General features: G+C 45.5%; 2 protein-coding genes across 4 annotated transcripts in view; one reads left to right on the plus strand and one right to left on the minus strand.

Moving 5' to 3' along the window:
- The first annotated feature begins 8,634 nt into the window (after positions 1–8,634).
- On the plus strand, positions 8,635–58,057 carry FN1 (fibronectin 1). Of its 3 annotated transcripts, XM_042822140.1 has the most exons (46): positions 8,635–8,812; positions 8,974–9,102; positions 10,492–10,629; positions 12,347–12,478; positions 12,563–12,700; positions 14,273–14,431; positions 15,647–15,847; positions 16,320–16,499; positions 17,988–18,164; positions 18,983–19,135; positions 20,979–21,107; positions 22,552–22,695; positions 24,711–24,832; positions 25,972–26,149; positions 26,274–26,450; positions 27,643–27,771; positions 27,877–27,966; positions 28,491–28,685; positions 30,087–30,359; positions 33,398–33,664; positions 35,090–35,184; positions 35,424–35,592; positions 35,853–35,939; positions 36,515–36,706; positions 37,810–38,082; positions 39,102–39,284; positions 40,254–40,343; positions 40,743–41,012; positions 41,188–41,304; positions 41,733–41,897; positions 42,561–42,716; positions 43,502–43,615; positions 45,090–45,359; positions 46,895–47,082; positions 48,102–48,189; positions 48,375–48,554; positions 49,085–49,174; positions 49,384–49,563; positions 50,386–50,475; positions 51,291–51,757; positions 52,296–52,434; positions 53,874–54,038; positions 54,626–54,751; positions 55,310–55,416; positions 55,656–55,766; positions 56,131–58,057. In XM_042822140.1, exons 1-46 carry the CDS (start codon positions 8,650–8,652, stop codon positions 56,203–56,205), a joined length of 7,461 nt encoding a protein of 2,486 aa, XP_042678074.1. In that variant the 5' UTR covers positions 8,635–8,649; the 3' UTR covers positions 56,206–58,057. The 3 variants fall into 3 exon arrangements, with proteins under 3 accessions (XP_042678074.1, XP_042678072.1, XP_042678073.1); XM_042822138.1 differs by lacking the exon at positions 37,810–38,082; XM_042822139.1 differs by lacking the exons at positions 37,810–38,082; positions 45,090–45,359.
- Positions 58,058–60,647: 2,590 nt separating this feature from the next.
- ATIC (5-aminoimidazole-4-carboxamide ribonucleotide formyltransferase/IMP cyclohydrolase) overlaps positions 60,648–70,553 on the minus strand; it is a 17,032-nt gene continuing 7,126 nt past the window's right edge. The window contains exons 8-16 of the mRNA XM_042822142.1: positions 70,325–70,450; positions 70,064–70,171; positions 69,392–69,477; positions 68,505–68,594; positions 67,353–67,481; positions 66,494–66,586; positions 62,257–62,439; positions 61,355–61,510; positions 60,648–61,012 (exon numbers count right to left, since the gene is read on the minus strand). Coding sequence (XP_042678076.1) covers positions 60,893–61,012; positions 61,355–61,510; positions 62,257–62,439; positions 66,494–66,586; positions 67,353–67,481; positions 68,505–68,594; positions 69,392–69,477; positions 70,064–70,171; positions 70,325–70,450 — 1,091 coding nt within the window. The 3' untranslated portion in view covers positions 60,648–60,892. The remainder of the gene's footprint in view (positions 61,013–61,354; positions 61,511–62,256; positions 62,440–66,493; positions 66,587–67,352; positions 67,482–68,504; positions 68,595–69,391; positions 69,478–70,063; positions 70,172–70,324; positions 70,451–70,553) is intronic.

A 70,553-nucleotide genomic window follows, 5' to 3' on the forward strand; every position in this document is an offset into this window, starting at 1 on the left:
ACAGTCTCCATTTCCACATCCCTAACCACCTATGAAACAACATAAGAAGAGTGAAGAGTCAGCCAGGAGAGAAATGCTCTGTGTAGGATTTACTGTCAGTGTTACACGTGACGTCTCTGATTACAAACTAATTGAAGAGACATTCTGTCAAAAACTTGCCCTTTATTTAATGGGGATATAATCTGCATTTTATACTAATGCACTGTATGGAAAATATGAATGCTGTTCCTGGAAAGTGAGTTATGATCTCTCTCCAAATTGTGAGTAAATTTAGAGAGTATAATCAAATGCAGAAGTAATGTGTATCTGCAGACTCTGAAGATTCTACCTGCTTCTACAGATCTTTCAGTTCAGCTACAGACAGCAAGTGTGTTTAAACAAATTTAGCCACATTAATACCCCAATTAGATGATGCATATTTAAGTGATGTTTGTTTTAATTTCTGCATGATCTGGCTAAGGAAGAATGTGTCTTCAATAAATATGGCTGGCTTGGGACATATTCAATGAGAACAAATGCCAGATGCATCATCAAGAGCTTTGGGATATTTGTTTTTAGCATATGACCACAAGATGTGATGCATCTTAGCAAAACTTCCTACTTCACTCAACAATTATGCTCAGCTCTTTTGGTGTTGAAAGAAGCCATCCTGGACAGCATAATGGGAAACTTTCCTCCTTAGACTTGTGTCAAGCTACTTCAGGTTTTCTTTCCTTTTAAACCCCCTTTTTGCTTCTGTTTCTGTTAATATTTATCCCACTCAGAACATAGAATCATGGAATCATAGAATCCTGGAATGGCCTGGGTTGAAAAGGACCACAGTGCTCAACTACTTCCAACCCCCTGCTATGTGCAGGGTCGCCAACCAGCAGACCAGGCTGCACAGAGCCACATCCAGCCTGGCCTTGAATGCCTCCAGGGATGGGGCATCCACAAGCTCTTTGGGCAAAAACCATCCTTAGATCAACGTGCTAACAAGCCCAGATGCTGCTCCTTTTGCCTGCCTAAGTGTCTATCCAGTGACTGCTCCTGTGCCTGTCCAGGAGACGTGGAGGCAGGAAAGTGTGGGTTAAATTATGAGACCATCCCATCCCAACACACCAGTCAGAGGTGCTTCCTGGCCTTAGGAAGAGACTTCTGTAGGGATATGTCAGAATTGCTGCCTTTCTGAGCTATGATGGACAATCTGGAAAACACACTGAAGCTTTGAAGTAGTACCTAAGCACTTGTAGGAGGTAAGAGGAGTTTCTGAAGCACTGGATGTCACTGCTTGTTCTGGACAAAGCAATTCATTTTCACTTGTGAGATCCTAGCAGTTCTCTCGTAACGTATCTGCTAAACCAGCTGTGTACATATCAGTGGCTAAATGCTATCAGCAACAAAACTTTTGCTTGCATATAGAAGCACCTGTGCCTTGGCAGTATGAGCTCGATGCAGATGGCAGAAATATTATATAAAACAGTTCATGGAACAATTATCTACTTACTGTTACTGCAATAATTCATCATTTCAAGAATGAAGAACACTTTAAATTCCATACATAGCGTTAGAAAGGTAAAAGAAATAAGTGGCGACTGTTGGAAAGCATCAGCTGCAGATCTGTATGACTTCATGGATATATAGTTCAGTACAAGCTAAAAATATGAATTCCAAGGCAGTCCAAAAGGCAAAGCAACCCCAAAACCAGAACAAGGACTATAATCAAAAAACACATGCAGACCATTAACAGTTTTGAATGCCAGCAAAAATAAAAAATAAAATAAAAGTCCAGCTCACTATAATCAACATTTGGAAGAAAGGAGTTGCTCGGAGGATTAATGACAGAGCAGAAATTGTGTGAGTCAGTACAGAAAGTCCTATACATGAGATCCAGCATTCAAACAGAGAAAATGGAGAAACGAACTGGATCCAGTACCATAAGTCACTGTGCTTGTTCAAGAAAGCCAGAGAAGTAGCTTGACTTGGAGACTTGTATTGCAAAGCCTCTGAGACAAGGTCGGCTAAGCGTAGGTTAGCATGCCTCTAACAGAAGATACAGATTAACAAGGCAGAAGTCACAACAAATTGGGCAGGAGCTACCTTCTGGCTCCCTTTCTTTATGTGCAAGCAAATCAGCAGTTGTAAAAAAAAAAAATAATCTAAGCACACTTAGGTTTTAACACAGAGCTGCACCAGAAACAGCCAAGCAGTGACTCCTTGGCTCTGAGTGAGCTCTGAATTCCTTGCACCGACCTGAAGTTAGCTACACACCAATCCACTGTGAGTGAGTGGAACTGACTGACAGAGAATGACACTCCAGTCCTGCTTCACTAACATTTCTTGTTAGAAGCAAGATAATGCAGCTTTGTCTTCCAGAAAGTGTTTGAGTAAGTCAGAAAGAGCCCTTCTTCCTCATTCTGGGCCTCTCTCTGGGCTGGATTCCCACCTACATAAGAGAAATAGTTGGGGAGTCCCACAGGAGAAGTGACACTATTGCTGGGCCACAGGAAACGACCAAGTTAAAACAAATAAACCAGAACCAGGCAGCATCTTGCTATCCAGGAGATCTGGAATAGCAGAGGGGAGAGGGTGGAAGAATAGGGAAACAGAAAATGACAATGAAGGCAGGGAGCAGACCCAAGTTCTTCCCCAGAAGCTGGAAAGTAGAAAAAGCAGCCAACAAGAACTCCTGGTTAGGGCTGAAAAACAAGTGAAAGTGAGAGCTTTTCTCATCCTAGACTGCAGCCAAAAAACCAGGTTACCAACAGTCAAAGAAAAAATTAAAAAATAAAACAAAACACACAAAACCCTTCAAAATTGGCAGCAGAGGACTATCCATGCTCCTTGGCTCCATGTATGGCTGGGTGGAAGGGGTAAGAAGGAAACAGGGGACAAAGTGCAGCTTGGAGCCAAAATATTTTCCTTCTGAATGCTGCTAGCTCAGTGCCTCTGTGACTCTCAAATTCAACCCGTTACGCACTCCCCCATATAATCATCATAATAAATAGCTGTTTGCTTGCTCAGTGTATTCAACTTCCTTGCAGCAGGCCAAGCTCAACCCAGCACTAGCATTTCTTTCTGGGTTTTAACCAGGCTTGCCTAAAACCAAAGAAGCGTTGGTGTGATTTGTTGAGAAAGAATAAAAGCAAATGCACTCAAACCCCACAGTTTGTGGCTAAGTTCACCTCATGCTGCTGGTGGTGATATCACCATTACTTAACTTTTTTTAGGGCTTTCAAGATTGCTGTGGAAAAAGGATTTCAATTCTTCTGCTGGGCTTTAAGGGAGACACAAGTTCTTCCAATAACATTGTCCTTCCATTAAAAGAGAAAATCCTTTGTTATTCAAAGATGAAATTGTTGTTAGAGTTCTGTAATGTCAAAGTAAAGGCAGCCACCGTAATTAGGAGCCTTCCCCCGTTGCCAAAAACAGTGGGATTTTGGCCAAAACACAAAGATTACAAAGAAAATAACAGCCATGAGAAACTATGCTTTTCCAGCTGTCGTAACTTCTTTCCCTCCTTCATCCATGCCTTGCATGTATAGGTTTGCACAAGATCGTGGCCTCTCAGCAATCCTCTCTTTGGTGCGTTTTGTCCCAGTAGCCCCACTTCTGAGCCTTTCCAAGTTCTCTCATTTTTGATCTGGGAAAAAGCTGCAAGATCCCATTTCCTTCCACGTGAGGAGCATGACAAGTTGGAGGAAGATAGGAGGAGTGTCACTCATACTCTACAGCAGTCTTTGGGGACATCTTACCTCTAAAAGCAGGAAAATAAGTGAGACAAGCAGCCAATTAGAGGAGGATTTCCTTCAAGTGGAGTAGACATCAGCTGGAGAGATGGAACATCCCTCATTAAAACAAGACTGTTCCAGTGCTGCCGAAAATAACATCTCTTTCAAGAGCTGGCAACACCACACTTCCTTTCCCAAGCCACATTCAGCAGTACTCATAGCTCATCCTGAAAGTGCAATCATATTTCCCGAGATGCTCTGAGAAGTTCCCCAGAAGTGCTACAGAAAATCCCCAGCAGGGGTTGACACTGGGATTTTCAAAGATTTAGGCAACTCGAATAGGATTTGAGTATCTTTGAAAATGTCTTCTTAGCATCTGAAAGCATTATCGGGACCCTCAAATGATCAAGTACCTGGAGTACTGTGTCTAGATGTGGAGTCCTCAGGAGACACAAGGACCTGTTGGATACTGTCCAGAGGAGGGCCAATAAGATGATCCGAGGGCAGGCTGAGAGCTGGAGCTGTTCAGCATGGAGAAGACAAGGCTCTGTGGGGACCTGAGAGCAGCTTTTCAGTATCTAAATGGAGGCTACAAGAACTCTTTAGTGGGGTCTGATGTGACAGAACAAGGGGAAGTGGTTTCAGACAAAAAGAGGGGAGATTTAGACTGGATACAAGAAAGAAGTTTTCTATGGTAAGAGCACTGGCACAGGTTGCTCAGGGAGGTGGTAGATACCTCCTCCCCAGACAGACATTTGAGGTCAAGCTGAACGGGGCTCTGAGCACCTGACGGAGCTGTAGGGGTCCCTGTTCATTGCAAGGGAGTTGGATTAGATGGCCTTTAAGGGTCCCTTCCAACTCAGATGATTCTATAGAGAAGAAAAAGCACAGGAGAGACTTCAGAAAGAGTGTTAATGCACTGGCACAGGATGCCCAGGGAAGTGGTAGAGTCACCACCCCTGGAGGTGTTCAGGAAACACGGGCACGTGACACTAGGATTTGGTGGGTATGGTGGGTATGGGTTGACAATGGGCTAGATGATCTTAGACATCTTTTCCAACCTTGATGATTCTGTGATGCTACGATAAGTTTTCAGCTCTTCTAGAGCTGGTATAAGCAAGCATAAGCTTGCTCTGTGGATGAGGGTCTGTCGTGCGCTGCTCATCTGCCACATGGTCACAGGCCTTACAGAAGTTCTTATTTTCCTTGAAGTGCTGGCATCGGGAAGCACATCAGGCTCTCAGCTACCATTCTTGTATTGCTTCATATGTGATGTAAATCCTCCTTGCAGAATCAGAAAAACAAACTGGAATTTCAAAAGAAGCCTTGTAACTGAAAGAGAATGAAAATCTTGAATCCTGCCCCCGGGCTCCTCACCTGATCTTCCAGGGACAGAGTTGTGAATGGTTAAATGCCTGGAGGTGACTGTTCAAACCAGACTGCAGAACCAACTGCAAAGCAAGAGCCGTAGCTATGAACTTCTCACCACTGGTAAACTACAGTAGTTCAGGTGACCAAGCAGAGTAACATAATCCACAGACAGCTACAGGAAGGAAACGCGTTTTTTGTGTTGATGACACCGAACGTTTAGTTATGAAAGACTGGGGAGGAGGGAGAAGAGCAGGGAATTTCCATCGAGAGTGCCAAGATGTAATGAATGCCATGTTAGGGACCATTTATACACGATGAAATTCATTCCTACGCCGAGAGCTGGCATAAAGTTACATACCACTGAGTTTGCTGGTAAGCAGCAGAAGGAATGAATTTCATTTAAGGAGTGATGTTCCAGATTCCTGGATGCGACTCGCAGGACGGCTGCACTCAGGAGTGAATGAAGCACTGTGCAGCAGAACCTCAGCAAGCCTTGAAATGAATTCTGCTCTGACCTAACTCAAACCACAGACTTGAAATTCTGATGATTCAGAAATTTTCAGCTCGCACCAGGAGTTCTTGCAAAATATTTGGAAACTGCAGGAAGCGTTTAATGGTCTCCCTATGTGAAGGAAAGGAATCCTGACCTGTTGTCTTTATGATTCCTGTTCTTATGAGTGATAATTTTAGAAGGAGATAATTAAGCCCATGTGGCCATTATTCTAAGGTTGCTAAAAGAATAACAAGTGACCTGGCTTGGTGCTTTCTGCGCTATCAGGACTTGCAGGAGAATGCTTTCAGGGCCAGACCGTCCTCCCAGGCATATCCACAGCCCCCCAAGCCTTGTGTGCAGTAGAGGAGATTAAGCCAACCCACTGGAGAAGCTTATCTGCAGAGCAATACATGGAACAAGAGAAGTCAGGACCTTATAAGGACATGTGCCTTTTCTAGCCAAGAGTGAAAAGTTTGGATTTCAAAAAAGACCAAGAACATGAATCAGAATTGAATCAGAATATCCATGGCTAAAGCAGAGGTTTAGAACGTCCTTACTCCTTACTGGGATGCAAAAAGCATGGAAAGGTTATTATAAATTCAGGGTGATCTCATCCTAAGAAAGACTTCAGGTGAATCTTTCTTTCATTGCTGTTAGCTCAAGGGATGAACGAACAGAAGGACAGACAAAAGAGTCACATCCATTTCCCAAAATAACTTAAGAGACATCTCAGAAAGTCTAACAGCATGCAATATAATGACTACTGCATGGTTGTGTCATAATTACTGTCAGAGATTCCTTTAGAAGTGAAACCAGACTGTTTCAAATTTTGTTGAAATACGACTCCTTGGATTATTTCTGGCTGCTAATAAATGATGGCTGTGCAAGAAACTAATTTGAGAATCACTGAAAATTATTACTTTGTTTTGTACGCTTCCAGTAATGTTTTCTTAAATAAGATTCTTACATTTGTTCCCCTATTTGTGTAAGCAGTGCTGTGGTAAGCATTAGACACAGTCACACACTTGTTAACACTATTTCTCAGTCTTCAGACTGAATAGCGTTTTCATTTTTGTGTAAGCACTCACATTGTCCTGGAAGACTTAGGTGCAATGCAGGATGACAAAAGACATAAATGAGGTCAACAGTTGACCATGCAGAGTATATCCAGTATATACACACTATGAATGCCATTATAAAAATAGTTTCTAAAAGCAGCAGGCTGGAAATTGGGTCACTAAAAGCCGCATGCTTGAAATGGATCTAGAAGTCGCATCTCTTTGGAACAGTCACCCTTTCCTTATGCTTGAGGAGAGCTGGTAGGTGGCACGTACCCGGATCTTCAGAGGTCAGAAACACCCCAAAGTGCCCTTTGGTTCTGTTTGTACAGCACCTAGCACCAAGGAGGAGTCTTCCTCCACAGGGAAGACAGCTGGTTGCACCCACATGTTTGTTTGTTCCACCACAGCCAGTTCATTCTGGGTTACCTTCCACTTTAAGCGTATCTCCTGGAGTGATTTTTCTTTACCATAATCCTCCTAGGCTTGAAGGCTCCTCATCACCTTTTCCTTCATTACATCAGTTGTGCTTAATTAGCAGCTCTCAGCAGTGGGATTTGCTCACACAGCCTGTCCGTAAGAAGCACATCCCAGTTAGAAACGATCATACCTTCTCACAGCGTTCTCCTCAGGGTGGGTTCATCAAGAATTCCAGAGCTGCTTTAAGCTGTCATTACAGGACAACGCTTCCTATCTCCAGTCTCAAAAAAGCAGGAAAAATCTCTGAAAGCAGGTTCTCATCATGATGATGTGTTCCATTTCTAAAGCTCTCCCTTGCTATGGTGGCACTGGTTATGTGATTATATTGAGGGGTACTGTGTCTCTGACAGCTAAAAAAAATGCAACACGGTAGATTTAAAAATAAAAATTAGACAAGATGGGAATTGGCTCACCACAGCTCACCTCAATCGCCAGGTCAGGTTTCAATTTCCAGGAAGCTTTCAGCAGGGAAGCTTGTGTTAAAGAACCTGTGGACATTTGTCATGGAGAGGAATAGAAATTTCTTTGAGAACACACAACCTGCCATTCCAACTCAGGGCTTTCTGGGAACAAAGCACATGCTGGGGATGCGCTGCCTATTGAACATCTTCATCCCTATTGAACATCTTCATCCCAAGCAGATTATGACTTGCTTTTCAGTGCAGGTCATACAATCAGCATGCTTTAAGAGGAAGCTATTTAGAGCTCGGTGCCCATTTTGGTGAAGAACTTTCATGGAGATTCAGGAATGTTCAGTGCAAGACAGTACTTCATGTCCACGTTTGTCAGAGTTGTTTCATTAGGTTGGGAACCAGAGCGGACTATTAGATCAATAACCCCTTTGCAAAGACAGAGGGTATCACGAAAACAGTCAGCAGAACAATCTTTCTATATGATCTGAGCTTGAGCTCTGGTCCAAGCAGTGCACCAGGACAGGGTGTGCTGCAGTAGTGCTATGTGGTGCTCTCCCCATCAGCAGCTTCCTGCCTTTAGGGCCACAGTTGCACACTCTGCTTTGGGACTTCCCTTCGAAGCAGGGAAAAGAGACACTCCTTAACGCAGGAGAGATGGCAGTGGGAACGAGACGGGCAAAAGAGCGTGACACACTTTGTATGCGACTTGCTCAAGTGAGATTGTAACGGCGAAGACCCCGTGTAGTTCAAAGGGGTGTAAAACCTGGCTCTAACAAAAGAAAAGCTCCCAAAAAGAGGTGGGGGGGAAGCCATTTTGTCAGGGCAAACGCCCCGCAAAACGGCACGGCCGCTCCCCCTCTGCGCACCCCGACCCTTTGTGGCTGCCGGCGGGGCAGAGCCTCGTTCTGCTCGGCGGGGCGGTGGCGGTCCCCGTCCGTCCCCCGGTGGCTGCGAGGGCCAATGGGCTCCGGGGCGGCGGCGGCTGCTCACCCCCCCGCGCCGCCCGTCCTATATAGCGCCCGGGCGGCGGCGCTGCCCCGACCGTCGGGCTGCCTGCGAGCGGCCCCGTTCCCCACTCAGATCTCGGCGCCGATCCCCGCGCCGTTCTCCGAGCCGTGCCGAGGATGCCGGGCCGCGGCGGTTTGCGGCTGGCGCTGCTCGCCCTCTGCCTGGGGGCGGCGGCGGCGGCGGCTGCGGGAGGGGGCGAAAGGCAGCGGCGCGGAGGGAAGAACCGGCGGCAGGCGCAGACCGCCTCGGTGCCGCAAGCCACCCCCGCGCAGGGCAAGCGTGAGTACCGGCACGGGCTGCGGGGCTGGAGCGGGGGCTGGCCAGCTCCGTGTCCCCGACGCGGGTGGGGGTCCGCGGTGCTGCTTGGGCTGGTCGTGCCCTGCCCGCGCCCTCGGTGAGACCAAACTTTGCTTTCTTTCCCCTCCCTCCCCCCTCCGCAGAGACCTGCTTTGACAATGGACGGTACTACCAGATAAACCAGCAGTGGGAGCGCATTTACCTGGGGAACACGTTGGTCTGTACCTGCTACGGTGGAAGCAGAGGGTTTAACTGCGAAAGCAAACCCGAACGTAAGTTGGTGTTTTAGCTGCAGTGGCTTTTGGTGCAGATTGAGTTACAGCGAGCAGTCCGGGTTTGTAGCTGGAGTTTGGTCCTTAGGGTCAGCTAACGGATCTACTCTCAATTACACTGAAGATCTGGCTTGGGATTTTAAGAAATGCTTTTCATTAGAGAGGGGCCTGCCACCAGAACCCCAAGCCAAACATCACTCATCTCTCTGGAGGATTGGATCTAAACATTAACTTTGGAGCCAACCTCTTCCTTATAATGAACTGAACCGACTCCGCTCGCACGGGGAAGCTCAAATCTGGAGTCGCTTTGCAGCTCTGGCTCCGTGCAGTTTGATCGCTTCACCCCAACTTCTCATAGCTGTGCGGTGTCGTCAGCCTGTTTAAAAATATTTCAGCTTACAACTTTCCACAGCCCCCCAGCCTGTGCTGTGAGCGTTCCATCATTGAGTGTAAAATGAGATTGTTTAGTCTTCTGCAGTAAAAGTTTAGGTAACTGAAAAAACTTTAAACGCGGCGTCTGCTGGAAGATGCGTCTCTCTGGAATACAGCGTGGTTTAGGTAATCAGATGTGTGCTATCTGTATTTGGTCTCGAGCCATTGGTTTGCTGTAATTCCTTTATCTTGCTCTGGAGATGCAAGAGAGAAACTGGCTTCCTGGCTGATAACGTTCATGTAAGACAGATGGGAGCATCTCAGAGATCTGTTAGGCGAGACTTGAGTAAAGCACTTCTAGGGTATTTCAAGGAGTGCTCAGTCCCCTTGCTCCTCCATAAAAAAAGAGTTTATTCTACATTTTCTTCCTCCCCAGGTATTCCCAAGTTTTACCTTTCCAAAGTCCAGTAGCGCACTTAGCTTCATTTGTCTGGTAGTGAGGTCCACAACATTGTTCTGTTGGAGACCTCAAGTTGTTTGACAGAGCTGCTACAACCCTTCGGTAATCACATAGGCTTGGGCAAGTGTGAACAGGTCACAAGCGGGCCCCTTTGACTTCGGCGGGGCTGCTGCAGAATTCAGGATTAATGCACTCAAAAGAAGTGGATTAGCATGTCAAAACCCACAGCTTCTGGGGAATATTTGCTCCCCTCTGAGTTCTGTACTGTTGCACTTCAAACAGTTGGGGTTGATCCTTTAGGGCGTGCCAGCCCAGGTGCCATGCTCAACCCCTGGCTCGCTGTGGGAGGGAAGCTGTGGTTGTTCAGCAGCATGGAGACCCTGAGGGGGTTAATTTTGCCCCAGTTCCTTTCTGTTGTTCCACCACAAGAAGAAAGAGGAGGCTGATACTCCCCCAGCAAAAGAGAGCGTCCATGTGAGGAGGTGAAGAACATGCATTTTTGTTGACAGTACAGTTACTAAAGTGGTTTCATGAAGTTCATTTTTCTTCTTTTATAGCTGAAGAGACTTGCTTTGACAAATACACTGGATCCACTTACCGAGTAGGGGAGACTTACGAGCGCCCCAAGGACTCCATGATCTGGGACTGTACTTGCATTGGAGCTGGACGTGGGAGAATCAGCTGCACCATTGCCAGTATGTAACCAAGAGCCTGTTACTAGAGCTCATTCCTTTTTGTCACATTTTCCAGAGCCATTTTCACAATTCTTCCAGTGCCTATTAGCTAGAGCTAGGGGGATTTGATCCAAAGCGCATTAAAATCTTGTAAGTGAAAGTCCCTGCCCCATGTATGTAAACTTTAAAAACCAAACTCCTCATCTGCTTAAGAGGTGTAAAGTCCTATGTGTAAAAACAGGCCAGGATGACTGCTAGTGTCCAGCCATACATGTTAGTACATTTAATATACACAGGAATGTCTTGCATCTTCGCAGACACGTTTTTCCAGTCAAAATATACTTGCATAAACATCAGGGTCTAGTCTGCTATCGAGTCGAAATTACCCTGTAAACATTAATAGGGATATTCAAAATATTGAGCACTTGGAAGCCATTCCCTTTAGCCTCTAAAAACATCATGCCAACCCTGGTCTCAAAGGGAACAAGGGTTTGATATCCGTTGAGTCAGCTCTGTGCTTCTGCAATTTTATTTTTACCTGTCTGCCCCATGCTTGTTTCTTTCTGCACAGCTTTCCCTTTCACATCTGTCTCTGTCTGGAAATCCTTTCCGTATTGAGTCACTGAATTGTTCACAATTTCCCTTCAGTTCATAATTAGACTTTCTCTGAGTGCAGATGAAGTTTTCTGTGTGTCAGTTCCTTTAGTCTGAGATTTCAAAGTCCCTTAGGCACCTTTGGAAAAAGTCTTACAGCTATTCAGTTTCTTGTTTAAGACACAGTGCTGAGTCCAACAGCATTGCCACAAAGGGCTCAAAAGTCAGCCATCATCATAGCATGGAAAGAAATGCATCAAATATAGCTGGAGCCCTTTGGAATGTACTGGCATTTGATTGAGCAGGGATGATAAGTGTTGTAAGAAAAGAAAGAGTCAGTAAGGAAATTACAAACATAAGGGCAGTCTCATTTCTTCATCATCAGCCTGGTTTAGGGCTCACTGGAGAGTCTCATTGACTGCGACTGGATTGGAATCAATCTTTACAACTCTTAGATTGCCTGCTTTCATAAATGAGCCAATGAAACATTTTAGTGGCTTCTAATAAACGACCAGACGTGTGCTTCTTTCCTTGGAAGAGGATCTTGTTTGCTAACTGCTGTTCACTGCATTTCCCTTCCAGGGCCTAAGCTGAGCAGTGGGACCCAAACACCTCAGGCCCACGAGGTGTGAGTAGACTGGGAATTGGCCTTTTGGGGCAGGATTTTTAAACCCAGGAGGAGCAATGTCACCAGGGCATTACCTTTTCCTCCGCACGCTGGCCTGGCTGCCACATGCCTCATGCTGTGTGGGGATGGCTGTCAGTGTGCGTCTCCCTGTCTGCGCAAGATGGAGGCGAACCCTCATGAGGATGAGGCGTCTCCTCGAGCCCTGCTAGCCCCGTTTCAACAGTCAGCCTTGTCTGCGGTTTGAAACCTGGCAGTGCTTACCTGAGGAGAGAGGACAGGGCTTGGAGGGGCTGAGGTGGCGCCAAGGGAAAAATGGCGCCCTCTGAGGAAAAGGGCGGCCGCCATTTTGCAGCATGAAAGAGGCAGCCGTGATCGGCCCTTCTCCTCACCTTCTTCCTCCTTCCTTCACCTCTGCCGTGATCAAACCTTTTCCTTCTCCCCGTGAAGGCCGCACAGCCCCGTGGTGCTGGCTGTGGCGGTGCTCCTCACCTCAGCTCCCCTCTCTCCCACCCTCAGATCGCTGCCATGAGGGCGGCAAGTCCTACAAGATCGGCGATACCTGGCGTCGGCCTCACGAGACGGGCGGCTATTTGCTGGAGTGCGTGTGCCTGGGCAACGGCAAGGGCGAGTGGACCTGCAAGCCCTTGGGTAAGTGATGGCTTTGTCCTCCCTCAGCTGGGCTGTCTCTGGTTCCATAGGGGGCACAAACACTGACCTTTTTGTCTCCCTCAGCTGAGAGGTGCTATGATAACACGGCCGGGACGTCCTATGTGGTGGGCGAGACCTGGGAGAAGCCCTACCAGGGCTGGATGATGGTGGACTGCACCTGCCTGGGGGAGGGCAGCGGCCGCATCACCTGCACTTCCAGAAGTAAGATGAACCACGTTACTGTCAATATGCTGTTGCTTTAGCACTTGCAAAGCAGACTGGCCTTGTAAAATCCAAAATCTCGCTGCTTTGCCTGGCTTCTGCTTGAATTTTGCCTGGAACGGGCTCTGCTGTGGAGCCGTCAGTTTACAGCAGTCTCCTCAAGAGAAGTTGAACTTTGTACCTTCCACCTCTGTTGGGCAAGTTTTGAGGAGCTCTTTAAATTGCCTCCCATTCAGTTGCCTTGGGAAACACAGATAATAGCTTTCTGCTGATGTAAACAGCAGACCTGTAAGGAACTAAAACTCTGAGGAGGCCTGGGATTAAAACTGAGTATCTGGAGAGGCTTGGTTGAGAAACAAGCCATAAAAAACAGACCAGCCTTCCCAATATCAAGTCTGTTAGAACACATGGGGAAATATCATTAGCTGTCAAACAGGAACGAATAAAACAGGATGCGTTGTTTGTGAATTTGAGGAGATATTATTACTAATAAAAATGATTTGGCAGTATCTTTCCTCCCATAACTCAGGTCTGCATTGCTGTGTTGTAGGGAAATTGTAATATAATGACCTGTTCATTTTTCATTTTATTTCTCGAATGTAATTAAATATATAAGTTTGAATTTGCGTATGTTAGATGATAGCTGCAGCCCAGAAAGTGTCGTTATGCTTCAGAATACATGCTGTTAGGTATCTTTTATGGCCAGAGTTTTCTAGAATCACTGCTGAATTCTGAGGGGACATTTCAGCTTTTCATTGCCTAATTGGAAAATCTGGATATCTGTAAGACAGGTTGCATCCCCAGCCCCTTTCCCACACACACATTTGCTGAATTACTTTCTGAATGCTTGACACCAATTTTCTGATAAATTACTCAGTTTTTGGTCATTTTAAGCAATGAATTAGTAACGTGTTCTCCACATTGATATTTTATTCTGAGTGCTGTTTTAGTGGCAGGCTGGGGTGATGCATACGTCCTTCCACAGTTCTTCATAAATCCATGTGCATTGATCCGTGATTATATTTGAGCCACTGTATCAAGTTCTCCTTGAATGAGAGCATAAAACACGGTAATGGAAGAACTAGTTGATCCTTGTGTATCTGGCATCCAGACAAAAGTAGTTTGTTACATTGTCCTTTGAACCTGTTTATTCAATTCAGTGGGGGCTGCGAGTTAATAAAGACAACGGGGAGATTTAGGAAGTCTGATACTGCTGTTATGACGAGAGCAGCTGGTATTAACTTTACTGACAGCTTTCCAAACACTTCTTTTGGAAAAAGTGGTATTTAACGTGTTGCCCTCCAATAGGTTCTGGTTTATTCCTGCTGAGCAAGGCATTGAAACAAGTTGATTTATTTTTACCATCAGGATTTTTGTGGTCTCTCAGCCTATGCAGTTTAACACAGGTTTTAGAGTATATAGGGCTTGTAATAGTGGGCTGCAAGAAAGGTTGGCTCTCAATAAAGGCTTTAAACTATCAGCACGTTCGATGGTGTAGATGTTTCAGTACTATCAATAGCACAGTGAAGCCATCCAATGCAGAAATATCTAATAATCATGTTCCTTGTACAGATAGGTGCAATGACCAAGACACCAAGACTTCCTACAGAATTGGAGACACTTGGAGCAAGAAGGACAACCGGGGGAACTTGCTTCAGTGCATCTGTACTGGTAACGGCAGAGGTGAATGGAAATGCGAAAGGCACACATCCCTGCATACAACTAGCACTGGTAAGTGGGACATGGAGCAAAGTAGGGTCAGGAGCAATGAATGGCGTGCTTGAAGTGGCTAGGAGATGGTGCTGAATTGCACCGTCCTACTTTTGTTATGTAGCAAACTTGTCAGAGAAAGACCAGCAGCACAGAGGGTTAGAATTCAGGAGATGCTCCTTGTTTGTGCTTGTGTAGGTAAAATTAATTACACTTGGCTTCCTTGCACAGCTGGGGCTTGCACATACAGATGTGATTGCCTGCACAATCACTGTGCAGTAAACCACATGTAGAACCGTGCATCTACAGGAAATATCTACTAGCTTTGTTTTAAAAACACGGCATTTTGAGTTAGTGTTTGAACTTCATGTATTTGCCTCAGGGTAACTGCCTTGAAATGCCCTTAATTTAAACTCCACTGAGACCATCTGGTTTCTTTGACAAGATAAATGCGTCTACTAATGGTTAGGCTTTAAAAAACAGAAATGCCAAAGTATGTATACAATGCAGTTTAGTGCACGTAGATAGTTTGTAATTTTGGTATGAAATATTACCTGCTTTATAGATAATCTATTTCCTGCCCAAGGCTTAACAAAGTCTTTACCTTCTGAGTTCTTTTTGCCATTTTCTTCTGGTGTCTGCAGTAAAGCTTTTGTTTTTCTACAGAAACGACACTGACATTTTCTTGATTAATGACTTTTAACTCATTAGCACCAGCAGGTTAGCTTCAAACTCTCAGAAGGTACGAACTTCAAAAGGCATATCACTTCAATGGTGTCAGTGTTCTGCTTACTGCACCTCAGCAGACCTGAATTTGTGAAGACTGCCGTGGGAATCTTTAGCAAAAACATCCATAGTATAGGCAGACAGCCAGTGTTATTTTTCTTCTTCAGTGAAAAAATCAAAATGAATCCTACCCTTGTTTATTTGGCTTTTTTTTGTTTTCTCTCCCTGCTTTATCAGTACTTCTTTGTTGTCTGAGCAGTTGGCCATCTTAATCCTTTATAAAGCAACTCAAAGGTGGTAGAAACCAGAGTCTATCATTAGCAGGAGAGAGGGTTGTTCTTTTAATTTTGAAGTTTACCAAATGGAATAATTAAAATGTGTCTAGGGAGGTCAAGAGTGATGTCTTCGATCTGATGCAGTGCGTAGCAGTTTGTCTCAGCATTTAATTGAAGCATTCTGTTCTTCAGCTCTGCATGTGACGTCTCACTTCTCTCCCATGTTCTACTGCAGGATCTGGCTCTCCCAGCTTCACAAATGTACAGACAGCGTTGTACCAGCCTCAGCCTCAACAGCCCCAACCTCAGCCACATGGCCACTGTGTAACTGATAACGGAGTGGTGTATTCTGTGGGTATGCAGTGGCTGAAGACGCAGGGCAGCCAACAAATGCTTTGTACTTGTCTGGGCAATGGAGTCAGCTGCCAGGAAATAGGTATGAGTTTTTGTTCAGTGCCTGCTCTGTCCAGTGAGATCTGTGGTTTTGTTTTGATGGGGAGTTTCTTTGTATGTGTATCATAGGTCTGCTAAAAAGAACATACTGGAAAAAGATGCAAGAGGTGAAGAAATAAATAGTTGCTTTGGTTACTTGCAGCCTGATTCTGTAGGGCAGAAATATTTCCCAGTGAGTTATATATATAACACTGCTGAGGCCCATGGGGAACAGCATTCATAATTTTATTCAAACCAAGCTGCAGTAATGTATGTTTAGAAAAGAATGTAGAGGAATGACACAGCTGTGGGACTAAGTCTTCTCTTGGTGTGTATTGGCCCAAGTCCATGGCAGTCATTGTGGGTTCATAGCAGCCAGTGATTTGACCCAGAGGGGCTGTTGCTGTTTTAGAGCCCTAAGATTTGGGGATTGCTTTAAGCTGGAGTCTAATCCTGTACTTCTTTTTATTTCAAAGCTGTGACCCAAACATATGGTGGCAATTCTGATGGAGAACCCTGTGTTCTGCCTTTCACCTACAACGGGAGGACTTTCTACTCCTGCACCACTGAAGGCCGCACAGATGGGCACCTCTGGTGCAGCACCACTTCCAACTTTGAGCAGGACAGGAGATACTCCTTCTGTACTGAGCAGAATGGTGAGTCCTTCTCAGAGGGTCTTCACAAGCACGTGGCCTTCGTGGAGGAAAGAACAAAAGCATGTAGCTGTCTGAACAGTCCCGGCAGTTGGAGGGACTCTAGGCATGCCTTAACAGCAAGGCAGTTATGTGAATGGAGGGCTGTCTGGACACAGAGCATTTTTACGTTCTTGGCATCGTTGGAGGGTGCTCAGGGTGACACAGGTGTAGCCTTTGAGTCATGTCCTCTGTTCTTCAGGCTGGCCATAGAGCATGAATACTTAGTCAAGACAGAGCTTTGGCTCGAAGGATATGTGGACTTTGTCTCTACTTGGCTGAATTGCTACAGCATTGCCCATATTAGGTTGCAAAGAAGAGGGTATCCATAGAGTACAACTTGTGCAGTTCTCTGTCACTGCCTCGCTAGTGACTATCTGGCCAGGTTGCCATATATAGCAGCAATCTTAATGTGATTTGTAATTGCTGTGATCAGAAGCTGGTGTATGACTAACGCAGCAGCATTCCTGCATCTGTGGATGGTCAGTGTTCCCTTCACAGCACAAATCTACCTGTGTGGTTGTACTTCCTGGAAAGCCCATCGGGCATCTGTGGAGCAGTATCCAGGCAGGCTTCTCTGCAGTCTGACCTGAGAGAGAATTTTTCACATTCCAACACAAAATTACTGCTTCTTACACTGTACAGACTTTTAAACTGCTCTTCCACCTCATTTTTTTTTTAATGACAAGCCTTTCTGCACAGCACATACAATACTCTTTCTTTTTGAAAAACAAAACAAACCCAACAAATACAAAGCTAAAAAACCTGGTCCCTTGTCCACATATGGACATGCACACACATTCTTGCTTTAACGAGGCTTCTTGTGGTATTCTGTGGGGATTAAGAAATATTGATATAGCTAAAAACCTCAGCAAATGCCTCCTTGTTCTCTATTATTTGTAAACCAGAGTTGTACAAGAGGTGAATAGTTTACATAGATTACAGCCCTCTTTCCACTGATGCTTGCAAAACACGAAGCTTTCAACCTGCTGAGAGTTTCTGACTTGTCCTGTTGCTCATAAATGAATTGTAACCCTTTCCTGACATCCAGGATTTTTCTTTAAGCCAAAGGGCACAGTTGAGTAATAGTCTCAGTGAGATAATACAGATATGCTGAGAACTGTGGGGTTATTTGATTCTCTAGACTTTGGTACAAAGGGTCTGCAAAGCCGCTTCCCAAACACTGTGAGCTTTAGTTTTCCATATTCCCCAGGAAATCCCATGGCTGAGTCCAGCAACTCTTTCCAAAGCAATGTTTGAACTGAACTGACCTCGTGCAAGGCTTATATTTCCAGATCTGAATTAATTAAATCCAATAAAAGAGGCTAGTGAAGAATACCATACAGAGCACACATGGGAAAAACAGTGCTAGAGGTTTGTTTTTAAAGCTGTTCTCTGCATGCTATGGGAGAGCGTAGGTTTGATTTGCATCTGTTTCCTTTTCATCTCCAGTTTTGGTCCAGACACGTGGTGGCAATTCCAATGGTGCTCTGTGCCACTTCCCTTTCCTGTACAACAACCGCAACTATACCGACTGTACTTCTGAGGGACGGAGAGACAACATGAAGTGGTGTGGAACCACTGAGAACTATGATGCCGACCAGAAATTTGGCTTCTGCCCTATGGCTGGTAAGAATGAGAACCGTAAAGGGATTATAATTGCTTGCACGTAGCTCTTTGAGCTGGAAAGTAAGGAGCTGTCTGTCGTTGGTCAGTTACTGACGACTTCCAGTGAGCTTGCATCCAGGCCCAAAAACCTTGAAGGAATTTCTGAAGCTTTTTGTCCCGTTTTCCTCCCAGCTAATCACTTCTAGTGAGGACTCAGGAAAAAGCTATTTTTGTTCCTCATTTGCTGCAAGCTAGGCATGTTTTTCAGCTGGTACAGAGTGTTGTAAGTCCATTAAGAAACATTGAACTATGTTGCTTGATAGCAAGTGATTTTTTTTTATCTTGCATCTGCCAAAGCTTCTCCTTCATGGCTCATCACTTCCTCTTACGTGATGTGTGGTTAGGAATATGTCTGCACTATGTTGTGGTCCATTTCTCCATTCCATGCACATCTCTGATCTCCAACTCGTGGAGTTCTGAAATGAAAGGCGTTGTGATTAACGGCAGTGCAGCTCTTAAACAGCTTGATGAACACAGCTCTTCCAATGGCTATGTTCATATAACAGGAGACCCGTAATGAGAGCTGATCATTTCACACAGCACCCTTTGAATGCCATACAGAATCTCTGTTGACTTTCAAGTGCAAATTAAATGAGTGAACCCCTGCAAGGGAATCTACACTCATCATCCTGCAAAAATGATATTTGAAATTCCATAGATGCCCTACGACGCTCTTGTTAAGATGCAGAAACCAGTACATGGCATGCAAATGATATAAGCCCTCAGTGCCTTGTTAACTATGACCTCATGAAGTGTTTTCTTGCTTTCTTCCCAACCAGCCCATGAGGAAATCTGCACCACCAATGATGGTATCATGTATCGTGTTGGGGACCAGTGGGATAAACAACACGACATGGGCCACATGATGAGGTGTACCTGCGTAGGAAATGGCCGTGGAGAGTGGACTTGCATTGCATACTCCCAACTCAGAGGTGCTGCTTTTCGTGTTGGTGTCACTGCTTTGGTCTAAGCGTTGGGGATACAGAAGAAATAGGTTTTCTTTCCCATCACGGGGAATTCAAGCCCGGACTCAGTTTTGTATTACTCATCTTTTCTGCGGAATCCAAAGGGAATCAGAGGGGATGTGTAAAGCTCTTGTCTTGATTCCATGCTGTGAAAGTACTATTTCAGCCTTTGTAGGCTAGCAAGCCAGGAAAAACGTTGACTAGCTGGATCAGTATCTAGCTCTACCTATTGTCTATTGTTAGCAGTCAGTGCCACTGAGACTTTAAAGGGATCTCAGCAGAAACCTCTCAAGAACAGACACAACCCCAGATTAGTCTAAAGTTTGAATGCAGAAGCATCCTGTATTATCGTTCTGCAGTGAAATGCTCTATTGCTCTGCTGGATGAATCCCTTTACGAGCTAATCTATATGAAAAGTTGGCAGGACAGCACTGACATTAGTCTTATTTACTTGTTTAAATAAGAGGCCCAAGTGGAGAAGTGCTGAAGCAATACCAAAAAAAGACTTAAAAGCACAGATATTTGATCATCCTTCAGCTAGCTCACGGCATTGGCTTGGTATCTGGAAAAGGCAGGGGGGTTGCTGACAAGCAGCCAAGAAAAAACTCTTAATACCACTGCTGAAATGGGATGTAATTTATAGGGAAAGGTCCATTCAAGGGCTTTAGGAGGGTTTTTTATGTGTCTCCTTCAGAACGATGAGAAATGCGCTGCTAGAAGTTTTTCTGGTCTGTGAAACTCCTTTCTCTAGAAGCACAGCTAGTTCTGTGCTGTTTGCTTCTCAAGTTTAACGGGTCTTTCTTGTTGACGATGACATGGATATTGGTTTTTTTTCAAAAGGCAAAGGTTATCTAAGTAGAACTTTTAAAACATAGCAACTGGAGGAGGTCCTTAGCCCCCATTGGTGGATGTGACCCGTGTTTGGTTTATCCTGACGCCATGCTTGTGTTGTGGGAAAGTATGACGGGGAAAGAAGGCCTGGGATTAACTGAGTCACTTCCCCAAGGACAGATGGTCTGTGACTGAATCCAGAACTGAACTTGGGTCTCTTGGGTCCTGCTTAACAAAACAACGTGCTTCTGGGGTGGTTTTATCATTTGTTTTGTCTTTGTGCTCCTTGCTGTGATTAGGCTGCCTTCAGGAATTCTGGGCCGTGTCACAGGTTGACATATCTCCATTAAACCTAATAATTAGCATGGAGTCTGGTTACTGTGCTTTGAGGGAGTAGTAGATTAGTAGGCACCGTTAGCATCTTGTATATATAATAGTCTTTCAAGCTTCAGTCTTCAGCTAACTACGAGGCATAGCAGAGAGATGCTTATGATGTTTGCCTGTTGCATATTTGTAGCTCAGCTTGACATTTTCATGAATTTGGAGTAGCCCTTTCCTTCTTGTGCAGTTCTGATGATTTCAGACACTACTTAACAAAGTTTTCCAATCTAGACTTCCCCAAGAGACAGTAGTGAAGAAGTGTGATGCTTTACATTCTTTCACGCGTGGAATCTGTTGTAAGGCAGTTTCATAGTGAGTAATGGATTCTGCTTTGGACTGAATCCTATGGACCTTTTTTTCTGCAAGTGGTACTTGTTTGCACGCCGCTGATAAATGAACTCAGGAGCAGTGAGGTGTATGCAGCACTAATCTGCCATGATCACAGATACCAGAAGGGCTCCGTTTTGCATGGATGGAGCTTGTCAGGATTACTCTCTGCAAGCTGATCAAGAGGAGGGAAATACATGCCAAGCAGAAGGATTTTGTCTTACTGCTTAAAGCTGTTGCTGACAAAACATCTCTGCTCTTTCTCAAACAGATCAGTGCATCGTGGATGGTATCACCTATGATGTGAACCAGACGTTCCACAAGCGTCACGATGAGGGGCACATGCTGAACTGCACGTGCTTTGGCCAAGGCCGTGGGAGATGGAAGTGCGATCCCGTTGGTAAGTCACAGCTGTCCCCACTTGCACAGCCCGTGTTTGACAAGAACTGACTGCAGTGTGGTGAAACTGGGGTGTGAACGTGGTCTCGGCCTTTGCCAGTTTCCTGCCTTCTGTTGCACAACTGTGAAAGTAGGAGTAATGCTGTGTTTGTTGGAGGCATGCAAGATGGCATTCGTGGTTTTCGGGAAGTAAGCTTGCATTATCAGACATGCCCTAGAAGAATTCCATCATGCAGCATGTCTTTTAAAATATACCACTCTTCAAGCTGAGGTAACAGGGCGCCTGAACCACAGACTGGGCTGAATTGGCTGGAGTCTGGTACCTTGTGCTGTTAACAGGCAGGGTGCTCAGATTGGGTACTGATAAATCAATGTGCAGGGAGCTGGTGATGCTAGGTGTGGTTTTTCTCTATCTTGAAGTCTTTAGGTCTCCTTATTGAACTGAGAGAAGAACATGACCGGCATATATTCACTTACCTCAGACTAAATTGATTTTTTTTTTTGGATGCCCTTTGTTCTGGCAACGAAAGCAAGCTCAGGATGAGAACATGTGCTAATAGCACTCTGGAGGTTAGCTAAAACCATCATGGCTCTGTGCAGGAATGAAGAGATTTCATCTTTTCTGCCTCTCCTCTTCTCTAGTGAATCAGGGTTGGAAGATAAGACATGACTGTTTGACTTGCAATTACTGGATCTAGGGAACCCGGGGCTATTGCCAGGAAAATCTGTTAGCAAGTAGCAGTGGTTAAATTCTGCTTTATTTACAGTAATATCTATACAATTTTACTGGAAGAATTTGGATTGTCAAGTCCCTGAAAATCAGTACTTTGAAAGAAGGGGAGATGATTTCAGTTCTCTGTAAAGGTGAAATTGGTTTAATTTTGATGGTTTTCTCTAAACAAGACTCCTGTTAACTAAAGAAGCATAACATTAGTTCTCACTGAAAACTTGCATGGAGCCAGAGACACAGGCAGAGGTCAGACTAGAAAGAGTACTGAAGCAGTGCTACAACATGGTATTCCCACTAGCTTAAGCAGATTTCAGATTTGTTTTGTCCTTCTTCAGTTTACAAGATGATAAACCTAGAATGACTTGTGAATATTAATGGATCACTTCAGACGTACATATGACTGAATGGTGCTTAAGCTAGTGGAGATTTTGCCACTGATTTCCTGGAGAGCAGCACAGTTTAGCTTTGGATTAAAGATGAACTCAGTTGACTGAAGCCGCCTGATATTTGTCTTCAAGCATGCAGATATGTATCAGGAACCTTGATTCCAGATTCACTTTGTTGCCATTTACTCTTCATGCAGCAATATTTGTAAATAAACGTGGTTGCATTTTCTGTCAGAAGATTTCTTCTGACCTACTCTTCTGTTTGATGTAGGTTTTTCACAATAGTTTTGATATCACGCAGTGGTTACCTGTCTATTTTGTGCCTTTAGATCAGTGCCAGGATTCTGAAACCCGTACCTTCTACCAGATTGGAGATTCCTGGGAGAAGTATGTCCATGGTGTCAGATACCAGTGCTATTGCTATGGTCGTGGTATTGGAGAGTGGCACTGCCAGCCTCTGCAAGCCTATGCTGGTAAGAAACCCAACAGATGGCTCTTCTGCTAAGACATAAGGAGAGCAATCTCTCTATCCCTGACCTGTTCAGGTTCCTGCACATTATTGTACATAGTTGTCAAGTCCTATTAAGTGGAAGTGATATTCACTGTGTATCAAAGAAACAAGAATTTTATTTCTGTAGTTTTCCAGGCCTGCTTATGGTTTATAATCTGCAGGTACTTCCAACCTTAGGGAGGTATTCTTTAACTGCTCAAATGATCCTTTTGGTTTCCTTTTTAAACAGAACGTTTTCCCCCCACCTTCTTGGCAGACACAAATAGGTGTTATGATTATAAAGAGAGTGCCAGATTGTTAACAGCTTTTCCTGAGGCCAGGCTTAGCTGAAAGCATGACTATCACACAACAGCTTTGCTTTTCATCACCTCTTAGTGCTTAGCAGTGTCACATCTGTAACCTTCAGATTCTGCTGCTTAAAACTTGCATCTACAGCCTTTCCTTTTACACTCACTACAGTAGCAAAATCCACCAAACAATGGAGCGTTTTCCCTGATCAGTGTCCTGAAGAAATCAAATACTTGAACTTTGTTTGCCTGCTCAGTTCCAGGAGGTCTTCATATAGATGGGCAATGCCTCTGTCAGTTGGGCTGTTCTTTTTCAGTTCTCTGAAACAAGGGGAACCTCTTCACCTGCCTGTTTCAAGTTGCACCTGTCGTTGTCTCCATCTGAAAAAGATGGAATATTAATGTTGCATTGCTCCTACTCTGTTGGGAGGAACCTGTGCTCATGTCATGGGTTCCCTAACACGTTTCTAAGCTTATGTGTGGAGGAACTGCTTAAGAATTGCATGTTCCAGCTTCAGTGCAAGCTGATTCTCTGTTCTTATGTCAGGATAGATTTAGAAGTATCTGTCCACACAGTAACTGCAATGTATTTATCCCGTAAGTGCCCTAAATAGCAGAAAGGGAATTTGAACCTCAAGAGAAGGGACTACCCCTTTTCCTATTGCCTTGTTTCTGGCTTACTGGCTGTATGGCAGTAAGACACCTGGCAGGCAGACCTAGGAGCTGCTTTTCTTTGGGACAGTGAACTAAGAATGGCACGAATAGGAAGCAGGCTGCTTCTACTCTTATTTTCCCTCCTCGCCCCCCCTCAGTTTCTTATTCAGGATTGCTGAGCTTCATTGACTCTTGTCAGACTGCTTAAACAAACATCCCCTTGAGCTATGTGAAATATGCATGCCTCCAGACTGGAGACCGGGGATTTAGGCTTTCTATAGACACAAGAGTGACTGCAAATGTGTAAATAAACCAAATCTAATGTTTCTGAATGTAGCTTTGGGGTTAGGGGAGCTTTGAAATTCTGTGTGGGCACAGGTTTATTTGCCTGGAAGTCCTGTTAAATATGTAGCAGGTATATATGTCACACAGTTGTCCAAATAAATTATAAATAGAAATGCTGGGAGTGAGGGAAGGCTGTAGGTATTTAATGGCTGAAACAACACACTTTGTTGCAGATTCCATGCTGCTCTGTGATGGGATTTTCTGAGAACTAACACAAGTGCAGTGTTGCTGAGTGTTTAGTGAAACCTCCCCAGCAGGGCAGGGAGGCACTGAAAAGAAAACCACCAAATCCTAAAACCTTTTCTTCTCAGTTAGAGAGCCTTGTGAAGAGGTTTTGATGGAACCCGATCTAACTAAATGTGTTAATGAGAAGTTGGCAGCCTTAAGTGTTAGAGCCCTGCTGAACTTGTATCTTCATGAGCTTATGGACCTGATCCTTTTTGTATGTTGAGTCGTTCCAATTCACTACTTCATGACACAGGAAATGAACCCAAACAGCACATGCTGACTTCTCCACAGAATGTATTCTAATTCATCCATTTTCTAGCTGAAACCATTAAAGAGAGAAATACAGTCTGACTGGTTTTCCACGTATTAAGTAGTATGCAGCCCATGCCTTTTTCATGACTCAACAACAAATGTGGAAGAAAACCATGTCAGTTATGTTAAGAATGGCAAATTTGTGTTTCAGGAGCAACTGGACCTGTTCAGGTGATCATTACGGAGAGTACGAATCAGCCAAACTCCCACCCCATCCAGTGGAACGCTCCCAAAACGTCTCACATCAGCAAGTACATTCTGCGCTGGAGACCGGTGAGTGCTCCATTCAGCTGGACCTGTAGATACATTCAGAGCTGCAGGAATCCACAGCTCCAGGCTTTTACTTGGAGAGTGCTCTTACTGTAGAGTGCTAATTCACTGTCCTTGTCCTGCTGAGGTCAACTGTTAACAACCTGTGCTGTATAAACACTTGATGTTTTCCTGCCCAAACATTGCTACTGGTCACCGTGCTTTGTGTAGTGTCATATTAACAAGAGCACTTGTTAAGACAACTTTATGTCCTTCCTCACTTTAAGCAATGTAAACCCTTGCAAAAGCTTTCTCAGTGTGTTAGTGCAGAGATGAGAACTACAATATGTTACGTGCAGTTAATGAGCAGGTAGTGAGTAGGATACAAAGATAATAACAGCTAGGAGAGAATGAAATAATTAGTCATCTCCCATCTTCTGCAGTGTCTAAGCAAAGCTGGTTAACCACTGCTTGTTGGCTCGTTCATCCCTCAGGAATAATTTGTTCTGATGAATGATACAGTTAATATTACAGTTCCCCAGAGTATAGCTTCACAAAAGACCACTTAATGATTAAGTACACTAATACCTCAGTGCTGCCTGTGATTAAGAGAACAATAAAGGCCTTGATCCAAAGCCATTAAAAGCACTCGAGTATTTTACTAACTTCAGTGTATCTTGGATCAAGGCCTGAAAGAAATGGACTTTAATGCACTGGAATACAAACCTCAGAGGATGAAGCATTATTATAGGGCTTCCCATAAAGATCAAGCATAGGGAAGAAGGGACAAACTTTTTGGTATATTCTTTTCAGACGATGGCTTGGAGTTCTCTTGTGAACAAATTTCAGATAAGGATTTCTCAGCCATTCCCTCATGCCTTCCTGTCTTTTTGATAGAAAAATAATTTTAGTTTATACATTACAAAGAATGTTCATTTTAAAGGAAAAAAAGTTCAAAGCTAGATTGCTTTTTGATTTACCCCAGTTGAATTTATAATCACCCAAGAAGTTATTGTCTCTGCTTCCTGGCACACCTTTCTGCTTTCTCTCTGTTCATGAGGCATTCAAGTCATGCAGACCTTGAGTCACTAGATAAGCCTGCTTGCAGGCTTGGAGTCTTGGAGTCTTTCACTGTATATCAACAAGTATCCTTGCTCTTGCAGAAAAACTCTGGAAGGCACTGGAAGGAAGCTACTATCCCTGGTCACCTGAACTCCTACACCATCTCGGGCCTGAAGCCTGGTGTGGTGTATGAAGGACAGCTTATCAGTGTTCAGCAGCACGGACCCAAAGAAGTCACGCGCTTTGATTTTACCACAACTAGCACTACAGCAGTGACAAGTGAGTTGAATAGTGGGACTGGACTGGCATCCAGAGAAGTCCTTCTGCAAGAACTGTAGGCTACTTCCTGCATCCCAGTTAACACAGTGGCAACGGTTAACCAACCTCTTTGTTCTCTTTTCAGGCAACACTGTTTCAGGAGAGACAACTCTTCTTCCTCCCATGGTTGCTACTTCAGAGTCAGTCACCGAAATCACAGCCAGCAGCTTTGTTGTCTCTTGGGTTTCTGCTTCTGACACAGTTTCTGGATTCCGTGTTGAGTATGAACTGAGCGAGGAGGGTGATGAGCCACAATATCTTGGTGAGACAGTATTTGAGTCTATTAGATCCGAGCGTCACTCACAGCATCACTGTTTTCTGTAACAGTCAATATAGCTGGTGTAAATAGTGAGGATCTTGCTGTCCTTCAGTTAAGGTGTGACAGTGGAGGGCTAGCATGGGTTACAAACTCGCCTACTTGACTGTTCTTTGTCCACTGATGGCCATAAGGTCAAGCCCAAAGAAAAGTGGAAGAAGGCATGTATATAGCTACACCCCCTCAGAATACTCTTGTGGGACTCACTGAGCCAGAGGTGGTACATTTGTAAAAGCTATGTGTAGATGTATTCTTTTCAGCATTTTTTATTTATCTATTAATTTATTCTAAACTTACTAGCTTCCACAGAGTAGTGAAGGCAGATGAGGAGAGACCCAAATCTTTGAGCTTACCACCTGGCTAACTTCCTTGTTGTTTTTTTTGTCCGTGCATCAAAACTGAAAACAATCTTTCCCAAATCCCCTCTTGGTTACTCATGATCTCAGGGATGTCTGTCCCAGACCACTCTGTTGTTTAGTTTGGATCAGATCTTACTAGGCTTTGATAATGTGATAACTTAGCTAAGCCAGGAAGCTTGTTAAAAGCACTGGACTTCGACCCGGGAAGTGGATTCACTTTTACTACATCTGATAGGAAGCCTCTCTCACCATATGTAACTTCATCTTAACCTCTTTTTCCTAATTTCCTGTCTTAACAATCATAATAGCAGCATCTCACAAGGATTTGATGTTACTGTAGCTACAAGGACATGTGCATTTGGTGGAAGAACAGCATGAGAAAAAGAAGAGTACTCCTCTGACCTAGTAATTCTCCCTTGCCTGCTGCCTTCTGAACTCAAAGATTTGGACTCGTGAGCTTACACTAGGGCTGCCATTGCCATCACCACCCTTCTTGTCTGTACACTCCAGCTGCCCAGACAGCTGAGCTATGTTATGAAGTGGTTCCTGAGCATATCTGTCTACAGATAGAGGCCTTCAGGCAAATGGAAGCACTTCCCAGTTTCCCATCAGATGTTTTCCACGTAACTTCCCTGCTGTGAACTGAGGCTACAGCACAGAGCAATTTTTTTATTTCAGGAAGATGATTCAGTCCAGATTAGAACAGAGTTCTCTGCCATTTGATAAGAAAGCAACAAGGCAACATTTCTAAGGCAGTGTTTATTTCCTACCTCTTTTAGATCTTCCAAGCACAGCCACTTCTGTCAACATCCCTGACTTGCTTCCTGGTCGCAAGTATATCGTTAATGTCTATCAGATCTCTGAAGAAGGCGAGCAGAATCTGATCCTGTCTACTTCACAGACAACAGGTATGTGTGGGTGGGTGTAACTGCACTTCAGAAGCTGTTTTTGTTTGCTCTGGTCATTTGGTACCTTGCATCCTCACGCTTGTTGCCCTCCTGTCTTTTAAACAGCTCCTGATGCACCTCCTGAGCACAATGTGGAAAGCGTCGATGACACGTCAATTGTCATCAGCTGGAGCAGACCACAGGCTCCAATCACAGGTATGTCTAATTGGAGCCTGCTTATTCCACAGTGCTGATAGAATCTGAAACCTAAGTAGAAAGGAAAATGAACTCCAAAACAACAGGTTAGTGCCTTCTGCCCAGGCTCAGAGGCCAGCTGGAAGGCAGGCAGAAAATTTAGCTTTTGTATTCAAGCAATTAAAGGATGTAAAATCATTCCTCTTGCATCTGTGTTGGGGGAAAGAAAAATCAATCCCTGTGACTTTCTCTAGCTATCATACAGACCATGCCATAACAAACATGAACAATATGGACCGTAAGTCCATACATCAAGAGTTACAAATTTTGATACAGGTCAGATCATGTGATGTGGATCATGATCCCTTGATCTGTAGGTGGGACTCAGCAAAAGCAAGCCATGGGTGCTAAAGAAGTTCAGCACCCATGGCTTTGTGAAACCTCTGTAAAAACATTTGTTTTGTTCTCTTTTCTGTCATTTCTTGTGCTGGCTTACTGGTTGCACCTGACAATTATATGCATACTTCTTTTTATTCTTTTTTTAGGCTACAGAATTGTCTACACACCCTCTGTGGAAGGCAGCAGCACAGAGCTCAACTTGCCTGACACTGCTACCTCTGTAACACTCAGTGACCTGATGCCAGGTGTTCAGTACAACATCAGCATCTATGCAGTGGAGGAACATCAGGAGAGTACTCCTGTCTTCATCCAGCAGGAAACCACAGGCGTCCCACGCACAGGTAGTGGCCAGAAGACCAGTCAGTACCCTTACCCAAATGGCAGTGCAAGCTCTCATTACTCTAACTGAATGACTGTTGCTGCCCAGTCCTTATGTGGACTTTTAATTTTGCTTTTGTTGTGTTGGTTTTTTTAATTGCAAATGTCAGACACTGAAGTTCTGTGGTAAAGTCATACTTACGAATTGGCACAGTCAAACCACTGCTCTGCATTAGGAGTGTTAGATTTCTTCAAGGTGAAGCTGTGGGCAGGTCAAAAGGTTGGTCTTGCATTGTGTCTATAGGAAAAACTGATCTCTCTTTTCTAAGTTGTCTATGGGGATTCTGCTGAGAGATCTTATGACTCTGGTAAATCATTTTGCCTCAGTACTTGGCCTACAGATGTTTAAGGTTACATACACAGACACAACAACACAAATCTAAATAGTTCACCTGACTTCTCCATCTCCTTTCCAGTCCTAACAGTTATTTTCCATTGCAGCCTGTGGAGATTGCTCAGCATTGGTTGATGTGCCAAAATAACACTGTACAATCTAAAATTGAGGGAGCCACATTAAAAAATAAAACAGTGGTTTCAGAGTTCTTAACTATCAATTGGGTTGAATAGCCAAACCAAAAGAAAAGACAGTGAAAAAATTGGGATCTGATGTGGTAACAGTGGAATGTGATGGTCCTGCAAGTTGCAAGCATATGTGTTGGCAAATGGGAGCTTACCAGGAAGGAACTCAGCTCATTGGCTGTGGTTTGGCATCTGTGTCTTCTCAAAATGTGTGTTGGTTAACCTTAGGGTATTATCACTCCTAATCTAAAGAAACTTAATTTGAATGTAGGAATTCAGGGGTGCAGTACTGTTGGCCAATGCAGAGGGAACTGAATTTTGTCTTCGACTACAGTAAAGCCAGATCAGCCCCTGTACTAGTTTAATTATAAAAGATAGGTTTATGAGTTAATTGTAGACATTCAGAACATGCTGCAGATTTTCAAAACTGTGTCCTGATTTTAAAAGGAGGATCTTGTGTCCAGCTTCTGGAGTTGGTCTGTTGTTGTTGCTCTTGTTAGTTTATTGTTTCTCAAGCTTCTGCTTCTGCATATATTTGACATGCTAGCACATTACGTTTGGTTTTCAGTTCTTTTGATGACAGCAAGATTCTTTCTGCGACTGAGGACATTAAGTAGTTAAAGCTATGAGGTGCCATTCTGAATTGTAATCTGCTTGAATGTTGACAGGGAACGTATGTGCATATGTTCAAAGGAAGGTTACCATGACATCTTTTTGTTTGGTAAATACTCTTGTTGTATCCATTGTTCAGTCAGAATGCACTTCTTTTCCCGTGTGACCCCCGTAGTTTTTTCTACCCTTTGCTAAGGATCGCCTCTAACGCAGTTCTGCCTCTTTCTTTTCAGATGAAGTTCCTTCCCCCAAAGATCTGCAGTTTGTTGAGGTTACCGACGTCAAGGTCACCATCATGTGGACCCCACCCCAGAGCCAAGTGTCTGGCTATCGGGTGGAAGCAATCCCTGTCAATCGCCCTGGCCAGCACGGCCAGAGATTGCCCATTACTAGAAGCTCTTTTGCTGAAGTCATTGACCTGCTCCCAGGAACGACCTATCTCTTCAAGATCTTTGCTGTGAACCAGGGCAGGGAGAGCAAACCTTTGACTGGAGAGCAAACCACCAGTAAGTTCCTTTCTTCGGTGCTTTTCTCAACCTTTTGAGATGCTTATACCTCTGTCGCTTAGAGAAATAATATAAACAGAGCATTTAAATTGCAACAGTTGTAGCCCAGGAGGTATACTGTAACTAGGATGACAGGGCAGGGAATTCATTCAGTCAAACAGTGATCTCTTCAGCAGATTTATCCTCCTCCAGGGCTTTCCAATGGGAGTTTAACTCTCGTGGCACTTGAAAACAATTTCGAATGGCTGGAATTCAACTTTTTTATTACTGGCTGAGAATTGATGGGCCCTGCAGTTCTTTTACTGTGCAGATCACAGCCTGTGATTTTTATTTTTTTATTTTTGGAGAATACCTTAGGGCAGATTTCAGCATGACACAGGAGCCTTGCTGAGACTGCTCTGAAAAATCCCTCTCTCCTTTCTGACAGCTGCGTGCCTATTCTGCCTGTTCGGCTCCACTGTCTTTGGAAGGAATTCTTCATACACATGTGAGGGCAGGTCATGTAATTGAAAGGACTGCATCTTAGCTTTGCCAGGTCAGGTCTGGCTTTCCATAGCCTGTCTCAGCACCCCAGAGATTCTGCTGTCATCCCAGTGGAACCTAGTGAACTGGCTTATAAGGATCTCAGCAGGCAGCTCAGATAGAATCTGGGGCCTGGTTTATTTGAAAAGATCCTGTTTACTGGGCAGTATAAGGGGTAACCTGGTGATTGTGCTGTTCTGCAGCTGGGTCACATTATTCCAAGGGCCAGAATTCAGCTATGCACATTGGCTGCTGTTCTGACACTTTTTGGTAATGAAGCAGTTTTTGAGAATCCAGCCTGACTCCTCTGAAGAAGTAAGGAAAGGAAATGAAGTTATCTGAACATAGTCGTACTTTAGGGGAAATATTATTTACTTACATTCATGAAGTTAGGAACCATGAATAGTGCCTCTCCCTTTTACCATCTCCCTTGGCTATGCAGGAAGAATAGAATCCTTATGTTTGTCCTTTGATGTAGGTATGTGACTGTAGTGTCACACAGATGGTGGGAACAGTCTCTCTCCTCTTTAAAACAAGTCTTTCAAAAGCAAGGATACAGCTTAGGAGTCCGAGCTCTCTTGTAAGCACATGGAATCATAGAATCACCAGGACTGGTAAAGACCTCCAAGATCATCCAGTCCAACAGTCCATCTGCCACCAATATTTCTCACTAACCCTCAGTGCAACATCTAAACACTGTAGAACAAGAAGAGCTCAGTTCCCATTTAGATCTGTGAACTTTTTGTCGTTGCTCTCAGGAGCCTTGGTTAGGTGTAGAGCCTCTGTTAGAGGTGTACATCAGAGCACAGACATGAGATTCAGACAGCACAGGGCTAGTAACACGTCTGGAACCCTTTTCCATAGGCCACGATCATCCACTTAACTGTTTTGCCTAAACCACATTTCAGAAAGTATTCATGTAAATTGCATCCTGTAATCATGAGTCCTGGGAAACATTGGGAGTTCCCAAGGAAAACCCTGCAGCAAAAGTCTCTTCCCACAGTGTAAACGTGATTCTTTTCTTGGCCTTCTGGCAAAGAGCAGCCTACAAACAAACTCAAGTGTGTGTGTGGCTTTTTACTTTAATATGGGGAGAGGAAATGATAAAAGCCTAACAGAGCTGGCAAATTGTGCAGGAAGAAACTGAGTGTAGATGATAAATGGATAAAGATACAATCCCTGTCAGATGGGACAGAACACAGGTCTAGATAGTAAGATAAGGCTGAATCTTCACCTGTTGGTTGGAGATGGGTCTAGAGAGGGTCACACTCATTCTTCCTCCATTTGAAATATTTTCCCCATCTTTGGAAGAAGGGAGTCCTGGCTTCCTTTTCTCTCCCTCTTCAAGAAAAAGAAAAAAAAGAAGAGAGAAAATAAGCAGGTAGAGAAACAAAAAGGCAAAAACTGCTTTTCACTGAATCAACAGGAAGGTGGGGAACACATCAGTTTTATCACAAGAATGTTGTCTACTTGAGGACCGGTGGGGGTGGGAAGCTTCTGCCATCAAAAAAAAGAGCACTGATGGAGCCTCTCTTTTATTGGCCTCAGTTTCAACCTGGGACTAGGAAAAGTGTGGAAGCTTGCTGCCTAGCTCCCCATAACTCTGCCACATTGCCTGCTGTGTGCCAATGAATTGCTTAAGTATGATTCCTCCCCTGGGTCTCATTCTGTCCCAAGAGCTGCTCAGCCCGAGGTAGGGACATCTTTGCCACTCACTGGGGACTCTCATGCAGTGCTTAAGAAGCTATGGCACTTCAAGCTTGTTTATGTAGTTCTCTGGGTTAGCAGTCTCAGCAGCTTCCCAGAGGTAGTGATAAAATAGTGGAGGAAGCCTGATAAGAGCTATTGCACAAGCCCCATGGGAGTGATGAGCATGCTTAAAATTGTTGTGTGGTCAGTTCCACAGCATGATTAGCTTTAAGGAGAGCTAGGAACTGGTTTTCTCCAGAAAGTTGCTGACTTGATTATTTTATCATCAAAATGACAAGGCAGGGGTGCTGCTTAGTTTTGGGAAGGGCTTTTGAGCAGGGCAGGGAGTAGGACTGGGCAAAGATTTGAAAACATAAATCTTTTTGAACCAAAAAAAAAAAGAGTTGAGGTTAGGTTTCTGTGCTAATGCTGGTGTTTCTAAATTGAACTGATTTGTTTAAAAAATGCTCAGCATTCGTGAGAAACTATGGAAATTCCTGAGAGCTGCTGGGTTCATCTGTCTCGCCTCAGCTGTGAGCCTGATTTCCCCCGTGGGATGGCATGAATGGCAGCAGCCCAAATGAGGGCAGCCAGGAGCAGAATAGGTGCAGATTACTGGATGGTATCGAGACATGGACATAGTTGTCAGTTCTACTTCCAGCTCCCTCCTTCTCTCTTCCTTGCTGCTAACACACTCCCCAAGCGAGAATTATAGGCTCAACAGCTTTGCTTTACACCCATGCCTCAACGCAAGGTGCTGAATGTGCTTTGGGGTGAAGTAGGGGAAAGCTGGAAAACTGATGCATGTTGTGCTTTTTCCTCCCCAGAGCTCGATGCCCCCAGCAACCTGAGGTTCATCAACACCACAGAGCATTCCGTGCTGGTGTTGTGGACGCGGCCCCGTGCTATCATCTCAGGATACAGACTGACTGCAGGTCCCACGAGGGGAGGTCAGCCACGGACATACAACGTGGGCCCTTCTGCCACCAAGTACCTCCTCAGGAACCTGCAGCCTGGCACTGAGTACACGGTGTACCTCGTGGCAGTTAAAGAAGACTTGCAGAGTGCCAGAGAGACTGGAGTCTTCACGATGTGTAAGTATAACGGGCACGTATTCCTCTTCACTAATGCCCTGGCCCTTCTTCAGAACTGAAGCCTTGTGCTGGAAGTGGCTGTTGTGAATTGGTTTACAGAGGAACCCTTTTGAAGTAGCATTCCAGCAGAACTGCTTGGGAAGTATTCCCTGTTTCTTCTCACTGAACTATTTGGCAGTAAGAGAGTTATTGGCATCAAAAAGCTTCCAGTAAAACATATTCCAGCACAAGCGAAAACTTACTATTGGTACCTCAGTTAACTGAATGACAAAGGAGTGTAATTTTAGGTGCTCCTTCCAGTTGTTTGGGTTTGGTGTGGCTAATCAAGGAAAGCAAAGTGCTCCCTTAAAATAGGTAAGGAATAATTAATCTGTGATTTGTGTGAAGCTGAAGGCAGTCATTTCTCAAGACCAACAGTGCTGTCTAAGGCAGCTCAAGAGCAGCTACATAACTGACATAACATAAAGAGTTCATGCTGTTGATGCATAGTTATTTCATTGCAGTCTCTTATGCTTGTGCTGCTTGCATGGAAGAGATACTCAGCAAATGTTGGATGTTGAGGCAGTTCTGTAGGAACTCACATGAGCTTCTAGAATGAACAAGTAGATTTATTTTTAAATAATGAAAAAGTAGTCATACAGAGTAACAAAATTCAGTCATCCAAGCCCAGAACCACATCCTCTTTTCAAAAGGGAATGTGGTTTCTTTTATAACAACGTGAAGTTAAGACAAGGGTTTAAACTTATCACCGCAGCAACGCTGTTGACCTTGGCAGTGTGTTTTTTTGCTGACAGACAGTTTTATCTATAAATATTTCTCAATTACATTGTCTGTCTTCGATGAACGCCCCCTTTGAGTTCTAGCTGATGTGAATGAAACCATTCCAGTTTCAGACCATAGGTGAATAAACCAAGTCTCTTTGTTATTAATGAGGTCAGTTCAGATTAAACTCATTGGAGTTATTTAGACTGATTCTGAGATGGGCGAAACTTTGGCTTCTGTGTGATGCTCCTGACAGATATCAATGATACCACAGAATCCTCTAATTGGCTTTGTGCTTCCTACTACTTGAAAAGGACTGAAGTTGTTGGTGAGGGATGAGAAGGTCCTTGCTGGGACAGCTGGAGGGCAGACAAGGGTGTAGTGTGGTGCTGATCGAACCACGTATGGTGGCTAAAGGAAAAAACCTGCTTTCTGAAGAACACTTCAGATATCATGCCAACCAGTATTCACTAAACTGGGGTTGGATGGACAGAAGGACTTACAGAGGTCATCTCCCAGATCCCTGCCAAACCACTGGCTTTTCCAAATAATGCAGTTCAGCATCTTACTAGATAGATTTAGCTATTTGGACTGCCATAGGTCAGGTTTTCTAACTATTCATCACTGCAGCAGCTGGATTTCATCTCTTAATTCTCTTCACAGATCAGCCTGTTGGCTCCGTTCCTCCTTTTAACACGGAAGTGACTGAGACTTCAATCGTCATCACCTGGACACCTGCCCCAAGAATTGGTTTCAAGGTAGGAGAAACCAAAGTGCCATGTACCTTTTCCTCTTTCTTCATTATGACTGGGAGGACTGATTACGGCTAGGGGTACAAAGCAACTCAGCTTGAGCTCTGGGTATCTAAAACAAGTGACAGGATTAGTGGTTGGGATGGAGGATACGGACCCATGCTGGGTGACAAGACAAAATGATGATAACTCCATGGGATAGGAGTGCTTAAGACTGAAAAGAAAGCTTTGCTTCTTCTCTGCAGCTTGGTGTGCGCCCAAGCCAAGGTGGAGAGGCTCCCCGTGAGGTCATCTCTGATTCTGGCAGCATTGTGATATCTGGCCTGACCCCTGGTGTGGAGTATACCTACAGCCTCACAGTCCTGATGGACGGCCAGGAGAGAGAGACCCCAATCATCAGGAGAGTGACCACACGTAAGACACGCTTGCTTTTCTGCAGCTATTTCTTCTTCCACTTGCTTCTTCTGCACTCCTCAGATGAATATCTGTCTTCAGGAAGTCTCTTGTGGGTTTTTTTGATGCACAGGGGACTGTAGAGCTAGCTTATAGGGTCAGAACTTCAGAAGTCTTAGCTAGTTCTGAAGAATGAGAATAGAATCTGGGAAGAAGGGATGCTGAGGGAGCTAGCATGATTCTCAAAGCCAGAAATAACTCATTGATCTGAATGCTTACAGCACTGTCTCCACCAACCAACCTGCGCCTGGAGCCCAATCCTGATACTGGAATCCTGATAGTCTCCTGGGATAGAAGCACAACTCCAGGTAACTGTATGACCTCATGCTGATCTTGAAACCTCTGTTGTACCAGGATGGTAATACTTATCCTATAGTGCCTTGCAGTTCACTAAGGAGATGTTCATGGGAGGCTTGGTACAAAGACATTTTGGGGGGAAAAAAATCTGGTTATATTCGAAGATATAATTCACAGTTAAGTATAGGTTGCTGTAGGACCTATATTCATGACTTGTGTTCTATATGAAATGGTATTTGGGAGTATAAAAACATTTAAATACTTCAGCTGTTTAAGGGATTTGAAGGATTTGGTCGAATACCTCGACTGGTGTGAAAACAGGAAAGCAAACTAGACCTAAAAAAATACTTCTGACAGTGGAGAATGAGCTCGTGTCACTGAGAATATGCATGGGATTTCTGAAAGTGTTCAAGATGAATTCTTTTCCCACAGAAGCTGATGGGAGCTGTGCAGTTGTTTTCCACAAAATAAGGGTTGAAAGGCTTTTGAAAACTCTCAGATGCATCTCTTCTTGATGTGTTGTGAGATTTTCAGCTCGGCAAGGTCTCAGGGAGACCTGAAATAATGCTGGATATCTGTATTTCAGGCATCAGCGGCTACCGAGTGACCACTGCTCCTACAGATGGGCAGCAGGGCTCTACCTTGGAGGAAGTAGTAGGTGCAGATCAGACCTCCTGCACCTTTGAGAACCTAAACCCTGGTGTGGAGTACAATGTCAGCGTTTACGCAGTCAAAGATGACCAGGAGAGCATCCCCATCTCCAAAACCGTCACGCAAGGTAATGAAGGCATTGTTAGCCACTCGGAGTTGAGCCACAGAGCTCTACACTGTAGGTCTCCCAGCTAATATCATGGCATAGGGCAGTAGAAGAAGTTTAATGCCCATCTCCCTAGGTGGTCTCGTTTTGTTTTTGTTTGTGAGGGCTCTGTTTGTGTGTTTTTGTTTCTGTTCAGCCCTGCAGTGATGCCAGCTGCTGTGTTTGCTTGCTCTTACAACGCTGCTTTAAGATGTCTGTTCTTCACTGAAGTACTGTTTGCAATCTTGAAGTGAACTAATACTGCAATACTGCATAATGAAAGCAGTGATGGCTTTAGCCCTTTGCCATCTTCTGGTGCAAGAAAGAGCTAAGAATGTATGTCTCTGGCTTTCAGCACTCTTTAAAGGTGATATGGTACATGTATTCTGTGCAGATTAACGATGATTTTACAGAAAATTGGCTTTTTTTGGCACCTATCCTGTAAAATAAGTTGGTTTTTTTTCTCCCAGCAGAACGATAAAATAGAATGTAACCACTGTTATGGCATAGGCCAATATAGTCCCTTCAGATGGGTTGATGCTTTTATGATCCCAATGACAAAAGTCAGACTTAACATTTGAACGAGGCAAAAAATCTGTCAATCAGTAATATTTCAGAGGAGCTTGTTTTGTTTGTGTTTTAATAGACTTTATTATCCTGTTTTAACTTGGGAAAAAAAAAAAAAGGGTATGTTCTATGTTTCAATTCATTCAAAGGATGGTTCTTTGTCTCTTCATTGTTTGAAGTAAACTTGATGCAAGTTAAGTGCCCAGCCTGTTCCAGGCCTTTTTGGAAATAGTATGTCTGCAGTGCATTGCCCTGGTGGATCTGGGTCCAGGTTTCAGCTTCTGTCTGCTCAGAGAGGCAGCTGAAGACTGCGTGGAAGTACAATATAAAGAGCAAAAAATACCCTATCCCCAAAATTCTGCTTCTCCAGCCAAACCCCAAGAGAAACTTTTCATATCACCACAATTGCTTCTACATTTCTGTCGATGTTAATTGTGATGAACACTGCTTTTTTCTCCCTTGTCTTTCTTTTGCCTCCGTGTGTCTTCGCCCTTCCTGTTTGCTCTTTAACTCATTAGAGGTGCCCCAGCTCACTGACCTAAGCTTTGTTGACATAACTGACTCGAGCATCGGCCTGAGGTGGACCCCGTTAAATGCCTCCACCATTATTGGGTACCGCATCACAGTAGTTGCGGCAGGAGAAAGTGTCCCTATTTTTGAAGACTTTGTGGACTCCTCAGTAGGATACTACACAGTGACAGGCCTGGAGCCGGGCATTGATTACGACATCAGTGTAATCACACTCATTAATGGCGGAGAGAGCGCCCCTACCACTCTGACACAGCAAACGGGTGAATGTTGATCATTTCTGTGTTTCGTGGCACGGACGGTGTGTCATGCTGTCACTGGCTGTGGGGACCGTGGGGCTTTGTCCAAAGAGGAGTCGAGCCGCACGCTGAGGGAAAGGCGAAAGGCAAGCAGAGCCAGCTCATTGCTTTTTCTAAACGGCTGCTGGGATGGATATGCACCGGTCAGCTTTCTGATTTGAACGGCTGCAGGCTTGCCAGGCTCAGTCACGTTCTGCTGTTCAGATTTCTGGCGTGCAGGTGGAACGGAGAGATTCATATTCACCAGACTTCTAAGCTGCGCTTCCCCAAAATGAAAGTGCCAAAGCGTGGAGCAGTTCAGCAGGTACCCTCCACTTTATCCCTAGCCTATTGGAGCTTCAGCAGCCCGTTTCAGTGGCGGCCCCACTCTTTCCACAACGCCCCGAAAGGATGCAGGTGAAACACCGCTCCCTGAGCACATGCCATTGACAGCCATGTCACACCGTCAAGGGTCTCTGTAGTGCATGGGCAGAAGGCGAGCTGGAAACTGGTTCTTGCATGAAATCCTATTGTGTTGGAAAATCCTGAGGCTGTAAATCCCTCAACGCAAGTAGAAGTAGAGTTGTAAGAAATTAGTGGTATACCCTCTTCTCCCCTACGTGTGCATGTATGAATTCTAGATGAGATGACTTTTCCATCTGTAAGCTGCTGTATGGCAACTTTAAACCTTTCTTGGCTCTACATCTGTAATATGAAATCCAGCTGCAAGAAGCACGTTACTGAAACTTGCTATCTTGTTTTCAAATTAGTCCCACGAGGTATATTGAAAGTACTGGGAAATGCCAGGAGGCTAAAGGAGCCTGACAGCAGTACAGGCATACTTTTCTCTTAACTGTAGTGGAACCAACTGTAGTTTAGAAGTCCGTTTGCATGGGTCTGACACAGTAGTTTGTTATGCATGAGATACTTCCTCTGGTTTCCTTGTCTCGATCAGCTTTTACGTACTGTAGAAGATTAAGATCTATTTGTTCTTTCCTGTGTAGCTGTGCCTCCTCCCACTGATCTCCGCTTCACTAATGTGGGGCCTGATACCATGAGGGTGACATGGACTGCACCAACTTCCATCGTGCTGAGCAGTTTCTTGGTGCGCTACTCACCTGTGAAGAAGGAGGAGGACGTTGCAGAGCTGACAATTTCACCCTCAGACAACGTGGTGGTCTTAACAAGTAAGAAGGTTACATTCAGAAGACAAATATAGGAGACCCCTTATATGTAGAAATGGCATAAGGGAAGGCAAAAGGAACTGCTCCAAGTAGAGCTGGCTGGATTCTCAGCTCATTTAAACAGATGTCAGAGTAGCCTCATGCAAACTTACAGCGAGTGAATTTTGGCCACTAGCTTTAACCAGGTTAAAACCAAACCACAGGAGCGTTTTCCCATCAGTCCAAGGACAGTCATGAATCAGAGTATGGGGCAATTGCTTTGATTTACAGCCTGGTTAGGTATTAAGAGTAAATACCTATTGCTCTCCTAGTTTGCAAAGATGTCAAGGGCTTGTAGTGCGGGAGGCCCAGGGGGATGACCAGAATGTGCAAAAGGTCATTGCTCCTTGGGCTCTGTGTGTCAGAAAAATAAATACTGTTTGGGAACTTTACAGAACATGACAAAAAATCCTGGCCAGTTTTCAAAAAGTGGACATTAGTTTTGGTGTTTGTGTTTGCTTTTTTGTGTTTCGTTGTTGTTTGTTTGTTTTAGCTGGTGCAGAAGCTAGGTTTTATTTGAAGTTTTTCCCCATCCTGCAAGCAGGTTTGTTGAGTGAAAGACAATACCTGCTTTCAGAATACAGGACCAGGTGGGAACCTTGTGTGAGTTAAAATAGCTGTGTTAGAAATCCTTGGCCCTATCCCAGTTTGTATCAGATAGAACTTTGCTGTGGCATGTGACTAGATACCAGAAAGGACCCCGATGAAAACACATTGCTTCAAGCCAGTCCCCACAGAAAGATAACAGCATTTCTAGTAACTGTAATGCCACAAAAAAAGCTGATTTAAGTTTATCCTGGAGGCTCAGATCTTCCACCAGTTAAAACTTGAATACCTCCCTTGAGAAACACTGTTAAAATTGCACCAGTTTGTTAAGTGACTGCTACCATTAGTAAAGAAGTTTGTCTAAATCCCTTTATTTAAACTCCACAGATCTGCTTCCTGGTACTGAGTATCTGGTGAGAGTCTACAGTGTTTCTGAGCAACATGAGAGTGCGCCTTTGTCTGGAATCCAGAAAACAGGTACTAGACAAAACCTGAGATACACATGTAATTAGTGTGGTCCATCAAGTGTCCATTCACTTCATCTTGCTGCTCTTGTTTGTCCGTGCTCATCTTACTAACAAATCATCAGCTATACATTAAAGAGCAATGCGGATCTATATTCTTGGAAACACTAGGAAATCTAACATCCAATGCCTGAGAGCCAGGTCTGCTGGTCATTAATAAAGCTTTGTAGGCCCTGGTGTGAACGTACCAATCGTGTGTGGATGACGGTGAGCTTAGGCAGAGCCTATTGCATCTGTCACTGAGCCTCTCTTGTCTGCTAAGTGTAACAGAGCTTGCTGGTCATGTGTGCTGCCTGTGTAAGAGCAAACAAATGTTCAGACATATCTCAACACGTCTCTTTGAAACACCTAGGGCTCGATTCCCCCACTGGCCTTGACTTCTCGGATATAACCGCTAACTCCTTCACCGTCCACTGGATCGCTCCTCGCGCCACCATTACGGGCTATAAGATTCGGCATCACCCAGAGCACGGCGTTGGCAGACCCAAGGAGGACCGTGTGCCCCCATCACGGAACTCCATCACCCTCACCAACTTGCTCCCAGGGACAGAGTACGTGGTCAGCATCATCGCCATCAACGGCAGGGAGGAGAGCGTGCCCTTGGTTGGCCAGCAAACAACCGGTAAGCCTTGAGGGACGGATCAGCTGGCTTAGTGTTATCACGAGGATTCTGGTGTCCTCTAATGGATAGACCAGATCTTCTCTGCCAGCTGGTGAAACTGTGCTCGTGAGTAAAGGCTCTGTGGTACTGAGGTAAAGCATTAGCTGTATCTAAACTCTCATCTCTGTTTTTCCAGTGTCAGATGTTCCGAGGGACCTGGAAGTCAACCCCACCAGCCCAACCAGCCTCGAGATCTCTTGGGATGCTCCTGCAGTGACAGTCAGATACTACCGGATCACTTATGGTGAAACAGGTGAGGGCAGGTGGCCGTGGCAGTTGTGGACCAGCAGCTGTAGTTTGAGGCCATTGGAAAGCTACAACAAATAGCAAAGGCAGGTTTGACTGCAGCAGACAAAAAATTCCATTCTTATCTCTGAGATTCTTTCATCATGTCTAGAGAATATTGTCAAACACAAGATTTATTTTTACAGGGTAGTAAATGACCTTTATCTTCCTCTGAAAAAAAAAAAAGAGAACATCTTAGAGGTGGTGCTCTATGCACATTTCATGTTTTTTCCTTGGGTTGGACTGAAAAAGAATTTGACCCCAAACTCCCCAAAACCAATCATTCAATATCCTCTCTTCCCTTGGATGCATATACAATAGTCCTGTATTTTTATAATGATGTATATTTGAAGAGATCCAAAGATTGCATTTCTCTTTCCACCCCATCTTCTTCAGGTGGAAATAGCCCTGTGCAGGAGTTTACAGTGCCTGGCACCATGTCTCGTGCTACCATCACTGGCCTCAAACCCGGCGTGGACTACACCATCACTGTGTATGCTGTAACTGGTCGTGGAGACAGCCCTGCCAGCAGCAAGCCTGTTACTGTCACCTACAAAACAGGTGAGGTCTCCTTACACAACAAAAAAGCACGCACCAAAAAACCCTACAACTTTAATATAGCTAACCCCCTTAAAGTTGCATTAATAAACCCCATTTTCTTTTCCAAGTCACGGGCTGTGTTCTAAGCTCATCATTTTCAGCAGAGCTGCGTGTTGTGGTGGCCCAGCATGATAATGAGATGATGCAAAAGGACACCATGGACTTGGACTTTTGAAGGAGGGAGACTAAATGGAATCCAGATGGAGATGCAAGCAGTATGTAACTGCTTGCTGTGGAGTTGGGCTCTCATATCAAGAGTGCCTATTGGCTCAGCTCTGGTGCTTCTGGTGCTCTGCGATCCCAGTAAGCCCTGGATTTCTTACTCCAGGACTCTCTCCTCACTCTTGGTGTGGACCTAGCCTACTGCTAGATAAAAGCATCTAGTAAGCTTTGAAACAACAGAAAAGCTCAAGTAACCTTCGCGTGAGTTTCACTCACCACCCACACAGCATGGATAAGACCTTTTTGCTCTGTGCTAGTATGAGGGGTAAATAGCTGTTTGTGTTTTCTGCTTTAAGAAATGCAGCCTAGAAAAGGAAAAGCAGAACACAGTTCAGCGAGGAAGTAACCATGGATGGAAGGTTTCCTGTAGCAGTGTACTCAAAACCTATTTTTCTTGCCCAGAAATAGACACACCATCCCAGATGCAAGTTACTGATGTCCAGGACAACAGCATCAGCATCAGATGGCTCCCTTCATCATCCCCAGTCACAGGGTATCGGGTGACAGCTGTCCCCAAGAAAGGGCATGGACCCACGAAAACCAAGAATGTTCCTCCAGGTAAGAGTACACAAAATCTCTTTCCACAGATCTGTAAGGAACACAAGACTTGGGGATCACTATCAGGCACTGGACATAAACTCCAAAGCAGACTTATCCTGCTTGAACCTTTGTTGCTTTCCTGCTGGCTTCAATTGAGTCTCATAAAGGGGAAGCTAGGATACATTTTTGCCCTGAAAGCTTTACACTTCTGTGATGCTGCTCTGCTGCAAAGGTTTGTTCTTGGCAACCTCTGTACCTCTGAGAAGCACCTGGATTTCAAGGGAATGCTACTGAATTTTCTAGCATCCTGCAAAACCTGCAAAACATCATCCAAAGTCCTGCTCAGGGTCATATTATGGGGTACTTACTTACAGTGTGTGACCAAGTCCATGCTTCAGGCTTGACATCGTGTAAAGAGGGCCAGGCAGCTCTCAGGTAGCTCTCAGGAAAACAGGCAGTGGGTTTGATGGGATTGGCAGAGATTAGCTCTGAGGGTTGCTTGTGAAGCATTTGATCAGTCCTACCTCAGAAAACAGAGAAAACAGCTCTGCTCTTGCTTTTTCTACAGTGTTAATCTTTTAGCTGTGGGGCCTTTGGGCAGGAGCAAATTGCAGGTGCCTTGTCCTGAACAGCTGGAGATCCGTACTGCGAGAAGTTAAACCTGATTCATCAAACTTACCTCATGTTAGTGATGTTCAGTCACAAAATGGCCAATACAGACCTTTTGTTTGCAAGCACTTAGAGGGAAATGCTCTGCAGCTTTGTGTGGGTGCAGAAGTTCTAACACTGTTCTTTCCTGCCAGATCAAACACAAGTCACTATTGAAGGCCTGCAGCCCACGGTTGAGTACATGGTCAGTGTCTACGCTCAGAATCAGAACGGAGAGAGCCTCCCCTTGGTCGAGACAGCTGTCACCAGTATGTATTTCACTTGGGGGTAACACAACAAATGTTACCTTGTGATGTCTGAATTCACTGAGCCGTGTCACGTCCCCGGTGAAACCAGGTGGCAGGTCCCCAGTTCCCAGGAGGATGCAAGGTGGCCTGCCCTGTGTTAAGTACCACGCATCTGATAGCAGATGCTGGCAGACATGCAGTCCTTCTCCCCACCCCCACAAAATGCTGCGCTTCTGATTTTCTTTCACTAAAGCTGCAGTCTTTTTGGGCTTTGTTTGCCTTCAGCCAATCAGTGGGAAAAATGTGCAAAGATTTCTTGCGTTGAGCTAGGTGGCAGAGGTGATTGCTGTTAAGGGACTGGGCAGTTTTGGGAAGCATTTGCCTCCAGTGTAAATCCCTATGCCTCTGGGGTAGGGATTTCAACATCCACTATTCCTTTGCTCAGGTTCGTGTTCAAAACCACAGCTCCACCCCAAATAGTTACAGAGCTGTCCTAAAGACAGCAGACATTCTCTGAAACTTCTCAGAGGTGAAAAAGGAGCTCACATCAATTTCATGCTCAAAAGTTCCTGGAAAACACATCACCTTTGCCAACTAGAAAACACAGAAAATTCAGAACTAGCATAACACAGCAAATGAAAAAATTGGAATCCTGTAGGAAAGGGTAATTTAGGTCTGACGTAAAAGTTTTCCAAATCTTCCCATAATGAATGGGCATTGCTCTGCAGCAGACTTCTGTGGAGCACGGCTCTCTCACTTTGCAGTCTAGCACTGAGCTCTGATCTTAATAGCAAAATCCAATGAACTGGTCTTGCTGGGAAGCGTGAGTATCACGCAGTTGCACCTGTGGACATTCCCTGTGCACGCAGTGCAAAGCTGAGAAGTTTGCTTTTTTGTTTGTAATTGATTTAAAAATATAATTTACTGGGTAATTTGCTTTCTTGATTGTGTGTTAATTGGATATTAATTTATGAAAGAGAAGAGTGGGACTGATTCTCCTCGGTCTGGTGCTTTGCACAGCAGCTTAAAATAGTGAAAAGCAAATGCAGCATGAATCCCAGCTTTTCAGGCTGGGTGGCTTGTCTGCCTGCTTCAAGCATGAGGTACTGCTTGCTGGCTCTGGTAGAAACAGGTCTAATGGCCATACGTTTTGTTCTCTTGATCACTTTCAGCTTGCTGAATGCTGCTGGAGTTGTCTAAAAGGGGTAGATCCAGGTACAGAACGTGTCCTGCCTGCTTTGAAGGTGGTGATGCAAGTTCTCGTGGGTTCAACAAGGCTGAGACTGCCATCCTGCTGTCTGGCACTAGCAAATTGTCAGCCTTGCTCTGCACAGCTGTAAGCACATGTGCAAGGTGCAGCACAAAGGAGAATCAAGTGCCCTCTGCCCCGTGCAAAACCAAAAACTGCTTTGCATGTAATAGAGATGCTTTTTATTTTCCTCACCCACGACCTGCTTTTTATCACTTAACCTCTTACCATTAATTTGCCTAACAGACATTGACCGCCCTAAAGGACTAACATTCACTGAGGTGGATGTTGATTCCATCAAAATTGCTTGGGAAAGCCCGCAGGGGCAAGTCACCAGGTACAGGGTGACCTACTCAAGCCCTGAGGATGGAATCCATGAGCTATTGCCGGCCCCAGGTGGCGAAGAAGACACTGCTGAGCTGCATGGCCTCAGGCCAGGTTCTGAGTACACTATCAATATCGTTGCCATATACGATGACATGGAGAGCCTGCCCCTCACTGGGACCCAGTCCACAGGTACACCTTTAACTACACTGCCCAGCGGGCCACGGCAGCAGCAGCTTCTGCCCTGCTGGGTAAAGCAGCTGGTGCTCCGCGCTGGGGAAGCAGCCAGCGGGATGCGATTGCCCCCGAGAGGTGGCTTGGTTGGTGCTGGAGAGCTGGCTGCCTGCACAGTCAGCCTGTGTGTGCCCTGGAGAAGGCAGAGAGGCTCCTCCACTCCAAGGTCTCACAGAGCCTCTGGGTCATTCATTGGCACTGCCCTAAAGCCCGCGGCGCACGTGGGTGCGCACACCATGCAGCCACATCACCTCTGCAAGAAAAGGGTTTGCATTCCCTTATATGCCAGTCTGGTTTAACTCTATGTAGAATACGTTTTAAAAAGGAAAAGGAAACTATTTCTTGAGATGAAGTGACATCCAGCAATAAGGAATTCAGTTTAAAGCTGGCAGCACTGCCTGATGTGTCTTGGTAGCACCTTTGTAATAAAGGTGTCCCATTCATTTGTGGGTGAAAAGTTGGCACACATAATTTCAGAGGTGTAATGAAGGCAGTGTTAGCTTGCGTACAAATGGCTGTACTAAACTGAAGGAAAGTGCTGTAAGGATTGAAGCAGCTGGCTGACTACCTGCCAAAAATGCAAATAGGGTCATTTTTAAAGCCCACTCTGTGGTTTAAGTTTTGTGGGCTGTTCAGAAGCATATATGAAGTCATTAAAGACTTTCCATTGGCTCTTATGGCCTTGAGATTGAGGTCTGTTTCAGCAAAGCAGCAAGGGAGAATCATCTTTTATTTCCAGTCCATAAAACTAGGAAAAACTTCACAGCAACATGCTAATAGCAGGCACTATTGTAAGGTCTATTTTTACCTGTTTACAGCCTGAGGATTACAAACAGTAAGGCAAGAAAATGTTGCAGTGGATGTGCTTCTGTTATGCAGGCATTTGTTTTTAAAGGTAACAGATACATTAGCTCACAAACTGCCTCTGTCGTGATGAGCCTTATGGCCACCACAGCTCTGCTTTTCCATTGCCTTGCTCTCTGTGTAGTAATTTACACTTGTGTAAGTGGCTGTGAAATGCTTCCCCTCTGCATTTGGCAGTATTTTTTGTCCTCTTTGCAATCCCTGAGCCTGCTTCCTACCTACTTGTGAAAATCATCAGTCACATTGTAGAAATGGACAGGGATGGGCAAGTGAAGCAGGACTAAACCGTTAGCTGTGTGATGAAAAGCAGAGATGGGCAGAAGAATGAAAACAAACAGGCCTGCTACAGATGTAAGCACCTCCCAGAGCGTTCACCTTGTATCACAGCCGGTGCTGTTGCTCACCTAACTTCAGGGTAGAAGCAACGAGATCTCCTTATTTTTCCAGAAGAGAAACCTACACACCTAACCCCTTCCACAGTGCTCTGCGCCCGTGCTTGCAAAAGGCACGCTGCTTTCCCACTGCCGTATTTCAGGCCTGAAACAGCCTCGTGTTCAGGAGAGAATGCTGTTTTGTCTGAGGCTGCCACCTTCTTCAAGCTAACCACGTGCCAATCCTGATTTCTGCAGCAATTCCACCTCCGACCAACCTCAAGTTCACTCAGGTGACTCCTACCAGTCTTACCGTCAACTGGAACGCGCCAAACGTTCGTCTCACTGGCTACAGGGTCAGAGTGAACCCCAAAGAGAAGACCGGTCCGATGAAAGAGATCAACCTTTCTCCAGACAGCACATCTGCTGTCGTGTCGGGATTAATGGTAACTGTTTTTCTTGGCGTGATGCAGGCTGGGTTGTAGGAAGGAAACGTTAGAAGCCGAAGCGATTTCAAATTCCTGGGTTCCTCATTACAGCTCCTAAAGGTCTGACTCTGTTTGAAGTCTGACCAGCCGTCAGCTGTAACAGCTTGTTAGCATAGGTCTTAAAATGCAAGGAATTGGCCCGCTGGATCTTTCCCCTGCCTCATTTTGCACAGAGGGTGCATGCTTTAATCAAATGCAGATGATCAGGTTCGCAATCGAACAGTGACCCACTCAGATGCCTTAACTCATCTTTCACAAAAGCAGTCAGGTAAAAGTGACCTAATGCAGTGATTTTCAAGCTGTGATACGGGAGCTCCGGCCATCCTGTCTATTTCTAAGACATCTCCAAAGTGTAAGTAAGGAAGGAGAGTCTTTTATGGGTATGCTTAAATATGCTATATAGCCATCTTCTCCACGGGAAATATTTCAGCAGTTTGTGTACTGGAAAGAGCTTGAAAATCACTGCTTCTGTGGTTTCTGCTATCTTAAAAAGCTACTAGTCTGTTTTCAGGGAGTTTTATGAATCATTTTGAAAAGCGAGCCTTGAAATACATCCTAATTTAAGTGGTCTCCTGATCAGGTGCAGCTGAGGACTAAAGACCATGCTTAAAGCTGTAACTCTCACCATTCTCCTTTCTTTACAGCAAGAGAGTTATCATAGCAAATGGCATTCATTAACCCCAGGAAAATGAGGATATGAATTCTCTTTTCCTGAAGAGGGAGTTTTGAAGCTCAGAGATCCCAAAATGGGGGATGACAAACTTCTTTCTCAGCTCCTGGCTGCGTGTGCACACTGCTCATACTCTCAGTAGCAATGTTAGCAGGATCCACATCTCTTATTACAGTTGGAAATCATTAGAATCATCCCACCAACCCTCACTGATTTATTTTAAGGTTTCATACTTTAATTGGCTCCACAGAACAAAGACGTTTCCCAGTGTCTTTGCTGTAACACGGTGTAACTGTGTCTCTTCCAGGTGGCAACCAAGTATGAAGTGAGTGTGTATGCCCTGAAGGACTCTCTGACCAGCCGACCTGCCCAGGGGGTGGTGACCACTCTTGAAAGTAAGTGGTGATCCTCCCCAAGTGACCATTTCATTTTGTGATGGGCAAAGAGGCCCAGAGACAGAGATTTTGACTTGTCAGAAGCAGAGCTCTATGCTAAGCTCTAGCAAAAGCTTTCACAAAGACTTTGTTGGTAAATTCACAATCCCCATGGTACTGATGGTGACCCTTTCCTTCTGGTGCAGATGTCAGTCCTCCTCGCAGAGCCCGTGTGACAGATGCCACAGAGACGACCATCACCATTACCTGGAGAACCAAGACTGAGACAATCACTGGCTTCCAAATTGATGCCATCCCAGCAGCAAGTGGCCAGAACCCCATCCAGAGGACCATCAGCCCTGACGTTAGGGCTTACACTATCACTGGTAAGTGAGATGCTTCAGCAGACAGGGACTTCCAGGGTTGTCAGTGAGTATCCTGGCTTCTTATTTTGTAGTAGAACTGCCTTGATGGGAATAATAGAGGGGGAAGAAAAAAAAAGATGGGAAAAAAAAAAATGGAGTCATGGCGTCAAGTCTCCAAGAAGTTGTTGAAGGGAACTCTGGTGCCTGTTTTGGATGGTTTCCTCAGATGAGTGTTACAACAAATAAAATGCAGAATCATAGAATGGCTGGGTTGAAAAGTGCCACAATGCTCATCCAGTTTCAACCTCCCTGCTGTGTGCAGGTCACCAACCCCCAGACCAGGATGCGCAGAGCCACATCCTGCTTGGCCTTGAATGCCTCCAGGGATGGGGCATCCACAGCCTCCTTGGGCAACCTGTTCCAGTTCGGAGAACCCCCACCTTTGCCAGTGTGGAGAACCTTCAGGACTAACCAGAGCAGCCCCTGGTGCATTGCAGTGTATTTCCTGCTTCTGCAACAAAGGCTGACCCTTTGTTTCAACTCCATTCTAGGCTTGCAACCTGGCAATGACTACAAGATCTACCTTTACACCCTGAATGAGAATGCCCGCAGCTCTCCAGTAGTGATTGATGCTTCCACAGGTGATGATACTGTCTGATTCTCTGCACATGCTAACACACAGCAATTGCCTTGGGTCAGGCAGAAGTTGTGTGTATCTGACTGCATGCAATCCTGTGTCTCATAGCAACGTGTTTTACTCCTGAGCGTGTAAAAGACCTTAGAATATACAACTTGCATAAAGATGTTTGCCTTTTACTGCATCTGACTCTCTTCCTTTGTTTCCACCTAGCCATTGATGCTCCTTCCAACCTGCGCTTCCTTACAACCACGAGCAACTCCCTCCTGGCCACCTGGCAGCCTCCACGAGCCAAGATCACGGGCTACATCATCAGATATGAGAAACCTGGCTCACCAGCCAAGGAGCTTCTGCCTCGCCCTCGGCCCGGCGCCACTGAGGCTACTATTACAGGTTTGTGTCTCAGCTTTCTCTGGGAGCTCCTCATTTTAAATGCTTAAGATTTGCCTTCTTTTTGTGACTGGGTGGGATCTAAGGTGCAACAAGAGGTAGGTATGGCTGTGTGTGGGTAGGTGTGTTCTGGATTGAGTGCTGGGGGCAGCAGATTGAACAGAACTTAAATTTCTCCCTCCACGTAGGTACAGGCAGATAGCTGGGAGCTGTTTAGCTCCATCCTCTCCAAATGTAATTAGACCAGCTCATGCAGCTGGGTGACCACAGTAAAGGGCAGCATTACTGCACGAAAGGAACCAAAGAATTACTCCCTGTCCACAGCAGAAAGATCTCATCTTTGTTCCTTCTTGGTTTTTGGGGGCAGTACAAAGAGTCCAGGCTCCTGTTCCTCAGAATGAGTTGAAATGTGACCATGTCAGCAGGGACTGCAGTCACAAAACCTGAGCTTTCAGAATGACTGATGAGGTGCCAGAGCCTTGGGCTTTTTTCACTTGCGTGGAAAACAGCTGTGGCACCAGGGGGAAGAAATGTCAGTCGTTTGTTCAGATCTGATTAGAGAATGGTATTGTATTTGTAGGACAGGTGTGCTCTTACAAAACACTATCTTGCATTAGAAAGTACAGTAAAAGAGCAAAGAATCGTAGTAAATACCCCAAGCTGGAAGAGACCAAGGATTGAGTGTAAGGATCGAGTCCAGCTCATCACTCCATGCAGGACTACCCAAAGATCAGTCCACATGACTGCTCTTTTTCTTAGCTGACCACTATTGCATTTTATCATCAGGCTGTCAAACATAAAATTGTTTTTATGTCTTTTCCCTAGGCTTAGAACCAGGAACTGAATACACCATCTACATCATTGCTGTGAAGAACAATCAAAAGAGTGAACCGCTGGTTGGCCGAAAAAGGACAGGTAAAACAAAGCTGTGGATTGTTGAGTGCTAGCAGGACATGTTTTCCTTTTGGGGAGTACCCTCTTAAGACTGAAATAATGACAGTTTGTAAAATATCCTGCTCACACCTTTGAGCCATTCTTTTTGAGTCAAATAGGCTTTGTAAGGAGGATTTTCTTCTGAGGGTGCAAGAGGTAGGATTCCTAAGTTACCTGAAAGACATTCAAATGAGTTTGAATGTTAAGAATGGAACAACATGCTTGGCATCGGATTCTTGCCTGGGTACCTGATTGACAGTTAAGGTTAATGCTCATATTTCCTTCTAGTTTATCCTGCCATCAAAGGCAGAATCAATTAATTGGTTGCCTGTCGCATTTCTCTTACTCCTCCACCATGTGAGATGGAGACCTGCAGCAAAGCAAAATACTAGCTGGACATCCACATGCGATCTCAGGCCTAGCTTCTCACTGCATCTGGGTGGTTATCTTAACATGATAACAACAGAATCTCTCTTTTAATTACATCTTCACAATTTGATCGTTGAGAGCTTCCGTGGGATGCGGTGTTGAAAACTTGCTCAGCTGAATGAAAAATTCATACCAACACACTTCTTATGCCTCCTGTATGAAATAAATATATTTATACAACATATAAAAACATAGAGATAGATAAATCAGTACATTCATAATAGAATGAGATCCTAAAAAGTGTGTTTCATCTTGGGACAATTGCTGATCTTTGCCTGGATCAGTGTACAGCCTCCACTCTAGCTGCTGCATTTGCTACTGTTAATTTTCCACGCTTTGCTTTACGGCTTCTAACCTTTCTTTGCTAGATGATCTGCCCACGTTGATTACTGGACCTCACCCCAACCAGCCCGACATTCTGGACGTGCCTTCAGTTGATGAGGGGACCCCTTACCTCACAAACAATCGGTACGACAATGGAAACGGCATCCAACTTCCAGGCACTTCAGGGCACCCGCAGACAATAGGACACCAAGGTCAGCAAGTCTTCTTGGAGGAGCATGGCTACAGGCGGCCTGTACCCACCACGGCAACTCCCCTTAGGCCTGGGTCGAGACGGCAGCCACCGAATGTAGATGAAGCCATTGAAATCCCAGGCTACCAAGTGCCAATCATAGTGGAGCCTTCGTACCCCCACTCCCGTGGGCCCAGGCGCAACGACACCACTGGCCAAGAAGCTCTTTCCCAGACAACCATCTCCTGGAGGCCTTTGCTGGAGAGCACTGAGTACATCATCTCGTGCCAACCGGTCAGCCAGGACGAAGATACTTTGCAGGTAACTGAACCGTCCTTCCCTGGGTCTCCGGCTTTTTGTTGTGTTAAGGAGGTGGCAGTCTGAGTTGGCTCAGTCTTAGTAATGTGTAGCAGAGAGCAGGAAGGATGAACACTTCTCTAGTAATTCACAGAGAAAAGGGAAATACAAGCTACAGGAAAAAAGTGCCAGAACAGAAAGCCTTTGAAAAGCTTAGTTAGCATCAACTTTTTGCCAGGGAAGGGAGTACGCAGGGAGACAACTGGGAGTTTGCTCCAGAGTTACAAAGGCTTTAGTGCTGCTACTCCATGACAGAGATTTCCTTAACCCATCTCAGTTCTTTCTTGGTTTGTCTCCCTGAAATGGCAGTAACAATATATCCGTCATATCCACAGTCCATAGCAGTGAAGTTTAACTCGGTGTTCGAATGTCCAAGGGGAGCGAGCTGGCTGCATCGCAGCACAGAGCACAGCAGTCAATCTAGGCACCATGTCTGTGGGTTGACACCTGAAGAGTGATCACTTCTTCGTGTGACATGACATGGCATTGCCTGTTCTTGCAGTTCAGGGTTCCTGGCACTTCCTCCAGCGCCACGCTCACCGGCCTCACCAGAGGGGCCACCTACAACATCATAGTGGAAGCCCTGAAGGATCACCGGAGACAAAAGGTGTTGGAAGAGGTGGTCACGGTTGGCAATACTGGTAAGTGAAAGTTTTACAGAGTTCAGGTGAACCTTTGCTGTACTTGCCTTGCTTTCTTTATTCCAGCTTGGGCGCCATGTGGGTTGCCCTGAGAATAGGGAAACTTGTGCAGACGTGGAGAATTTGTAGCAGGATAGTGGGACAAGTGATTTGCGAGTCCCACCAGTTGTGGCTAACCAGCTCACACTGATTGTGTGACTTAGAGCTGTTCTGACCTGTTGTCTAATCATGAACAATGTGCTTTGAGGCTCTAGACCCTCCTCAAAGGCCTGTGGTGGAGAGAAAGCAAGAGATCAGGTGTCTGTTGCTCTCACAGGAAGCCAGGGATCATGCTGGCATTGCAGATTCCTGCCCACCAGGGAAAACTTGCTATCACAAGGACAAGGCATGCTGAAGGGAAGATGCTGGAAGATAACTGCTCTAACAGTCATTTGCCACTGCTTCTGTGCTGGTTATCCAGCAGCACCAGCAGACGGTCCTGAAGGTCTGGCAGTGGGGCAGGCTGCCTGCAGAGATGCTGATTAAGCACAGACAGGCAGCACTTAGACCAGCCACAAGTACGTGTGGGCAGAGGCAGCCCTTGCCACAGCTGGGAAGCCTGGAGCCCACACACACCCTGCGGGACCCAGGCTTTGCTTTTAGCCACACAAGGGATCTGGTCAACAACCCTCCCTCCTTTGTTCTCATTCTGTGGGTACTTTAAGGTCAAAAAGAAGAGGGTAAGATGGGGAAAAAAAGGAAATGAAGAATTAAGGATTTATGCTGTTCACCCCATAAAGTTCTCCATGCATATCCCTGCTGTCCCCATTTCCTTGGGAAATAAGGCTGTTTTTCCCCTTCCAGCAGCCCAGCTGCCTTCAGTCTGTCACTGACTGAATCTTGCCTCTGATCTTGACTCTTGCCTCTGTACCAATGGTTGTAAAACACCTTTTTGATCAAGGCACACATGTAGGGTGGAGATCTGTCTATCCAGCGGCGTGGCTGTAAGTCTCTTTCCACCCTCCCACCCTGCCATGAACTACAGCCTGAAACACCTCCAGAAAGCAACCGTGCAGCCACCAACCTCCTGCCTTTTTCCCCCGGCCTCTCACAGCACATTTCTCATAAACAGACTAAGTCAGGTTGCTGCTCTTCACCAGCCGACACAAAATCTCACATGTGCTTGAAACCTGGCAAATCAAAATGAAAATAGCCTTCATGTCAGCTTTTTATTTAATTTTTTTTTTTATCATTCCTCTGCTCTGACACATGCAAATGGAAAATAAACGCCAGGGAGGCTGAACTGCTGACAGAGCCATCAAATGCCCATGGGGTAGTTCCATTACTAGCAGGATATTCAATGGGCAAAAAACAGCCACATGTATTCAGTGAAAATCGTTCTGCCTTTCAGTGGCTGCGATTGCTGTGCGTGATGCCTGTTTCTTCCCTTTTCATTCCAGTGTCTGAAGGACTAAACCAGCCAGCTGACGACACCTGCTATGATACTTACACTGGCTCCTTCTATTCCATCGGCGAGGAGTGGGAGCGATTATCTGAAACGGGCTTTAAACTCTGGTGCCAGTGCTTGGGCTTTGGCAGTGGTCACTTCAGATGCGATTCCTCTAGTGAGTAGCTTGCTTCTCACCCCCACCCCTCATCCCACGACAACCAGAGCACTAAAGGCATGTTTGACAGCACCCACCTGATCCAAACATGATGCAAACGGAACAGAAGCCTGGTGGAGTGCTTCAACACAGCACATACAAATTCATTTAAACTGTGCTCTCACACTGCAAACAGGGCAAACAGGGCATTTCTGTGACGTGCGTAGATGCATGACTGCATGAGATGTTTGTTGTATAGGAGTAACATTTATATTTAATTACCTGATACACGTGATTGAATTTCTGCAGTCTCTGTCATAGTTCTGCTGGGTGTTTGCTCAAAAAAAACAACAACCCAAAGTGCATTTAAAACATTTTTCTCTCTACCCTGAATCTGTTAAATTCCCTTTCATTAATTTTCCGACTGCCTTCACCACCAATCTTTGTCACATCCTACCTACAGTAGGACGTCTCCCCCTTGAGATTTAGATGAGCTGAAGAGATGCTCTCCTGCCCCTCCTGAGCCAGCATCAAGCTGTTCTCCTCCCACTCTGTCAGTGCACCTGTGGGATGATATATGCCTCTCTTGTTCCCTCTTGCCTTTTCAGAGTGGTGCCATGATAATGGTGTGAACTACAAGATTGGGGAGAAGTGGGACCGGCAGGGGGAGAATGGCCAGATGATGAGCTGCACCTGCCTTGGGAATGGAAAAGGAGAATTCAAGTGTGAACCTCGTAAGTCACTTGATTTGAGAAGCTTTATCATCCATCTCAGGGCTCTTCCATTCACTTTTGGCACTGCCGTGGTGGCATGCAGAGTATCAGTACATCTGATTTGGGTTTTGGAGGTATTCCACCTGCATGGTGACTGATTGAATCTACTCTCACAGGAACTGAAAGCACGGGCCTCACAGTCTCATGCTTGAAAAAATAATTCTCTTCTGTTGGATGCTGTGTGCAGTAACTTGAACTGCCCTCAGCCCTGCAGCCATGCAAGAGGTCTGTCAGCACACTAAATGGCGTAGGTTACTCACAGGATGTTTTTGCAGGGCTTGGCACCTGAAGATCCTTTAGACAAGGCAGCATGCATTAACTAAATTGCTTTTGTCAAGCAGATACTCTCATGGTCTAGTTGACAGTGTCTGGAGAGCTATAGAAATGATGGATTTTCCCTGTGCCGGCCTGTGAGCCCCTGGTCAAACAAACAAGGGCAGTGCACTGGCTGGAGGCTCCTGCTCCGATCGCCACGCCGAGCTCAGGCCACGCAGCTGAGCTCTGCCTGTTTCTCCACAGATGAGACCACGTGCTACGACGATGGGAAGATGTACCAAGTTGGAGAGCAGTGGCAGAAGGAATATTTTGGGGCCATCTGCTCCTGTACTTGTTATGGAGGACAGCAGGTAGGCGGGAGGGCCTTGGCACCCTGGGGATGAGGAAAGGGGAGGCTGTGCTGCGGTGCAATCTTAGGAGTGTTGGGTTTGGGGTCGGGTGGTGGCTTAATGCCCAGGGCAAAACAGGCCTGTGCAAGAAGAAAACTCATCAGTAGGGGTGTTCAAGGGGCTTGGACTCGCTGGAGCTGTACGAATGCTGGCAGCTCCATCGTATCGGTGTCACCTCACCACACATGCTCTCCCCATAGGGCTGGCGTTGTGACAACTGCCGCAGGCCCAGCGTGGAAGTGGCCCCCGAAGGCTCAGCTGGCCACACCTACCCCCAGTTCACACAGAGATACCACCAGGCCACCAACACCGTGAGTACCCCTTCCTTACCACCTCCCTTCCTGCGGGGCTGGGCTGGGGCGCTGGCAGAGGGGCTCTGGGCAGGGCGTGAGGGGTGAGAGTAGCACACAGCTTTGTGCCTGATGGAGAGCCGTGGCACAGCTGCGATGAGCAAAGCACCACTCTGCGCAGTGCAGGACGCACGCTCGAGCTCACACTCACACCGGTGGGACTCACCCAGTGGCACTGGGAGGTGCCTGCATGCTCCAGCTGAGGCGTAGTGCACGTAGTTCTTAGTTGTCACCTAATGCTGCAAGCCAGCTTTGTGCTGGGAGCACCTCCGACAGTGTCTGCCCTGACGGGACAAGGCTAACTGCTTTCCTTCCCTCCCGACAGAACGTCAACTGCCCCATTGAGTGTTTCATGCCCCTAGATGTACAGGCAGACACACAACATCCACGGGGAAAGTAACATCCAGCAAGACTTCTTGCGGCAATGGCAACAGACAAACCAAAGCATAAATACCTATCTGCCACGATTACCATCCAAACTGGAGTGATGCTAGCAAAACTGCATCTTTGAGAATGGCCCTTTTGCTCCGGAGCCATTTTCCCAGCTTAAGCTCAACTCACAGCTTCTCCAAGCGCCACTCTTGGAGTGTTTCAGACTTTTCTCACGATTGGTAGCAATGGTCTCGTTCTTGCTCAAAGTGTTGAATGCCAGTCAGTATTTACAAATCTAAAGGGGGTAAAAAAAAAAAAAGCAAAAAAAAAAAAAAGGGGGGGGTGGTGGGGGGGGAGATACTGAATCACAAACTGGTGGGGGATCAGAACGTCAAGGGGGAGGGAGAGAGTTAGAAGTGGAAGGTTCCCATTCTATGCAAACAACATTTGAGTCCAACATTCCCAACCTTTAGAGATAGGAAAGTCCACCAAACACTTCTGCTTTCACATAAGCGTGCAGCCAGCAGTAAGATAGGAACAGCAAATCCAATCACTGTGATATTTAAAATATGCACAGTCCTGATTCTTTCTCCATGATCCTAGTATTTTTCTAGCTGTATCTTTGTATCTCATGCTGTTATTTATCAGTTTTGTTCCCCTGACCTTCAAGTGTTTTTATATGGGAATAAAATGGATTGAAGACACTTAGTAGGCAGTTGACAAAGAGGAATTTGGTGTAATTATGATCAGTGATTATTTTTATACTGTAAGTGCCAAAGCTTTACTACTGTGGAAAAGAAAAAAAACAACTCTTTTAATAAAAAGATCTACAAACCAGGCATGCAGTTGAAGCGCTTCTCTTTGCTGCCATGGAATCTAGGAAGAAGACCAATATTCTGATCTGGAGTAACATTGCCTTGAAACAAGATGGAGCAAACACCTCAGTGAAATGTAATGTATACCTCGAGAGAATACTTGCAGAGCAGCTTGTTAACTAAAGGCTTCCAGCTGCACCCTGCCCCATAGGGTGAGAGCCCCGCTCACTATGCATGCCTTGTGGGAACAGGTGGAGGAGAGAGAAAGCTGGGGGGGGAAAGGAAAGGCAGTGCTGCTTTGGGCATGAAGGAGGCAAAAGAGAGGGTCCTCGCTCCAGCCAGACACTTTCAAGACCTAAAAATCAAAATAGCTGAAATCAAGCATGGTCTCAGTATTTGAGGTGCCAAAATGGATGAGTTCACATGGAGTTCACATCTGTGAAGTTTGTTCTTGGCCACATCACTGCCCCTGCTGCACTTCTTCCCCTAGAGATGGGAAAGACCACAACTCCCTGCTCTCTGCAATGGAGGATGACTTGTGACTGTCTAAAGGGCTTCTTTGGGGGCTGTCACACTGTTCTTTCAAATCTCAACTATTCCATTACGTGTGCAATGTGGTAAATAGCAAAACTCCCTACCAGTTCACATACCAGCAACATAGCACCACGTCCCCTTGGGCAGTGCTGTAAAGAAAGTCACAGAAATCCTTTTGTTACCTCTGCAGAAAGCCTCAAAGCCAGACAGCACGTCGCTCTGTGCAGATCTCAAGTCTACCATGCTTAAACCTTGGGGTGAGGGCTATAAAAACTCCTGTTAAAGCACTTTATAAAAAAAAAAAACAACAAAAACAACCAAACATCTTGATGATGATGGACAAAATGAGCACTAAGTCGCTTTAGCTTTTGCTGCTATCCCTGCAAAAACTTTGTACAGCCATTGCAATGCAGAACATTAAAGGCTCTTGCCATGATTCCTCGGCCACGTTCCTCACTTGGCTCCAACGGCGCTGTATTGCTCAAGTCATGCATTTCTCTGGATTGAATAAAGCATAGCATGGAAACAGAATCTGGCTTCTTGACATGAGAAACACACACGGCAGTTGCTTTCACAGACTGCTATCTCTAGAGCAGCCAAAACGTTTGCAAATAGGAAGATGAATGCAGGAGAAATCAGTTCTATCCCAGTAATCAATTTTCAAGGGTTAAATGATTATCTAAAACACTTGCAAAGTAGAAGTGGCATAGAGAGACGCAGAAGAACACTTTTATGTTGAACCAGACCTCTTTCAATTTGTCCTTCTCAAGGGAGAGTTATGTATTTTGGACCAGAGGTGAGTTGCCAAAATCCCTGCTCACTGTGCCATGAAGAAACACATTCCAGAGGCACGCAGGAGCCATGCTGAAGTTGTAGCCCATTTGATCTCCTCACTGTAATGGCAAAACAGCACAAACAGAGTAAATATTACAGCATGAAATGCTTCAAAAAATGCATTTGCCCAACCTCTCCATAGAGGTTTGTACTTCGAAAAACAGGAGGGTTCACACTGCTAGTAGAATTTAACACCAATAGCCACCAGCTGAGCACAGAGACAGCAGAAACTCGTGAGATCCCAAACATCAGCCCTGCTTCCTTTATTCTCCCAAGGATCAGCCACAGAACCATCTGCAGATTTTGAAGGTTCTCATGCTTCAGCCAAGTCGTAGTGCATCAAGTGACTGGAGCACCCTGCACCTGCAAGGAGCCCCAGCAGGCTGAAGGGAAAGGTTGAGCCCCTGCTGCTCTCCCAGCTGAGAATGCTTCCTCCCTGCTGTTTGCTTCAATGCTTCTAGGAGCTGTTCTGGCTGCCAGCACGGACCTGCCAAGGGCAAGGCGCCATATGGCAATGGTGTGAAGCAGAGCTGTCAGCAGCCTGCTCTTCAAACATCAAGTGCAGGGACCAGACCCATCTCCTGTGAGAACAGATGTGCTCTCTGCTGTGGGAAATGGATGCGAAGCAGAGCTGGGGAGGTAGCTTAGAATCACTGCAGGTATCCATTCAACTAGCAGATGAGCACAGCTCATAAGGAATACATCAGAAGGGGAGCTGGCTAGATGCTCATTATCAGCCTCAGTACTTCAGAAGGTCGGGATAAAGAACAGGCCAGTGGATTCTGAGGGACACTCATGGCACGGTATGCACCGGCTGCGATCCAAACAGTGACAGAAAAGGCACATTGGAAGTGGAAGAGAAAGTCTCAATCTCAACTTTTTAGAAGTATATACTAATAAAAACCACAAGGACTCCGACCACTGCTATTCCACAGGAAGCAATGGCGTAGCAAGCAGTCACACTGGCTAGAGCTGGGGTTAGCACAGCCAGCAAGGGAGCTTTAGAACATTGAGTAATGCACTGTTTTTATTCTGGGCTACTGTCTTAATCTGGAAGTCTCAAGCTTCTCAGCTTTGCTCAGTTCTGGATAAGAGAGGCAGGACTGCAGCTCAAGGAGGCATCACACACTTTGAAGGCATCTCAGTAAACCCCAAAGGGTTTTTCTCTGCTAACCTTCACATTCCAGCCAAGACTTGAGTGTTGCTGTGATGGTGCAAGGAGAAGACAAGGTAAGGCAAGGTGAGGAAGGTGGCTAGGTGACAGCATGCACACATACAGCTCTGCACATGCGTGCAAATGCTTGACAAAGGTGATCTTCCCCCATGCCAAAGGACAGCAGTGAGAAGCCTTTGTCAAACAGTGCTTGTTCCTTGCATTGGAGCAGCACAACCTGAGAGTGAAACCCCAGGTCCTGTGTCTGACCACCCCACAGGCAGCCCTTATTGTCACAGAGTCACCACCTCAAGTAAATCATCCATGCCCACAGCCGTGGCAAGGCAGCAGCAGGAGCAGCAGGACCCAACCTTCCCCTCTCCCAGGTCCTTCTTACCTGTGTGCCCCTACATTAGCTTCAGCAAAAGGCACAGATGTGGACATCCCTCCCCGTACCACTGGGGATCAAAGCCGTGACAGATTGGTTTATTGCAACGCTGTGGGTTGCTCCTTGCCAAAACCAAACAGATTTTATAAAATGGAACCAAAAGATCCCTTTGAAATGGTCACTGACTGCCAGCAGAAACGTGCCTGAACTGTTACTTCACTCATCTCAACTCTGCTCCAGATTTTCACTGGTTTTCTAATCAGAGTTCAAATCCGTTTAATACAAACTGTGCAGAGTGGAGAATGGAAGCAGCTCCGGGCAAGTTGCTTCCTGCATGCCCGTGTCTGAACTCTGAACTGAGCTCTGTGCCTGGGAACGAGCATGACAAACTTGCAGGAATGAGCTCTGCCACCTTTAAGACACCCACCTGATGCTGCCTCCAGCCAAAAGCTCATCTAGGGCAGGGCTGAGCACTGCACTTGCATCAACGATCCACTTTCCTCACCCCACAACAGATCAGATGCACCTGGAAAAAAAAGTACGTGCTAATTCCAAAGCAGTGGCTCAGTCCACTTGACAACCCAGACTTTTATCCATTTATTTAATATGCTGGCCATAAGCCAAACTGACACCATTCCAATGGCCTTCTAATGAACTGGTGAAGTCAGCGCACAATGTATGCCCTAAGATTTCCTTCAAAAATAAACCTCAGGACACGGTATTTGCATGACACAAGACACTCTTCATATAGCTAGGAACCATGTGTTTATTTGTAAGAGATATGCAGAAACGTAGGAAAGACTCTTCTACATTAGAGGTCAACCACCTGCACTATTATCCTCTGCTAGTGCAGGGAAAGGTCTTGTTTGCAGATCTTACAAATACTTGCTAAATAAAATACAGATTGCAGTTGCCTCCTTGAGCTGGTGATGCTTCAATCACTGCTGGTGAGACTGTGACCAAATGGGGGCCACAACAGCCCACAGTAAGCTCAGTGATGGAACAGCCGAAGGTTGGTGTGGATAAGAGTTATTCCCAGCTCATTGCAAGCTTCAATCACAACCTCGTCAGCAGCAGAGCCAGATGGGGCAGCGATGAACTGAACTCCACTCTGAACAAAGACAGAGATAAGCAGAGGGATTAGAGGACTGAAACTGCCCTGAAAAGGAACTGGCAGCCTCAGTTCTTCATTAACATCTCACTCCAAGCACTGAAAAAAAGCACAGCCTCCACTGCCCAAAGCAATTCAAAGAGGAGTTCCTCACGTGAGCGCTCAGCTCTTTTCATCCTAAACCAACAACCCCAGCAATGGCAAGATAATCACCATCCACATGAGGCCAGTAACCACACCACCACCCTGCCCAGGACACAGCACCCTCAGCACAGAGCAGAGGCATTCCCCAGAGCTGCGCACTGCGCTCAAGCAGGAAGCCCAGCCACGATGAGACCTTACCCGTTTGGCTCTGTCAACATTATCCCTAAAAGGGAAGAACGCATCGGAGCTGAGGGAGACAGCAGTCAGCTTGGCAATCCACTGCTTCTTCTCAGCTTCTGTTAGCTGTGCGGGCACCTCTTCAAACATGGCCTGCCACTTCACCAGGTCCTCATCCTAGAGGAATGAGAAATGCCAGCTCAGGCCCAAGGCACCAGCTGCTGGCAGTACCCAGCAGGGGCACGTCGGGATGAGCGATGGCGTCCCTCTGACCCACTGCAGCTGCGCTTTCTGCTCCCACAGCTCTGCTGCTGACAACCTCACACCAGAAATTTGACAACCCCAAGTGATGGTGGGAAGGTGCTGCCAATGTCAGCTCTTCCTGCGTCCTTTGAACACCTCCTCCTCCCCTCTGCACCCCAAAATTCAAGGATCTCCTCCAAGATGTTCTGTTCAGCCTGCCTGCAGAGTGCTGCTCTGTGTCAGTGCCAGCACACACCACCTGGGTGCAGAGGATGACTTCACGAACGGCAAACAGCAGAGCAGCTTGGATTGTGATTCACCTTCTGAACAGCACTGGCGTTCTTATCCCCTTAAACCAGCAGCCACTCCGAGATGATTCATTCAGTCCCTAGTCCAGCTCTTGGCTTTCAATACTTAAAAAGGGCATGCTATTTTCTTGTCTCACTTGCACTGAGGAGGTCAAAGCGATTCCGGGAATCCAAAATGCCACAGAAGCAAACAGCAAAGCGCCAGGAGGAACAGCCAGCAGGCACGATGGGGCAGGGAGAACTTAAAAACTGAGGCTTTAACTCTGCCTCAACACCAGGGACAAACATCCAAAGACACCAAGCTGCACACCAACGTGCACAGCAGGCTCCAGGACCTCAGGAGACCTCAGGATCATCGGGGAACCCTCTTACCTCTCCAATGGTGCCAGTGACGTACTGATCGATGGCGTTGGAGATCTCTGCTCTCTTCACTCCTGCTCTGAACTTCATGGAGAGCACACGCGGGTGGTGCCGCAGCCACCAGCTGTTGGCCTTGTCACCAGCCAGGCGTGTGCAGTGGATGCGGGACTGCTGGCCTGCCCCGATGCCAATGACCTGAAGAGTGCACACAAAGCACCATCACACCCCACTTCAGAGCAATTAGCAAGGATCTCTCATAAATTAGTTGCTTCTTACTGGATCCGAGAGAAAGCACAGGTAATCAGCAAGGAAGACAAGGAAAACAACTGCATCCCCAGTCCCATCCCCTGGATACAGGGACAGACAACCTTGAAGCCATGTGCCACAGCCCAAAGCACAATGCAAACAAGCCCTGGCATCTTATCTAGGTGAGTGCAAGCCTGCACTGGAGACAAAGCCAACTCTTAGAGCGCTGACACTACTGAAAATTAAATGTTGCTGGGGAGTCTTGGTTACTGGACACTGGCAGTACAACACCAGCTTCACTCTCCTCAGGAATCAGGGAAACTCAGTACTGTCAGGGTCAGCATATTATGCTTTCATACCTCATTACATTCAAGTCTGGAGCTGGACCAGGCAGTGCTGTGCGTCTGTGGCAAGCTCTCACGCTCCCCTTCAGCCAAGATGAAACGATCAGTGCGTAAACACAGCTACTGAGCTGGGGGTCTGCCTGCTGCTCCTCAGCCCTCTGCCACAAGAGCATGCCAGGCACACAAATACACCATCTAGTCACACCGTGGCTGTCAAACCTCAGGCTGGTAGTTTTCCTTCCACAGATTTCAGAGGTTCTGCTTCCCAAAAAAAGAGCTCCTGCCATTTCGTACCAGAGATCTGTCAGAAAGCTCTCTTCCATAATTTCCTGCCCCTACGAGGCCAGAGCTGAACTGTTCACCAGACTGCTCGCACGGGGTATCACTCCAGGGATGCTGTGTTGAAGCCAGCACTTCTGGCCACCGCCTCAGAGTTTCCAGCTCAGGCTGCAGCAGATGGTAAAGCTATAAGTCAAGCACTGCCCTCAAAGGAATGAATCATTTGTCTTTAATTAATCAAGGCACAGTGACTTCACCTCTTACCAGAACCATAAAAACATGCTGCTGGATGCTGTTCCCTCAAGGAGCAAATGAAAGAGTTGGGCTGCTATCTAATATCATCTGCTCAGCTGTAACTAAACAATCACCAGCACTTAGTAAACTCATAAGGATATTAAATAGATTCTGTGCTCCTCATGGCTTAGGGACACGTTCCCCCCAGCAAACACTCCTTGATGTCTAACCTGAGCTTCTCACACTCCATCTGTTCGACCTTCTAACTTGCATGGGATTTTGCATCTCAAGGGAGCCCAGTGCCAGCTGCACACAGCTGCATGGTCTCATCAGTGGAGGCTCTTCTTCCCTACACATCCAAGAGGGATTACAATCATCACACAGCACACACCTTAACTCACATAGCCTTTAAGTGTGGGCTTAGCAAGGCAGGTCAGGCCAGCACAAAAGTTCATAGCTGGGGTTGCAGACCAAGGAGAGTCCCAGACAGTGTTTTGGCTAAAGGATGCATCCTGTAAGTTACACACTTTGGCTCAAAGCAAAGCCAAACATGTCCCATAAGTGGAATATGTGGCATGGAAAGCATGGAATGGATGAGATGGGTAATGCCCAAAGAAACTCTGCAAAATGATGCAGGTTAGCCTGAATTTGGTCAGATTTACTCTGATGAATGAGTGAAAACAGAAGTCCTGAACATACCTGGAATTATAAAATCAAATAAAGGGCTTCACAATTGAGAGGGCAATGCGGCACTGGTGGAGAACAGTACACTAACAGGTTTGGTTTATCCTACTGTGCAGAGAACAAAGAAAGAATAATTTTGAATTGCCAAAGTCAAATTGTATGACTGGAGAAAGTGTAAGCCAGCACGTTGCAGACTTGGGCTCAGCTGCACTGAAAGTCAGACACAAGGAGTGGAAGTGTTTATTGCAATTAGTGGCAGTTGACTTCCTGCAAATTAAGTGACACTCAGGCCCATTAATGCTTCCTCCCACTCCAGCCTTCCCTAGGACTCATTAACACCAAGCCCCAGCTGGAGCAGTAGTGAAGCCAGGCTGTCAAAAAGGCTCTGGTTATCTGATGCAAGGGAGTGTTGGAACAGAACAGAAACAGTGCAAAGCTGAAACAACCCCTGGAAAAACAAAAGCAATGGAACTGAAAGAACACTGGATTCCCCCAGCGTGGCTCACATAACCTCAATAAGTCACATCCTGGAAATGGATTTGAACTGGAAATTACTTCTTGTTCCCCACTCTCGATTCTTGCTATTTTCTTTTGCACCCAAATATTCCTGAGCACAGCTGGTGTCACATCACAGTAGGAGATATCATCAGCAGTTAATTCTGCACAGCATCACCACAACAAACCTGAACTTACCAGCATCTTAAGACTCTTTTTCTGTGGACATGATTTCCTGCCCATCTTGGGAACAACGGTCTCACCGCTGAGCAGCCTCAAGAGGCTTTTTTGACATTTCAAACCTGGCAGACAGCTGCAATCTGAGCTCCTCCATCATCACCTGCAGCATGCTACACTGCTATTTCTGCATTTGGACTCTTAGAAGTCTCATTAGGAAGACATTAAGCTTTGATTTGAACACAGATCTGCCACTCTTGTTGAGTAAGCGATTGGAATGGCTGCTGACCTTTACAAGACAGACTGCAGCACACAAACCTCTCCTCTTTGCCTTTCCTGTCACATATACAGCAAACCAAGACAATGTACATTAATATTTGACTGAAATACATCCCTGCAAATACACAAAGCATCAATGAAGCAAGGCTGCTTACACCCCTGCCTGCCCACGCTGCCTTCCATGCCTCCCTCATGCCTTCTTCCTTCCATATGGCACACACATTACCTCACACACAGTGCAGAAGCAGCTGCAGCAACATGCTAAGTCTAGATTTAACAAAGCACTAAGGAAACTGCTGCTGTATTAAGGGAAAAGGAGCAAAGATAGTGTCACCTTTGTTCTGGGGCCATGAGAATTAATGCTTTTGAGGACAGAGATCCATTCAAGAGCAAGAAAAAAACAGTAAGGAAAAGGAAAGAAAAATGCAAGGTCTCCAGAGAGGTGTTTTCAAGAGCCATGCAGCACGTGAGCCTAAAAAATACTGTGAGGCAGTGCTGCAGTGTTTCCAGGCTGTAAAAACAATCTGACACATGCAGATGTAACAACAGCACTGCAGTTCATTCACAGTCTGTACCTGAAACACATCGATCATTTGCTTGATGCATCTTGGTAACTTATGAGACCACCAGCATTCTTTGGCTTCTATTTCTGAATCATTACGATTTTTAAACAACCTGAGTTATGGAAAAGTTGTGGTGGAGAGCACAGAGCCAGCTGAACAACAGCATTACAAGCATGAGCCTCTGGGCCAAAAATAAATAATAATAATTTTCAACATGTTTACAACAGCTTTTGGATTACTGACTTGAACTGAACACCTAGTGATGACTTAGGACTTCAGAATTCAAGATCAGTATCCCACATCTGATAACACCCCACTGAATTCCAACATCCACTGTAAGCTCTTAAAAACCAAGAAGCACAGAAGATTCCTGATGTCCGCAGGGCGTTAGAATGAAAATAAAATGAAGCTCTGACCCATTGGGACAGTCAGAATCCAGCTGTGAAAGCTGCTGTCACTTCCTAAGGCTTTAAACAGACCACAGCATATGCACATGCCCTCACAAAACAACTAAAGGCAGAACAGTTACAAAGAAATGACTCAAGGCCTAACTAGCAGAAGCACGTAAGAGCTTTTCCAACCCTATCATTGAAAGAGTCAGCCTTGTCATTATCATGAAAAAAAAATATATTAGGTTTAGGTTTTGAAGCAACTTTAAGAGAAACATGCTTAGCTACTGTTCTGTTCTAGGGCAGTTCATCTGTATTTCATAGAACCATAGAAGGGCCAGGGTTGGAAAGGACCACAATGATGATTGTCAGGTTTCAACCCCCTGCTATGTGCAGGGTCACCAACCACCAGACCAGGCTGCCCAGAGCCACATCCAGCCTGGGATATTTGTTTCATAGCTTCCTCTGTGCTAAATGATTTTAAACCCTGTGCCTGACCAAAGCACTCTGATCAGCTTGGCTTGGAAGCGCAGTCCCCAGAGCAGTCTGGTTTGGTTACCTGCCCATCCTTGGCGTAGCACACTGAGTTGGACTGGGTGTATTTGACAGCAATGCTGGCAACAATCAGGTCTCGGACAGCAGACTCAGGCAGCTGAAACAAAAATGCCACTGTCAATCTCACTGACTCAATCTTACCAGGTCCAGATCGTTCTATCAGCGGCCCTCATCCTGCAAAGCCTTCTGGATTTGTTTCCTGTCCTCAGAAGTGCTCACAGGCCAAAAGCTGAGCATATACTCACCTGTGCACAGCACCATAATACCAGCTTATGAAATCTGCATCAAATGATGATTCAAGTACACTCCATTGCTGATTTATTAATATGATTTTTATTACCTCAAGGTCTGAGCTTGCTTCTGATCCTGTGACTAATAACGTACTCGTTAACATCTGTTTTTTTAATGAGAACAGTGAGACACTGGAATAACTAATAGTTATCTGATGATGTGGACCCTAAGTGATGAGCAACATCAGGAAGGCCTGAGTTTATGCACTGTATATAAGAGAGAGAACAACACAGTGAGTCAGAGTGGCATCACAGTGGATGCCTAGAACACACCATCTCACCCTAAGAAATGAAACAAAGTGACTTCTCAGAAATAAGAAATATAAATATTTTGGTAGTCTGAAATAAAGGACAGGGCCCAGCTTCTCTTATTTACACAGGAATCGAAACAAAAGCAAACCACCCTGGTTTGCCCAAGCATTTTTGGCCAAAAAGCTTGGTGCATTGTTTTGTAGAAAGCTTCATGCCATTAAAATGCAAGAGGTCTTAAAATACAACAGGGCTGACTTCCTTGATGAAAGCACATCATGTAGCTCTACCAGTTTTTTAGCTCCTTTATCTTCTAAAACTTACAGTTTTATTCTTTGTAACAATGTTCTTGAACAAGGACTGGTCAATGACAGCATTGTTCCTCTTCTGCATGAGCTGCAATCCATAGAGGGTTCGAATCTCATTGTCATCTGGCTCATACTTAGGGTCCATCTAAAAGCCAACAGACAGGGCAATAAAACACTGAGCTCTTCAAAGCTCGAGTAACAGCTTAGGTTGGAACGTTCTCAAAAGAATCCAGAAGTGAACTGTTCAGAGAAAGCAGTGTTAGAACATCAGGAGGAGTTAGAATTAATTGGAGCACTAAGGTCTCAACAGCAGGAGGTGACAATGAAAGGGTGAAGAGGGGTAGAGCAGTTTACATGCTGATATACAAGCACCCGTGTTGAAAGCCAACAGATCTACAAAGCCTTCCCATCTTTCACAAAGCATCCACACACACAGCAAAGTCAGAAATATTTTGAGGAGAGTTCCTATACACCTGAATGTACGACTCCCAAAGCCTTCAACATCAAACCAGTGCACACAATTATTTCCAGAGATGCACTTCCTTGGGGAACACCCATAGAAGCTTGCAGCACAGTTAAGCCACACAAGAGTACGGGGCCAAGTTAAATGGAACTCTTAAACTGCATTAAGATCTACCCAAGCACAGGTGATTTAGAGTTCTGACAGCCCCTGTTCAGCTAATTGAGACATGAAATAAACCAGGTTAAGGCTACTAGCTCCAAATACAACCATGTACACACTTGGTATGGTTTTGCTAATCCCTTGAAGTTACTTCAGATCAACTCTCCTTAGTACCCCTGTTCAGACAGGCCCTAAAGCTACAGACTTAACCAATACAACCTCATCCTTGCCAAGCTAATTGAATTCAGGAGGTAATCAGCTGCCAAGATTGTCTGCAATTTCATTCCTTCCTTGCCTGAAGCTCCGGGGCCATCTTCTACAGTTCCCTTGGTAGCAAGGCTACAATTGCAATTTCAGCTAAGCCTTGGATTTTCTTCCTGTAATGTTAATGTTCTGCACTCAGATTCAGGCAGAAGTAGGATGTGTTTGGCTTACACTGCAGGGAAGTCTGGACTCCCTGGTCCAGATAGCTGTGGGTGCTATCCAGACACTAACATCTGGTACAGGGAGAGCACTGCAGGGCTGGAGAGCAGCAGGACTACAAACCTGGAGGACACAGTAAGCACCATTCTTCTTTTTGGAAAGGATTTTGAGAGCTTCTTCCTCATAGCCAGGAGCTACCACACCATCAGATACCTGCAACACAGAGATCTCAGCACCTATGTCAAAAAGAGAGGGGCTAACACTGCAAACTCTCCCTGCCATATCCAGAAAGGCAAAGGTTTGCCTCTCAGAGGTCTCTAAGTACTATATAGTACTGAAGGCATTACTACAGCATCTGTTTCAGTCCTTGAAACAGGAAACAGCAGTGATGTTCAGCCCATAGCAGGAGTTAGGAGAAAAAAAACCCAAAACCTCTCTTTATACACAACAGAATTGATAACTAATGTACTCTTCTAGGGGTAAAACTACCTACGTGTGACATCCTCACTTCTCAGCTCCAACATGCCTAAAACATAATTATATAGTTATTTCAACAGTGATCCTCTTGATGACACAGAAAGTCAACAAAACTGCCTTAACAGTGTTGAAGATGAGTTTACATTAATCAGTGCCACGAAGCATGAAGTTTAAACGTATTTCGTTCCTATCCTCATCACCTAACAACGATGGTTTTTTTGCTGTTGTTTTAATCGAGTACCAAATGTTGTCCTCACAAACACCACCTTTCATTTATTTGTAAAGAAATCACCAATGCACAAGACAGCCTCTTGCACCGTGCTTTCTCCTCTCAAGAAAATCAGAAGCAACACATAGCAGGATGAGTGTCCTGTAAAGCATCAGCTCCCAGCACCCCAGACACTGAATCCTCTGAACAGCCAATAAATGGCTTTGAGTTAAACAGGTCAAATCCAAACACTGCCACAAACCAACGACTCCATCTACTGTGATGCTCCCTTTTCCCTCAAATGATTTACTGCTGCTTAACGAACCTCTCTGGAAATAATCTTAGCAGTAGGCACATCACAGATATCAGACAAGGCAATGAAGTCACCGAAAGAAGACATCCGATCAGCACCTGCAAAATGACATTTTCTAGTCATTCATCCAACTGTGGCAGAATATTTCCACAATCATACACTGGCTTTCTGTGGGCAATGACCAAAAGTGGTCCCTAAAGTAGTGAAAAATGAAGCACACGTGCCAATGTATCCTTTAACTTGACTGTACCTATGTTCACTTTGTCTTCCATAATCTGTCAGGTTTTTCTTTTTTGCCACAGACAGTGAGATAATTAGCAAAGTACCTCAGCTAAGCTGAGGAGGAAGTTTTGATTTCTAAGTGTTTGGGTTTTTTTGTAAGCTCTGAACTTCAAAAGTATATAGAAAAAAAAATATTGGGAAGAAACATTCCTGCTCACGTAAGTATTCCCTAGCAGGAATCTCATCTGCAGAAGGCTGAGTGTGCTTCCAGCCTAGCTCACTTGGACAGCAGATTCTGATATGTGGGCAGTTTGTTCATTTAGTCAGTTGCTTCTGGAGAAAAACCTAAAGAGGAGGAGTAGACTACAAAGGGGAGAGCCAGCAAAAAGCAAAACAGGCTGTTGAGAGTAGAGCCTTAAGCAGAACTCTTGGGACAGGTTAGTTTATTCCCAGGCCTCTCACCTCTGCTTCGAGCGTAGGCAGATGCCAAGGGTGTCAAGGTCTTGTGTAAATCATGCACCATGCAGACTTGTGCCTCCTCCTCGCTGAGAGGTACTCCAACAGCAGCACCTAGTGGGAAACACAAGCAGGGCACTCAAACCAGAACCCTTCCCTCGAGCCCTGCCCCTGGGGCCCTGTTAAGACACAGGTACCACTGGCAGGGGGCCTGCCCAAAGTCAGTCTGTTCAAAGAGAAAAGTATGGCAGCAAGGAGCCACTCTACCTGCAGGACTGACGTGTTTGAAGGAGGCTGCAGCAGGGATCCCTAATGCCTGCTTGAGTTCCTTCACCAGCTGCCAGGCGTTGAGAGCATCACACAGGTTGATAAACCCTGGAGAGCCATTCACCACTGCAAGTGTAGAGTACAAACAGATTAAAGCAGGCAAGGCCCTCTCCCTAGAGTCTGCAGAGATTGTTTCCCCACCAGGAATGGGAACAACACTGCTCTTTAA

This window comes from Centrocercus urophasianus, unplaced genomic scaffold, assembly GCF_019232065.1.
Source record: "Centrocercus urophasianus isolate 14NV4802_14NV808 unplaced genomic scaffold, USGS_Curo_1.0 seq_20, whole genome shotgun sequence".
Classification (NCBI taxonomy): Eukaryota; Metazoa; Chordata; class Aves; order Galliformes; family Phasianidae; genus Centrocercus; species Centrocercus urophasianus.

Coding starts and splice junctions, on each gene's coding strand:
- FN1 (XM_042822140.1), top strand. CDS start 8,650: ATGCCGGGCCGCGGCGGTTTGCGGCTGGCGCTGCTCGCCCTCTGCCTG. Junction 48,190..48,374: donor GGTGGTGACCACTCTTGAAA/GTAAGTGGTGAT, acceptor CTTCTGGTGCAG/ATGTCAGTCCTCCTCGCAGA. Junction 48,555..49,084: donor TAGGGCTTACACTATCACTG/GTAAGTGAGATG, acceptor ACTCCATTCTAG/GCTTGCAACCTGGCAATGAC.